General features: G+C 32.8%; 1 protein-coding gene across 1 annotated transcript; it reads left to right on the forward strand.

Moving 5' to 3' along the window:
- The first annotated feature begins 10,382 nt into the window (after nt 1-10,382).
- On the forward strand, nt 10,383-55,910 carry LOC129219737 (uncharacterized). Its single transcript, XM_054854027.1, has 8 exons — nt 10,383-10,718; nt 15,167-15,466; nt 19,906-22,343; nt 34,462-34,662; nt 36,651-36,706; nt 38,269-38,332; nt 49,878-50,014; nt 55,745-55,910. The coding sequence occupies exons 1-8, from the start codon at nt 10,475-10,477 to the stop codon at nt 55,800-55,802; spliced, it is 3,498 nt and encodes a 1,165-aa protein (XP_054710002.1). The 5' UTR covers nt 10,383-10,474; the 3' UTR covers nt 55,803-55,910.
- Nucleotides 55,911-58,209: the final 2,299 nt, after the last annotated feature.

Raw genomic sequence — 58,209 nt, forward strand, 5'->3', positions numbered from 1 at the left:
CCCCGAGTATACTCGTGTACAGAGGGAAATTTGCTTTTAATTGTGTATATACATATTTATGCGTACACACAAGCTAAGATACGTGTATATACGTGTACACATGAGAAAATGCGTATAGATACGTGTTACTCCGAGTATACTCGTGTAAAGAGGTACATTTGTATTTCTACGTTTATATACATATTTAAGCGTGCATATACGAGACGGTACGTGTATATACAAGTATGTTCATGTACACACGAGAATATACTTATACATACGTGTTACCCCGAGTATACTCGTGTACAGAGGTAAATTTCTATTTAAACGTGTATTTACATATCGATGCATGCATATACGAGAAAACACGTGTATATACGAGTAAGTACGTGCACACATGATAATAGTCTTATAGATACTTCTTTAACCCGAGTATACTCGTGTAACATGGCACATTTGTATTTCTACGTGTATGTGCATATTTATGCGTTTATAAACGAGTAAATACGTGTATATACGAGTATGTACGTGTACACACGATTATGCGTATAGATACGTGTTACCCCGAGTATACTCGTGTACAGAGGTAAATTTGCTTTTAATTGTGTATATACATATTTATGCGTGCACACAAGCGAAGATACGTGTATATACGTGTACACACGAGAATATGCATATAGATACGTGTTAAGCCGAGTATACTCGTGCACAGAGGTGAATTCGTATTTAATCTAGTACATGCACTTTTATGCGTGCATATACGAGAAAAGACAAGTATATACGAGTATGTTCATGTACGCACGAGAATATGCGTATAGATACGTGTTTAACCCGAGTATACTCGTGTACAGAGGTACATTTGTACTTGTATGTTAAAATGCATATTTATGCGTGCATACACGAGTTATACGTGTGTATACGAGTAAGTACGTGTACATACGAGTATTTTTGTACATATTCGTGTATATACGTGTTGACTCGACGATATTCGTGTATACAGGAATTCTGTATTTCTACGTGTATATACCTACAAGTACGTGTGAACACAAGTAAATATGTGTATATACGATACATATTTGTAAACACGAGTTTATACGTAAAAATACGTGTTATCCCGAGTATATTCGCTCACGGAGATATGTTTAATTTCTAAGTGTATGTACAAATTTATTTGTGCATACACGAGTAAATACATGTATACACGAGTATATACGTATACATAAAGAAATATACGTATGGATACGTGTTAATCCCTCGTGTTATACGTATCGAGTATATACGTCCCTCGAGTATATACGTATACATAAAGAAATATACGTATGGATACGTGTTAATGAGTATACTCGTGAACAGAGGTAAATTTGTATTTAAACGTATATATACATATTTATGCATGCATATACGAGAAAATACGCGTATATTCGAGTAAGTTCGTGTACAAGCGAGAATAGATGTCTAGGTTCCTTTTTTAGCCCGAGTATACTTGTGTACAATGGTACATTTGTATTTCTATGTGTATATGCATATTTGTGCGTTTATACATAAATAAATGCGTGTATAAACGAGTATGTACGTGAACACACGAGAGAATATGTGTATAGATACTTGTTAACCCGAATATACTCGTGTACAGAGAAATTTGCTTTGTATATACATATTTATGCGTGCATATAAGAGAATACGAGTATGCACGTATTCACACGAGTATATGCGTATAGATAAATGTTACACCGAGTATACTCGTGTGTAGAGGTCGTTGTATTTACACGAGAATATGCATATAGATAAATGTTACACCGAGTATACTCGTGTGTAGAGGTACATTTGTATTTTTGGTTAAAATACATATTTATGCGTGTATATACGAGTAAGTACGTGTATATACGAGTAAGTACGTGTATATACGAGTAAGTACGTGTATATACGAGTGTGTACGTGTATATACGGAGCTGTACGTGTTAACCTGAGTATATTCGTGTCTACAGGAATTTTGTATCTCTACGTGCAAACAGAAGTAAATACGTGTATATACGAGTTCGTAAGTGTAAACACGAAATTTTACGTATAAATACGTATTTCCCGAGTCTATTAGTGCACGGATTTATATTCAAACTTCTAAGTGTACACAATGTTGATCAGTACAGCGTTTACAGACTTTCAGGGCAGATAGAGTACACCTAGACGGGGGGAAACACATAGCAATGCATGGTCGGAAACACTTTCCTGGCGCGGTAGTGACAACACCAATCACCAAAAAGACAAAACACGAATAAGAGAAGAGAACGTGTTCAGAATCTTTAGTACAGCAAAAAACTAAGGAAAAATAAAATTAAGGGGCCAACGATCATCATCAAAGAAGGTGTTCGAAATTACGACCCCGCCCGTAATATCGAAATTTAGCAAAAATACCGGGCGGGTCCCGGACTTCCTGGTGGAACAAAAACCACGTGTGCGCTTGCACCGTCATCTGATGCTTCGGTTTACGTAGCAACATCTGTTGTATGCAACAGACAAATCTTAGCAGTATTTTTGCTGCATTAAAAATAATAAACATGTTTTCTCCTCTTAATCGTGCCCTGTCTCGCGCTTTGTGTCGTCACTATCGCGTCTAGGTGCACTGTATCTGCCCTGAAAGTAAACGCTGTACTGATACATCCTGTATACTTATTTATGTGTGCAAACACGAGTAAATACTTGTATATACGAGTATGTTCGTGTACATACTAGAATTTGTGTACGGATACTTGTTAACCCGACTAAATTCGCGTACAAAGGTAAATTTGTATTTAAACGTTTATATACATATTTATGCATGCATATATGAGAAAATACGTGTACAAACGAGTAAGGGCGATTCCACACGAAAAAAGACATAGATACGTGTTTAATCTGAGTATACTCGTGTACAATGGTACATTTGTATTTCTACGCGTATATGCATATTTATGCATTTTTGCACGAGTAAATACGTGTATATACGAGTGTGTACTTGTACACACGAGAATATGCGTATAGATACGTGTTACCCCAAGTGTACTCGTGTACAGAGGTAAATTAGCTTTTAAACGTGTATATATATATTCATGTGTGCATATAAGAAAAAATACTTGTATTTTCGAGTATGTACGTGTACAGACGAGAATATGCGTATAGATACTTGTTTAACCCGAGTATACTCGTGTACAGACGTACATTTGTATTTGTAAGTTAAAATACATATTTATGATGCATACACGAGTTAATGCGTGTATATACGAGTAAGTACGTGTATATACGAGTATGTGCGTGTATACACGTATGTAAACGTGTTAATCCGAGTATATACGTTTACACACTAATTTTGTATTTGCCACGTGTATGTACATCAAAGTACGTGCAAACACAAGTAAATACGTGTATATACGAGTATATAAGTGTAACTTGTTATCCCGAGTATATTGGTGTACAGATCAGGCTTGGAGTAATCGCCGATTACGTAATCGTAATCTGCGTAATCGATTACATTTTTGTGTAATTGTAATCATAATCATAATCTGTCAATGGGACACTCGTAATCTTGTAATCGTAATTTTAATCAAGTGTTTCTTGCATAATCGTAATTGTAATCTAAGTTTAGATAATCGTAATTTTGTTTCGTAATCGTGTAATCCCGACTTGCTGAAAGTGAAAACTTTCTAGTTGCGTTTCTACAATGCTATGCAGACGATGGGATCTGAACTGAGGAAAAGATAAGACTTCAATAGAAACGTACAAAGGACTAGACAGCAGAGCCTTTAGGCCCTGCTGTTAAAAGGGCTCGTTGGCGAAGGGTCATAAACATGCCGCATCTTAGTGGGTTTTGTACCCTGTAGGTGTCATTGACAGGAACGCGTCCCCAAGTTGGATTGATCATCAATTTTCCTTTTCATCTGTGAATGATAGACAAACAAGCGGAGCTACCGCCTCTGAAAGAGAACAATATCAACCGTGCTGTACGAACACATGTTTTCGTTTCGACAAAGTTCTAAAAAAACAGTTTTATGCCTTTGGTGTTTTTTTTTTCTTTTTTTACTTTCATTGGCGGAAGAGGAGTAATTTTGTCAAAAGAAGAGCGAATTTGGATTTGCACTTCAGTGCTCATTCACACGCACTATCTTAGCGGTTCTTTGATTTTTGTGATGACATCACTCTGGTAAGTGATTTTTCAAAATATTTTCACATCTAATTTAATCTTAAATTTATGCTTTATATTTCAATGCTGATACTTTTTAATAGGTATATAAGAGAAAAAAGTTTGCATTTAAAGATTTTAAAAACATTAGTTTTAACCTTTGTAAAAACACTTGTTTTTGAAACGGAGATATAAAAATATCATTATAAAATGCTTATGCATGTGGGGGAAAAAATAATGCCTGGAAATCATAGCAAAACTTATTATACTCATTTTTACTTTTTAAAGTGCTTTCCAATTATATTGCTTTAAGAGTGTTCAAGCACCATCTTGAGGACCTCCTGACCAAAAATTTGCAATACTTTAATACGACAGTAAAAAGCTGTTGTCAGCACTAACTTCTAGAATGAGTCACTATGAAGAAACGGAAGCATTTCAAGTGGCTTCATTTTTAGACCCAAGGCTCAAATGCAACTGGTACGATTCAAGCACAAAAAAATAAAATAAAAGAAATTATCAAGGAAGAAATAATGTCAACAAAGACTGTCATAACATTTGCACTGAATTAGAAGATAAGGACACAAGAGATGTGTCACCAAAACAGCCTGCAAAAAAAGGGAAATTGTTCGCATTTTTAGAAAAACCAGCCAGCACTTACAAAAATAATAATTCCTTAATACAGGAGAAAATCGAAAGCGAAATAAATGCGTATGAAACTAGCGCACCAAATGAGCATAATATTGATCCCCTAGAATACTGGGGATCCAATATTCATGTATACCCATTACTGAGCAAAATTGCTTCCAAGTACTTTTCAATTTGTGCATCATCTGCACCTGTTGAGCGGTTATTCAGTATTGCCTGAAAGTTTTATACCTCACAGAGAATGAGGATGAAACATGATACATTTAAAGCATTGGTATTATTAAAATGCAATAAAAAATTGTCTTGATTGCAGTATTTATTTTTAACATTTATTTTCCTATCATTTATTTATACTATTTGAATATATTTTAATACTATGCATGTTTTGCAAAATTAAATACAAAGGGTTTTTTTTTTTTTCAAAAAATAGGTTGAATAAATAATATTATAGCAAATTGTAGAGAATAGAATGTAGAAATATAGTACATAAATTTTAGAAACTGTATTGGTTGCATGAAAAATAATAATGAAAATTTAAATCATGTACAAAATGCATTATAATGTGGCAAGTCATTTGGATATAGGACACCTAATTACCTGTGCAGGATATATGGTCAAAATAGTTATGTAGCATTTAAAAGCACAATCAAAAATCATAATTTTTTAACTATGACATTGTTGCCGCAAAATAATAATGAGAATAATATAGTATATGAGTGCATGTCATTTCCTCTCACGAGTCTGTAATCGTAATCAAAATCGTAATCGGCACATCGTAATTGTAATCGATTACATTTTTGACATAATCTAATCGTTGCTGTAATCGTAATTACGTTTTGACAGAGTATTATAATCGTAATCATAATTGTAATCTCCTATTTTTCAAGCTGGTAATCATAATCGTAATCGATTACATTTTCTCGTAATCAACTCCAAGCCTGGTACAGATGTATATTTTTATGTCCAAGTGTATGTCAATTGCAGATACAAAGAGGGGTCATGAAGGTCATGACCCGCTCCCCCCCCCCCCGCGGGGAAAATTTTGAACGTTTGCTTGAAAAATACAAAAAAATATCGAAACCATGAGAAAATGTAATAATCTTTTTGATTTTTTTTTGGTGGTGGGGGGGGGGGGGGGGGCATTACAGTAGAACCTCGATAATTTGAATTAATTGGAATCCGACCCAATCCGGACTATCGAAAATCCGGAGAATGAAAAAAACAAAACAAAATAAAACATACTCACTGAAAATCACCTTAAAAGGAAACACATAGAATTACAAATAAACAGTAAACATGTCTACTTTGTTATTACAAAGTCTGTAATCTTCTCCTGTGACAGTTCAATTTTTTCCCTATCGAGTAAAACAAATTGATTCAAAAGTTGCATTGCGAAGAAAATGGAACTCAATCAACGACATAACACGGTCTTGCCCGTGAGAGGGTTAAATAAATAATTATTATGGAATTTTGACGATCGCTCTTTAAATGTAAAGGGAAAAAAAATCGGTCAAATCGATCGAGCCGGATTATCCGGTGATCCAGACTAACGGGGTCCGTGGCGCCAACTTCAAATTTGTAAGGTTTGTTTTTGAAAAATTTTCGTGTTTTAATAGGTTTTTTGAAGGTGGGGGAGCCCCCCAGAATATGAGGGACTTTCTTATTTAAGGAGGGGTATCCCCTTACGTAAGTTACTCAGAAACAGACCATGCATCAGCCATCTGGATTTAAAAAATTCAAGCATTTTATTCCAATAAAACCAGAAGCAGGTGGTCTGGGGGGGGGGGGGGGCGTGGTCAGTGGAGAGGTTGGTTCAAACTTAAAATTTTAAGCGCTTGTTTTTGAAAAAAATTTGTACTTATGTTTTTTTGGGGGGAGCCCCTTCCCCCGTAATTTGAGTGGGGTTCAATCTAAGGGGGGTATCCCCTTAAGTAAGTTACTTTGAAACAGAACAAGCATCGGCCATCTGGATAAAAAAATTCAAGCATTTTATTCGAATAAGATCAGAAGTGGTGTGGCCTACAGGTGGAGGGGGGAATTAGTGGGGCGGGTGGCGCAGACTTCAAAATTTTAAGGTTTGTTTTTGGAAAATTTTCGCGTTTTTAACCACCCCCCATAATTTGAGTGGAGTGAATTTCTTTTTGAGAGGGGGGCATCACTTCATATAAGTAACTGCAATAGGGAATAGGCATCGGCTATCTGGATATGAAAAAAATCAAGCCTTTATTCCAGTACTAGTGGTACCCGCACGGCTTTGCTCGTAATAGAAAATTAAAAGGTCTTTTGGTCCGCCTGTATATTTACAAATAATGTATGGTGAATTTTATCGCCAATTGGCTTATGCCCATGTTATGGTTCCACGTTATGGTAATCTCGTCCATCTTATGATAATTTTGTTCCTAAAATCGGAATAGAAAAAGAACTACATCGAATTTTCGAAAAATCGCTTCGAGGTGCACACCCCATGATACAAACTAACTTTGCCAAATTTCATGAAAATCGGCCGAACAGTCTAAGCGCTATGCGCGTCACAGAGATTCAGACATCCAGACATCCTCCAGACAGAGAGACTTTCAGCTTTGTTATTAGTAAAGATTCTGTGAAAAAGGGCTTAAAATTTTAATAGAAAATTAATAAAATCGAATTTTTGAAAAATCGCTTCGAGGTGCACACCCCCATGTTTCAAACTAATTGTGTGTCAAATTTCATGAAAATCGGCTGAACGGTCTAGGCGCTATGCGCGTCACAGAGATCCAAACATCCATACAGAGATACTTTCAGGTTTGTTATTTAAAAAGAAAAGAAAAGGAGAAAGATAAAGAAAGATAATTTTCAGAACAAATTCTTTCCCATTTTATAAAATTTCTGTGAAAAATGGGCTTAAAATTGGAATAGAAAAAGAACAAAATCGAATTTTCGAAAAATCGCTTCGAGGTGCACACCACTATGCAACAAACTAACTTTGTGCCAAATTTCATGAAAATCGGCCGAACGGTCTAGGCGCTATGCGCGTCACAGAGATCCAGACATCCTACGGACATCCTCCGAACAGAGAGAATTTCAGCTTTATTATTATTAAATCTTATGTGAAAAGGGCTTAAAATTTTAATAGAAAATTCATAAAATCGAATTTTCGAAAAATCGCTTCGAGGTGCACACCACTATGCAACAAACTAACTTTGTGCCAAATTTCATGAAAATCGGCCGAACGGTCTAGGCGCTATGCGCGTCACAGAGATCCAGACATCCTACAGACATCCTCCCGACAGAGAGACTTTCAGCTTTATTATTAGTAAAGATAAAGAAGATAAAAGATAAAGAAGACCAAAAGCAGTATTGTATACCAAATGGGGGCGGGGGGGGGGGGGGGTAGTGTGGGTCATGTTGCAAACTGCGTCACTCCAAAGGGGATGTTATTAAAAATTATTGATTTTTTAAGGTCTTAAATCGGTAAGGGGGGCAGCCCCCCAACCCCCAATGTCCCCCCCGTAACACATTAGGAGCTACTTAATATTCATTGGGGGGGGGGAGGAGAGAAAGGAACCCCTTAAAGAATCCAAACGCAATCTGTAGTTTTAACAGTGCAGATTTATTTCAATTTGATTAGATTTAGTTTAAATTTTAATCTGACGAAATTTAATCTGATTACTTTAGTTGACTAAATCAATCTGATTAAATTAGTTTGATTAAATTCAATCTGATTAATTTAATCTGAACTAAATCAATCTGAACTAAATTAGTTTTTTTAGTCAACTAACGAGTTAGTTTAAACTAACGTTAATCTTCGTCTGCAATTGAATTAAATTTTTAAAATATTAGTCTGAACTAAATGGGAGTCAGATTACTTTAGTCGATAGAGGATTTAGTTGATTAATGCCCAACACTGCTACAAGGCAATATACATTGAGGTTTGTAAAATGGTGCAATTTTGCATTATTGGGCGATTTACATCAACTGGACGCACACAGGTCATTGCAGTTGAACAAGAGTGCTTGCTTTTATTAAACAGAGGTGAAACATTTTGAAAAATCAACTGAGTTTTTCAAAAATGACCTAGACATTGAGAGACTGCGTTTACACTTGAATATGTTAGCCGATATCACTAATGAAAAAACAACTGGTCTTAAAAAGCATGCGTAAATTAAATTACCTTTTTACAAAAATACTGTGTGTGTTCGTATTTATTTTTTCCTTTTTTCAAAGCCAAAAAATATGTGTCGAGCTTGTTGACTTTTCGGGGTTTTAATGGCGATTATATGACTTTAAAATGCTTTTAAAAAAAACTTTAAAACTCTGTAAATTGGCATTTTCAAGGCACAAAAAACGATCTTTATTTGGGGGGGGGGGGGGGTAACCTCCGTGGGATTACATAACCCCATAAACCCCACGTGATGACTGGCCCAGCCCCCTCAATAATTTTTCCAAGTCGGCGCCCCTGATGCAATGTTGTTATTGTAAGGTAATATCAATATTTTAAGATGAATGCATTGTTGCATACGTGTTGTTATTGTAATAGTGCTTTTTAATCTTTATGCAAGCTTTATGCAGTATGAAACACGTCAATATTGACGCCGTCAGTATAATATCAAGATCTCTCAAGGTTGATGCAAGAAATTTTGCTAGTAGGGGAGTGCAAGTCTACCAAACTGAAAAGGGGCCTACTTGGCCTTATTAAGGGTCTGAACTTCAAGTATGATTTGCAGCTAATGAGAACTAGAATATTGCTTTTTCTGTATTTCTTCTAATTTTCGAGTCCAGTCTTAAGAGTTTAGGACCCAATGAACACTTCGAGATAATAGCTTCGAGTTATCGCGATCCGCATGAAAATTCTGAGGGAACTTGTAAATTTCTCTGTTTCAGTTAAGATTCTGATGGGGGAAAAAAAAAAAAAAACCTGGAAAATTTCAGAGCTTTGTATTGTTGTGAGGTGATGAAGGCTCCTTTACCACGGGATAACAAACACAGTTGCAGAATACTTATGAAAACAATTAATACGCATGCTTTTTTTCAACTTGAAAATTCATTGAACTTTCAATATTGTAATTGAAAACGTCATGGATCTAGTAAACTTGCATAAAAATAGGTTCTAATTGGTTTTCTGTGAATCTTCTCAAGTCTTTGCCAACCAGCTGAACAGCGCCTCTTTGAGCAACATCACTCGCTCGATCTGTGTTCAAGTGTATAACCGTACGTAAACGCCACGCCTTCAAGGAAGTGAACTGTCTCAGCAGTCGTAGATGTGATTATCTTAAAATTATAATAAAAAGTTATTAGGACTGAATTACTTAACAGTTTTCCACAAAAAAGGTTTATCTCAAAATTTTGCTATGTTTTCAAATGTTGGTTTAGGATTGAACAAGTTTTTTAAGATGTCACTTTCATTTCAAAAGAGCTAATCTCTCTTTTAGCTCGGGGCTTAAGCAGCATTGAACATCTAAATAGTCTTGTGGACCCGTACATTGTTGCTGCGCAGTACAGTAACGCGCAGCCGTAATGGGCGATCAATGTTAACGTTTCTGCTGGTCAGCTTCGAAGAAGCGTTTATATCCTGTTCTTAAACTTCGATGTTATTGGTTTGGTAGCCAGAGAAACTGTGCATTGGTAAAAACGCATGTATTTTGAATCCTGTTTTTGTAAACACATGAACGAAAGAAATATTTCATGATTCAGTTTTAAGATATTCGTACCGTTTCACTGGAAATGGAATTCAAAAATATACTCAGTAAGATTATGTGTCGAATATGTAAAGAGCAATTTAAAGAGCCTAAAGCGTTGTTTAAACATTTACAACAAAAACATGACACTGGACCTGCTGTTAAAAATCAGCGTACTTGTTCGATTTGTGGAGTTCAATGTGCGAAAAATGAAGCCTATAGAGAGCACATGCTTCATATACACGGATTAAGAACTGAACCTCAAAAATTGACTTTTAAGAACCTAAATGGTAAGCTCTTTAAATCAGAAATAATGTCATTGTATTTTTTTTAAAATGTTCTATCTTCTTCTTTTTTAAAAATTATTATTGTTATAAAAATGTCAATCGATTGCTCTCTACGATTCACTGATCGTGTGACATGTCTTGTTGAAAAGACGATCTCTGTTATTCTACTGATTTTTACTAATACAACAAATGAATTACTTCAAAACCTCATTGGAAAATTTCATGAAAAGTGGAACCAGTAGTCAAAAGTTCATAAACATGTTGCTTTATTATTGTTGTAAAGCTTTAGACGTTTATTTTCAATGTATTGTTTAGGTTGTAGGTTAGCGCCAAGTTGGCGATAAAACTCTCAATCTGGAAATATTCGCCAACCAGTTTCAAAATAATAGATGATTGACAGTCTTGTAAAGACTTATAAAAATAAACGAAAAAGCTAGGTTGCCTTCGAATGGCGGGGTGGGGGGTCGTTTCTAAGGTTTTTATTCCGTCTTTGGGAAGGCGCGTTCTTTCTGGGGGAGGGGCAGGGGTTGCTCCGTAGTATTTGAGGGGGTTGGTCGTTTTGGAAAAACAAACGAATTAAATTATTTAAAAAATTTTATTGTTAAACAGTTTCGTACCTTAGAGCAATGGCGGCGATTCGGGAGGGGTTGGGGGATTTTGTTTTATTTTCTAATTTATGAACAAAATTAGAAATTACTTATATTTAAAAAAAAAAGCAGAAATGTCAAAGTTTTCAGAACATAATAATTTGTTTTTCTGTTTATGGAACATTTTTTAGTACGAACAATAACTTTTAATTGATGTATTCATTATTTAGACATAAGGTAATCAATTGTTTTACTTTTATAAGCTATACTTTTTTTTAACAAATCAAGTGTTTCTGACACCTGAAAATACTTCGGGGTAAATAATGTAAGTCTAATTCATGTCTAAGTGTTTCTTCAAGGAAAGTTATTACATACAAAATTCATCAAAATCTTAATAAAAATGCAAGTTAAATTATTAGATTTAGTTCATTAGTTACCACTCATCTGCTCTCAAAACCAGCCCTAGCGAAATTGTGTACTTTTCTCTCTCTCTTTTTTTTTCATTTTTTTGCTGCTGCTAAAAGTCCTATGGGTTTTAGTTTTCTTTTTGCCCCCCCCCCCCCCCCACTTTTCAGTCCCAATCGCTGCCTCTGATTCAGTATTTTTCAAGTGAGCAAAATATTGTTTGTAGAAAAAAGAAGGGTGGCATTGAAAGCTAAATTCAACATGTTCCAGTTATTTTCAAGCAGCCAATTAAAATAGTCAGCTGCATAAGTGGATTTAGGCTGTGAATTCTGGGGGTTTGAAAAATGCCGGGGATTTGCAAGGGGGGGGGGGGAGGGGTCCCTAAAACAAATCAGCGATGTAACTGAAAAATAATTTTAGAGGGGAAGCACTTGAAAATTTTTTTCCTCATCTAATGTGGGGGGAGATCAAGGGTTCAAACCCAGTAAAATTTATAGCTAGTTTTAAAAACGCATTGTTAGTCTTTGGTGATGGGGAGGGGGGAGAAAGGTGCAAGGGACTCAGCAGAAATTTTTATAAATTTCAAGTATAAAAAGCAGGGTTGTATGGGTCATGGAAATCCTGGAAAGTCATGGGAAAAATATTAACAAATTTCAGACTTGGAAAAGTCATGGAAAATTAATATTTTTATTAAAATTCTTGGAAATTTAATTTAAAGTCATGGAAAAATGTCTTGGATAGTAAGAAAGTAACAATAGCCAAAAAAGCGCTAGAAATATTGAGTGATTTAGTAATATTGCATATAAATTGAACGATTTCAAAAAAAAATCCGAGTTTTGGAATCCAATTTCATCCGCTTCTGTAGCAGCTGCTCGCCTTTTTTTGTAATGTGATTGTATTACTTGGGCGTCACTAATTTTGAATTAACCATTATTTTCAGCACTTATATTTTGTATTCTGTATAGTAGTGAACTTGCATATTCTTGTTTTTGTCACTCCCCTTCAAAAAGTGTAATTCAATTGCATCCAAGTTTGTTTCAACTACTTGGTAAAAAATTCAATTTATTAAATTTACCAGAGTTTATCTTAATATGTTGAAGGCTTTAGAAAATGAAGACTTTAGTCAGGCAATAGGACATAGAAATAGGGGAATTCTAATACTCTAGTACAGTGGTGCCCAACATACAGCTCGCAAAACTGATCCTTGTGGCCAGCTGAAATATCTGGTTTAGAAAAATGAATTTGCTGAAAAACGTGGCTTTACTTTAATGAACGCATATACTGTCAAGTTACATGGGTGATTAGATGTACTAATGACACCAAAGGATAATGTTTTCATGAAGTAAATTATTAGAAACTTAGTTATGATTCATTTAATTTTGCCCTATTTATTACTATTCGGCCCTATTTATTGAATATTTATTAGATATTTAAACATCAGTTGTATTGCATTCACTATATTTTTTATTTTGCTTGAATTTATATGATAAAGGCAAATACGAATAATTTATTAGTATCTGCAGTCTGCACTGATATTTTTTCAGTCACTAGTAAGTGCTTCTATGAGGCAGTGGCACTCACGTAACAGTTTTTCTACTGCCCATTTCCAGAAAAGTCAAGTTTTACTTTAAATAATACTATTCTCTTTGTGTAACAAGGTCATGAAAAATTTGATGCAGTCCTGAAAAAGTCTTTGGAAAAGAAATGGAATTATTTTATCTAAATTGAGTACGAACCCTAAAAAAGATATTGTTGGGTATAGGCCATATCTTTTGGTATTAGAGTGACGGATAGAGCTCAGGGAGTGTCCCACATCAATATTTTGAAAAATAGAACAAAATGGATTCTTGTTTCCTCTTTAATTTTCCGGAATTGAAATTCCAAAAGGGCACTTGTAGACAAGTTTTTTGGATGTGAAGGAAAGGAGGGTTCTGGAGCTTTCCCCTAGAAACGTTTTTGAAATTAACATCCAGAAATGCTTTCTATGATGCTAGGGGGAGAGGTTCATAGGTTATCCCACTTAAAGTTTTCGTAAGTGTAGTTTTTAAAATCCAATTTTTGACAATATTAGAGGATGGCATTTCAGGAGCAATTCTCCAAATATGTTTTGAAATTGAAATCTTAAAATCATGACTGTTAGACCATATTTAGTAAAGTTAAGGGCTCAGCATTTTTTCAAAGTTGAAGCTTCAAGAAAAAAACCCGCAATTTTAATTAGATTTTCTATGTTAAGTATTTGGAGCTCTCTCTCCTGGAAATTCTGCGAAGTTGAAGCCCTGGAAACGAATTTTGAGATGCTCTGTAATGATTTGGCAGAGGGAAGTGTTTTTGGTGGCATAACATTTTGAAGACTTTATTACTTTTAGATGAACTAGAAAAACAAAAAAATAAAGAAAATGGATAAGTGAATGAACAATTAGCTGATCAATAGGCGGGTAATTTTGAAATAACTTAATTTAAAAGATTTTTATGAAAGAAATTAAGGTTTTCCAGCAACATTATTCTTTTTCTTGGGGGGTGGGGCACTGGCCCTGTACCCCTCCCCCCCTCTGGTTGCGCCACTTGATCAAACAGGGACTGAGAGCCCTATTATGGAAAATTTTGAAAATGTACCTTATGAATGCTGGTTTTGAGTTTATTTCAAGAAGATTTTTTAGTACTGTTTACTGAAATGATCTGGAAGCATTGAAACAGTTCAATTGTTTTTGATGAAGTACATTAAAAAGGTTGTATTTTTTAAAAAACATTTCATTAACCACAAATGTTTCAAAGTAGTAAAAGAAATCGTAATAATATACCAATAAATATCAGATTACAGAGTACAATTATTCTACCATACAGCACTAAACAATAAATAATTTAAGAAATGTGTTTTTTTTTTTATGTGTGTTAATGTTATCTTTTTTTTTTTTTCAAATAGATAAAAATACTCTTACGCAGCAAAAGTCAACTTCTCTCGCACTAGTGACCTGTGGTGACACCAAACTTCATACTTTTGTTTTATTTTTTTTTAGGGTGGGGGGGTTAGGGGAATATGCTTTCAAGCACATTAAGTTGCGTTGTAGCTGTAAAAAAAATGTTATTTTCCAAACAATGTATCCTCAGAAATTTTTTTTGTTTTTTAATTTTTTTTCTTCAAAACCCATTGAAAATGTTAGGGGTGTGTCGCATCCGCTGGCGCCCCCGTAAATCCGCCATGGTCATCTACGAAATACAAAAATACTTGGAAATCTTTCAGGTGGAGTACAATATACTGATAGTGTTGTGTTAGTTCACAAAACCATGCAATTTCAGTATTTTTCATCCTGTTTGGGTAACGTTTCTCAGTACCATCAGTAAATAAAGGGTTAAAAAGATTTCAACATAGTTACCCTTAACTTTTAGTGTTTTGTTTGTTGTATAATTTTCATTGTTTTATTTATATTTCTCGTTATTTTTTACTTTCATGTATCTTTCTAGATTTTCTTCTTTGGAAAGTTGAGTTGGAAAAGAAATTCAATTGTCAGTATGTTTTGCAGAGTGCTCCTAAACTTCTTCCCACAAATGAGCGTAAATATTTTTATCAATGTGATCGTGCTGGACAAGATCGCCCTAAGTCGAGAGAAAAGAGAATAACTACAATTACCAAAAAATCATGTCCGTCAGTTATTTTAGTTCTTGAAGGAACTGGTATTCTCAAAGTAGAGTACTGGGATAATCATGTTGGTCACTCCAGGAACTTAGACTCAGGTCATGGAGATGAACTCACCTCTGCTATCAGTAAGTATTGTTTTCTTGTTTGTTCAAAAGTAAAAGTTTTTTTTTTTTTTTGCAATTTATTTTTAACTTTTCAATCTTGTTTTCAAATTTAAAACATTTCAAGGTGTTAAAAAAATTCTGAAGTTGAAATTTAAAGCAACAGAAAGATTCTTGCTAGGTACATTCATGTGTTACAGAAAAAAAAAAACGTACTTCCTTTGTCCGAAAATTAAAATCATTACAACTATGTTAAAGTTGCAGAAACAGCAGCAAGTTTTGTAGATAAGAGCAGTAAGGGCTTGTTGAAACATGAGGCATGTTGGAATGCTATTAATATATATTTATTTTACTTTATGACTACAAATAACACATATAATATAGTCCTACAAATCCTATAGGTACAGTTACATTGAAAAAATTCTATTTTAGAAACAACTTTTATTGTTTTGGCAGTGCTGCGTAATTTTCATAGATCTGCAACTTTATATATTTTTAATGGTTTTCATGAGGCATGGGACAGTAAATTGAATTCCTCTCCTTAAGTAAGATTTTTTACTTCATAATTATTCGTTGTTTCTAATCTGTTCTTGAAAAAGTCATGAAATTGGTTAATAATGTTGCACTAGAAATCCTGTAATAAGTATAATTGCATAATATAATAAAGTGACCCCCCCCCCCCACTTTTGTCTGTATCTTTATTTGTACCAATCAGTTTCCCTCTAAGTTGTTTGAATGAAATTGAACTTATCATTTGTAAGCTTCTTTGCTGTTCATACAGTGTCACTGGAAAGAGTTGGTCGAAAAGCACACAAATGAGAGAGCTGACAATATTGAAAAACTCTGAAGAACTGCACAGAAGTGGTTGAAGAACTTGGTTTGGGGAAGGAGGAAAGTTAGGCCAGTGCCGATAATGTTTGAGACCAAAAAAATTTAGAACAGGGTGAAACCCATTGGAAAAGTAAGAAAATATAATAAAATTAATAGGAAAAATGATTTAAGGGCGATTTGAGTTCAGGAAAGGGGGAGGAGGAAAGGTTAAGGGGGGAAAACGGTTTATCATGATTTTGGGCAAAACTACGAGTCTTATCGAGAAAAGTAAATGACAAAGTTGTTGGTAATAAAAAGAACTACAATTTTTGTATTTGCACTTTTTTTACATAACCTCAAAAGTTATGCAAAAAATTCAAAAACCAACTTTTTGGTTTATGTCTCAAATACTCTGCAATTTTTTTGATTTAAAATATTTATTTTTTCTTCTATTTTTGACTTAATATTAAAAAAGCATTATAATTTTCAATCAAAAAATCTCATGTCAAAATATTAAAAAAAAAAAAAATCATTGCATGTTTTTTCTTTTGGAATCTCTACTTTCTGATGGTATAAAAAAATATATAGAATGATATGGGAAATTTTCGCAGAAAGTGAAAGAAAAAAGAACAAAAAAAAAAAAAAAGCTCAAATTAAAAAATCATCAATACCTGAAATTTTAACCTATTTATTAAAATTTACGCTTTAATTACTCAAAAAATATAAGTTTTCTTGTTAAATTGCTAAATTAAAAAATTGAAAATCTGTGGAACATAGAGATTGCAAAAAACATGCGAAAATAGTTGAAAAAGTCAATATACAAGCGGTATGATAATACGTTTTTACTGCAACTGAAACAAGCATATTTCTCAAACGAGCTATAATGTTTTTATCGAAATCATTCCGTGTGTTTTGTTTTTGAATAGGCTGTAATTTAATATATTATCTCTTATATTGTTATTTTGAACAGCTTTACATATTCAATGTTGTGTCATTTTATAAAGAAAAGTATGAAAGAAATTTTTGATTAAAAAATGACCATTTTTCTGTATCATTAATTTTTTTAAAAGTTACGTTAAGTTTAGCATAAAATAAAATTCCAGGGGAGAACCCCCAACCCCCCTCCCAAAAAACCCCCTCCCCCCAAAAAAAACTTATTTCTGGTTGCACCACTGTACTAAGTATATCTCAAAGACATTCTGCTGCTACAACGATTTCAAAAAATTATCTTTTTTTTTTTTAAATAAAATGCTATTTGTTGATTTTAATAAATATTAATTGCATATTTCAGGGGTGATTGTGAGTTCATCAAAAAATACCTGAAAGTTTCAAAGCTAGAACGGGGGGGGGGGGGGGGTGATCTTTGGCTCCTATTACTTAAGTGCACCTTTGCCATAGTTTTAAATAGTTCTGAGTCAAAATATTGCGTGCACATTTAATTAAATTTTTAATGGATTACAAAGTTACTTTTGAGCTGGTGTTAATACAAATTATCTTGACATTTGTCCATCTTAAGGCTCTTGCAGGTATATTTGATGAGTATTATATAATTTAAAATAAATTGCGGAGGTAAGGAGATAAAAGCATAACGAAAAAAGGACATAATTCCGGTATTTTCAGACATGAAAATACCGGAAATTCGGTAAAATACCGACCACAATCACCCCTGATATTTAAATCAATATTTGGTTATTTATTTTTAATAACTAACTGATTAGTTATTCAATTTAAAATAAATTATGAAACATTTTTATAATTTATGTTTCTGAATATTAATTAAATATTTAATTAATTAAATATTTGATTAATAATGATATGTGAGGTTTTTTTTTTGAATTGTAGAGGCGCTGGTCTTCTCTGAATGCCTGAACTGAATTTTATTCCCAGTCTGACCCTGGCCCAAGTAAAAAAATTATCCTCACATTTAGAACAGCGAATATCACTGATCAACTAATGCTCTGACATCACCATGACGAGAAGTGTAGACAATAAACACAAAATTTTTAGAATTGAACATCAGCTTTAATTCATCGAACTTGTCAAAGTCATTATAATGATGAGATTGCAATAGCTACGTTTCGTACTTCAAGACAGAGAAAATCAAGGGAAGGAAAATAAATAAAGACGTTCTCACATTTAATTTCCAATCTCATGTTTTTTTTTTTGCAATGACTTTTTTAAAAAATATTTCAAAAGAAAAAATACAATTGGTTCAAAATAACAATACAAGAGATAACACAAAACAAATTACAGCATATTCAAAAACAAAACACACAAAATGATTTTGATAAAAAAATTATAGTTCGTTTGAGAAAAGTGCCTGATTTAGTTGCAGTAAAAGTGCATTATCATACTGCTTGTATGTTGACTTTTGTTAACTATTTTCACGTATATTTTGCAATCTTTATGTTCCATGGATTTTCGATTTTTTAATTTAGCAATTTAACATGGAAACACATTTTTGAGCAATTAAAGCGTAAATTTTAATAGATAGTTTAAAATTTTACGTAATGATAAATTTTTTTTCAAATTCAAACTAATTTGTATTGCTTAAAATACACCACCAGCTCAGTTATTCCATCCGAGGACTGCAGTTTCATGCTTTTTAGCACTCATCAGCCCGGAATAGGAATCACATGAGCTGGAGGCGAAAAATCTCTTAAGGGAGCCAAGAGAGCCAAACAAACTGGTAGCTAATGCAGAATTAGCAAACCAGATGAGCGAGCGCAGCAATGGTGAGGTTCAACTCAAAGATTGATGGCAAAGCAAGGTATTTTGTACTAAGTTGCCGTCCTAAAGCCAGGGCTAAGGCAGAAGTACTTAAAATATATGATGGGGTTCTAGAGCTGTTCCCTGGATTCTTTTTTTCAAAATTGAAGTCCTAAAACCGGCCTGAAGAAAATAAGATGTTCGTATAATCTGCGGATAATGTGATGCAAAAAAGTGAAGTTTTGATTTAACATACAATTTTAGCAACTAAATTAAAACGTGAAGAAGTAATAACTTTTAAGGTATATTCAAAACTAGTATAGAAAAACACAAAAAAATAGTGGTTTCTTCTCTAAATTGTCATTATAGTCCAGTCAAATCTTGTGCAAATGAATGCTTTTTTACTGTATATTGTTTATTTTACGTAGCCTGAATAGCGTAAGAACATTCAAGTATCTAAAATAAACAACATACAGGTATGTTAACGATCTCTGTAAATATTGAGGTTCAATGCATTGGTGTTGAGGAGAAAAAAAACAGGTAATTTGCGGCAGCATATAATATGCACCTCATTAATTTTACTTTTTTAACAGATAATCCGTGGATTATACACAGGAAAATACGGTAGAATCCCTTTTTTTTATAATTTTAAGCCCGTACGCACAAAAAAAAAAAAAAAAACGAAAATAAATAAAAAAAATGTTAAATTATTGTCTAGAAAAGTGAGGGGGCCCGGCCCCCCTCTGGCCCCTCCTGCGAGCCGCCACTGAAGCTTCATGTTGTCTTATATTGTTAGTTAGGATTTTATATGCAGTTATACTTCATTAAAATGAGCTCTTAGACATCAATAAAAGAGTTCACAATAGCTGTGTGTGTTCAGTACCAATGTATTCAATAATTGTAAGTTAAAAAAAATAATTGTCCATCTGAATTTTTTATTTTAGGTACACTTGAAATGATGCAAAACATGGATTCCCAAGATTTTGACGACAGTTTAGTTGAAAATTTTGAATATAATACAGATTTTGATTCTAGTTCATCATTGTCAAAATCTCTAAAGCGATCACCCAGGAAGAAAGGTAAAACTACAACTTCTAATTTGACTTCATCACAAAATGTTATCAGAACTTTTTATTCTCCAAGTAACTCTGGTGTTGCACAGAAAAAGCCAGCCAGTTCTGTTCTTTTTAGCTTAGCCTCAGTTGCTTGTGGAAAAATAAATAAAAATATTATTTCTGAAAAAAAAATTATTAGTCCTCCAAATATGGAAACTGTTTCCTCTAAAAAGATTAGCTCTATATCAGGAAATAATAAGCCTTCGACAATGAACTCATCAAAAAATGATACTAGCATTGCATCTACTTCAAAAGTTAGTGCTCCATCAGCATCTTCATCAACAACTTGTGTGACAACTTCAGAATCTTCTGTCTCAGCAGTACCTTCTTCAGCAGTTTCTACCACATCAAGGGAGAAAACTGCTACATCCTCATCAGTTAATGAAGTTATACCAATTAATGAAGCTACTGTATTGTCCTCCCCAGTCAACAATGATTCATCTTCTGCCGTAAGTGATATTCGGGCATCTTCACCAATTGATGATATTGACACATCTTCACTAGTTGATGAAATTGATAAACCTTTACCAGATATTACAACTACATCAGATCAAGAATCAGCATCATCTAATAAAATGGCAACATCTTCATCTAAAACTGTCAGCTTAGCACAATTATCAGCCACTGTCTCTGTTTCCTCTTCTACAACCAGTTCAACCAAACAAGTATCTTCATCACAAAATTCTACTAATGCAACTTTGTCAAATAATTTTACTAAAGCAATGTCATCAAATGAGGTTACTAAAACAACTTCTTCAGTTACAAATGTTACAAAAGCAAGTGCACCATCTCACACAGCAGGAACAACTTCTTCATCCAGTATCACTACAAAATCCTCTGCACCTTTTAATGTGAAAACATCAAGTCCATCGATCACCAGTGTCGCCCCTTCACCTATTTCAAATTTAGTGCTGGGAACTAATATTAAAAATCCAACCACACCTTTAATACTCTCGAATCCTGCTTCTAACCAGTTTTATGTTTTAGGGCCTGCACTTGGAGCTCAAAGTAATTTTGGTACAAATTTATCAAATGTCATACTTTGCCCAGCTGGACAAAATATTATAGCTCCAAATACAATAGTTAATCCTACTGTACCAACAACATTAAAAAATAATATTGAAAATCGAAAACGAAAAGCTGAAACTGAAAGTCCTAGTCATAATAGCCCCAACGTGAAAAAGAAGCCTTCAACTCAAGAGGTAGTAAGAAGTCCTGCTTCTGGTTCCGTTAGCACTGCTGCAAGGATTCTTAATTCAATAGGTGGTAACCAATTGTTAACAAACTACATAGGGCCTCCCCAATCGTCAGTTGCATGTATGAGCAATAATGCCAACAACAAAATAGTTTTAAGTAATCTTCCTCCTATGTCATTTGTAAATATTAATAATCAGTTAATTCCTATTAGCACAGCTGGAACACCTCTATCCGTCGGTTCAGCTTCAGTCCCAATAGGTCAACCTGCAGTTGCATTTAACTTGCCTACTACAAAGAACACATCTGCTGTAAATGCAGTTAAGAATTCAGATTTGAATTCTATAGAATCTGAAAATGATGCTTCATTTAGTTTAGCGCCTAAGCCTCTTAATCCAATTTCAGTTGTAGCTAGCTCTCCAATCTCTAAACCAACAGTACAGGTATATGGTAGAACTGTGGTAAGAGAAGGTGAGTCAAATCCATCGAGACCTATATCGACCTCAAGTTCTATTTTAAAATCATCACCAGTTGTTGATCATGGTTATTCTAATACAAAGAAAAAGCTTGTAAGAACTAAATTAGAATCAATCTCCAATGCTTCTACCCCCCAAAAAGGAAAGGTAGGCAAACCTACCACAAGCTTAACTGTATCCCCTATTAAAACAAGTGACCAGTCTGTCATAGCACGAACAATTTCAAGTATTGTTCAAGAAAATGTCTCAACAACTTCGATTGCAGGCTTTAATAGTATTAACAGCACTTTGTCTAAAGTTATCTCTGTAGCTTCACAAATTGCAAAAACAGTTGCATCAAGTAAAAACTTGCCTCCATCTACTTCTAATGTCCCTAAAACTTCCGCCAAAGCTAAAAGCAAAACTTCAACAAGCAAGACTTTTCAGAAAAAGGGAACTGATGTTCCTTCTATAGTGATTCCATCCATACCAAGTGATTCTGAACATTCCAGGTCTTTTGTGTTCGAATCTGCTGGAGATGTGTATATGCTACAGCCAGTTGAAAATGATGAATCTAAAACTGGGGATCAGAAGCTGACTGAGATAGTTAAAGTGAAGGTGAGTTTATTATTTTCCTTACAATCTTTACTAATATTATAAAGAGAGAGGGTGGAGTTTTGTGTGTTTATATGTTCAAGGTAATCTCCGGAACCACTGCACCTATTTGAAAAATTCTTTCACTATACGAAAGGTGCTTTCTTACTGAGTAACATAGGCTATAATTCGAAAAAATTCGATAAATGGTTCTTTTTTTATTCAAATTTAGGTCCAAATTTCACGTAAATTGCCTATTATTGGCTATTAAAGAGGTGAAAAATTACTTGCACATATTAATATTATAGTAGGGGAGATAGCGACAGTTTTTAATACATTATTTATATAAAGCCAGATTTTTTAAAAATCTTAGATTAGTTTACTTAAAAGAAGAAAACGCGAGTCTACCAAAAAGATATCGTTGCAATAATTAATAAAAAATTTTGCAATATGTTGCAAAAACTTGTGAAATTGTCTTATATATATAAGGTTGAAACTCGGTAATATTATTGATTACGTATAAACATAACAAAAAATATATGTCTACCGCGTCCGAAGCGTTGCCGTGCCGTGTCTACCACCCACGCAAGGTGCGAAAAATTCAGTCAATTTTGACTTAAATATATAAGCCTTAATTCTTTTTTAAATAATTGTTTATAATGTATAAAATATAAAAACAAAAGTCTACCAGTTGTGTTATGTTGCAAAGGCATGATAGACGCCACGGAATGTCGACCGCGTACCTCTATGTACCGTTAATCGGGCTGCTAGCACTCGCTCAAAAAAGTTTGCTTATCGTCTCGAAATTTAAATAAATAAAGCTGATTTATTTTTTAATAAGTATTTTAAATCCTATTTTCGCTAAAATTTTTAGTCCACCGTGACTAAGAGGTTGCATAGTCTTTGGTAGACGTTGCTTAAAATGTAAGGTAGTTGGAAAAGTATGATTATTTTATCTTTTCATTCTTTATAAATGGAAATTTTTCAATTATTATTATTTTTTTATGATTACAATTTTCTATCATATTTAAATTGATATTCATACTTTTGTTATATTATTCATATATATATATATATATATATATATATATATATATATATATATATATATATATATATATATATATATATATATATATATTTTTTAAAATTCTTCAAAAATATTTTGAATCACCACCTTTTCAAATATATTTCGTAAATGGGGAAGTAAAGCTGTTTATTCATCTACTGCGAAGAAAGAAGAGTGGAAAGGGGGCGGACACGCCTATAATAACCTTGGGTCTGGGGCCTGGGCCTGAGTAAGACCCCTATAGTGGAGGAGCCAACGCATCCGCCATTTTGGAGCATACTTGATCCAGTGCTTCGCGGCAATAGCATTGCTGCTGATGTTTATATTTCTTTAGCATATGTTAAATTGGGTCAACAGATAATAGCCATCTGCAGAACTGAAAAATCTGCCTTACTGCATTTACTGGAAACTAACAGATTTTTTTAAAAATAATAAGCACTTTTCATAATGCACTCAAAAGGACAAAATAACTTTTCTGGGTCAGAAAGGACAATTTAAGAATTCCTGTAGTTTTCAAAAATTTCCAAGAAAATGACACCACAAACGAAGAAAAGGGCGGTTCTAGTCATGTAGAGAATGTTTTATCATTATCTAGCTTTTAATCATAAATTTGAGTGTTGAAACACGCATTTTTTTTTTCTTAATGGGAATTTTTGGTTTAAAATGACTTGAGCGCACTTTTCTTCGTTTGTGAAATATTTTTCTTCAAAGAATTAAAAACTACAGGAATACTTAAATTGTCCTTTCTGACCCAGAAAAATTATTTTGTCCTTTTGAGTGCATTATGAAAAGTGCTTAGTATTTTTTTAAAAAAATCTGTTATTTGAAAGTTTTTCATTTTCAAACAAAGTTTTACTTTAGAATTTGATTTTTTAGCGTTAAGTTGTACCTTAAGGTTAAACAAATCATTTAATGAAAGTCTGTAAGTGGTCTAGTTGCTGAGTATACGCAAAAGAATGGTTCACAACATATAAGTAACTTGGGATAAAGATCGTAATACGTCTTTTTACTTAGCCCCGTTATCGATTATTGGCATAGATGCATAGATGAGGATAAAAACCCTAAGAAAGCAACGACTGTGAATAAATTTCATTCTTGCTCCAGAGAGGACTTGATTCAAAATTTTCATTATGATTACTATTAACATTACATTTGCAAGGCAAAAAAATTTGTAACAATGGATTTTATATTTAAACATTTAATGGGGAAATTACATGAAATTTGCTATTTTCCATCCTAACCGAAATAATGATGTTATTTCAGAATTTTAAATTTTCAGCCTTAAGTTGTACCTTAAGATTAAGCAAATCATTTAGTAAAATCCAGAAGTCTCTTAGTGATCTATTTGCTGAAATATATAAGCAAAAGCACGCCTCAGATTACTCCATGACAATCAGACCAAGTGTAATAAAAGTGCTTAAAAAAACATCAATTCTGAATCACCAAAATTTCTCATCTATGATGGATTCTTTTTATTACATCTAATGAAAGAAATTCCATCATCTTATGCTATGATAATGAGAAAATTATTAAGTATGTTCAGCAGTATTCGTAGTAATTGTTTTCGACACGTACCCCGTCTCCTTCCATAAAAGATAAGGAACATATCGTCACCTCAGAGCAACAGTAACATATCTAATCCCAGAAATAACACTAAGATATCTTACTGTTGTTCTGAGGTGACGATATATTAAGCGGAACACACAGAGGTCAAAAAATTCAAATAGGAGACTCTGCAACATGTCCCTCTGACTTTTTGAATCAATTAAAAAATATTACTTTTAAAGAAGATTTGCTAGAATATTTACTAAAAAACTGGGAACAAGATATATAAAAAAGCGATTTATTTTGATGATAAATTTGTGTATATTTACTACAAACAGTGTTATAGATTTGAAACCATCAACAGAAAAGTTGTAAAAATAGTAGATCATATTCAATCGTGCCCCAGACCGCGAAGAATCCGACACAAAAATGATTTACCATCTTTATAAGTTTTGAAGAGCTGCAGCCTCCATATGACGTCCACCTACGATGTTCAGATACTGATGTATTAGTTATAATATTGGCTAACATGAAGTTTTTGAATTCTTAAATAAAGGTCTGGATGGAAGTTGGCGTTAGAAAATCATTAAGATGTATCAATGTCTCTGAACTTTACAAGAATTTAGGAGAAACCGTTTGTTCCGCCTTGGTTGCTTTACACGCAATGACTGGTTGCGATCAAAATCCGGCTTTTTTCCGAAAATTAAAAGTCTGACCATCCCTCTATTTACAAAATCGGAAGAATACACAGGAGTGTTAACAAATTTGAGTAAGCCATCGCACAATGTAAAATGCATGTCGCAAATTCGAATACAACTCGAAATTTCGGAAGAGTTGTGCGTCGAATGTACAGACAAAATAAAATGGAAAAAATTAATGATGCAAGAACCATTACGTTTTTAAAAGTTTATAAAAATTTTGAAAAAAGATAAAGTAATTCTCGAAAACGTGAAGAGTTTTGATCCGTCATCCTTAACTTTATGTTAGTCTAAACTTCATGAACATTTCCTCAGAACAGCTCGCATTTCGCAAATTCGGACAAATTCTCATTTAAAAAATCTGACAAGCTTATCACCTCTTGATTGTGGGTGGAAAATTGAGGACAACTGAAAAGTTTTTAAATGGGTTACTGAAAACAATTACCGTAAGCAATAAAAGATGTTACATTCGAAGCACAGCCTTCTGCCTCAGGTAATCATTTTTTTTTTCAACTAGACTTGGCTTTTAAAAAAATTTTTTCCTTTTTTTATCAGTTGTTTTCTATTACAAATATTGATGATTTTACTGAGACAGTTAATTAATAGTACTGACATTCACAGTGATGATGATTATTGAACTGACAATGATGCTAAGTTGAGCGTAAGACATTTTGAATATGAATTCAGCAACGAAAGCGAAAACGAAAATTATTTGGGCGAGTCAGACGTGAGTGGCGATGCACCTGATGAATAGTTCGCTTAAAAAAATTATGTTCCTTGCTACAGTTTTATAGGTTACTAGTGGTAACCGCACAGCTTTGCCCGTAATAGAAAAATTAAAAGGTCTTTTGGTTCTCCTGTATATTTACAAAGAATGTATGGTGAATTTTCTCGCCAATTGGCTTGTGCCCATGTTACGGTTCCACGTTATGATAATTTCGTAATTTACACGTTCATCTTATGATAATTTTGTTCTTAAAATTGGAATAGAAAAAGAATCACTTCGAATTTTTGAAAAATCGTTTCGAGGTGCACACCCCATGCTACAAACTAACTTTTTGCCAAATTTCATGAAAATCGGCCGAACGGTCTAGGCACTGTGCGCGCCACAGAGATCCAGACATCCTACAGACATCCTCCGGACATCCAGACAGAGAGACTTTCAGCTTTATTATTAGTAAAGATTAATTAATATGTAAAGTAATGTTCATTTGATCATTTTTAATTATTTATTATGTAAGATCGATCCAAAAAATTTTATTTCATGAGTACTTGACCATAAAAAATAAATAAATAAAAGAGGCATAATTTAAAAGGTCAAGACATTATTAATGAAAAATAAATTTCACTATAATTTTGTACATAATTTTAATTTTAATAAAATATTTTTTAATTTTGTTTAAATGTTAAAATTATTTTTTTAATATGTTTAAATCATTCATACTTTTCCAATTACTTTATAATTTAAGCAACGTCTACCAAAGACTAAGCAACCTCTTAGTCACGGTAGACTAAAAATCTTAATAAAAACAGGATTTAAACTATTTATTAAAAAATAAATCAGCTTTATTCATTGAAATTTCGCGACGACAAGCAAACTTTTTTGAGCGAGTGCTAGCGGCTCGATAAACGGTACATAGAGGTACGAGGTCGCCATTCCGTGGCGTCTATCATGCCTTTGCAACACAACACAACTGGTAGACTTGTTTTTATATTTTATACATTATAAACAATTATTTAAAAAAAATTTAGGCTTATATATTTAAGTCAAAATTGACTGATTTTTTTTGCACCTTGCATGGGTGGTAGACACGGCATGGCAACGCTTCGGACGCGGTAGACATATACAGTGGCGTAGCTAGACCCGACTTTCGGGGGGGGGTTACTTCTTTTATATATATATATATATATATTATATATATATATATATATATATATATATATATATATATATATATATATATATATATATATATATATATATATATATATAATCGCTTGGAATTTTTTCCTTTTCTTCTTTTTTTTCTTTTTCTTCTCTCTTCTTTTTCTCTTTTTTTTTTGAGACTAACTTTTCGGGGGGGGGGGGGGGTTTTGTCCCCAAAACCCCCCCCTTAGCTACGCCCCTGGACATATATTTTTCGTTATGTTTATACGTAATCAATAATATTACCGAGTTTCAGCCTTATATATATGTATAAGACAATTTCGCAAGTTTTTGCAACATATTGCAAAATTTTTTATTAATTATTGCAACGATAACTTTTTGGTAGACTTGCGTTTTCTTTTTTTAAGTAAACTAATCTAATATTTAAAAAAATTCTGGCCTTATATATATTGTCGTAAAATTTCGGTCGATATCTCCCCTACTATTATATATCTTTAAAAAGGGTAGAATTTTCTGCGTTCCAAACAATTTATTTCAATTCTCTAACTTAATTACGGCGGGAGTAATTTGCGTTTTCAGCTCGAACTTTTTTAGGCTTAGCTGAAATTTAGGCACTACTTTCTTCATTAAATCTATCAATAAAAAGTGAGGGAATTGTCCCACAGTTTTCTTTCTGACAACATTGGAAAAAGCAAGATTTTTTACTCCAGATCTCTCTTGACCTTTGGTCGAAAATATTAGCTTCTATCTTCAAAGGAAAAAAGTTAAAGGCGTTTTTAAATCAATTTCGAAGTATGTCATTTTTATTCAGATTGTCAACAATTTTATTTTTGCGTTTCCATGGTTACGCTTTTTGAATCCGTTGTTTATCTTAATATATAAAAATCAATGTCCTGAGATAACATCAACGCACAGCCAATACCGCTGAAGCCTCAGACTTGAAATTTGGCAGTCATGTCTACATGATTATGAAAGTATCCACTAAGAAGGATTTTTCGAAATATCAATTAGTTCGGGAGAAATTAATTAAAACTCCTTAATTTCTGTGAAATTAAAATCTGTCATTGAAATTTAAATTCCTTATTTTCAGAGGCTTTCCTCCATTCAATTCATTATTCAGTACTTCATCTCAACATTTGGTTGATAGCGAATTTAAAATTTGATATTGTTTTCGTTTCTCACGTGATTCTTCAGGGCTTTTCTCAAGTCAAATAGTAATGTTTGTCTTTTGCTTTCATTTTTTCAAAACTAGAAACGAAGTTTTTAAGAACATCATCACAGGCTGACTATCCTTTTGAATTTAGAAGAGTGCAGTTTCCTGTAAAAGTTTGCTTTGCAACAACCGTTAATAAGTGACAAGGACAGACATTAAAAGTAGCAGAGATCGATTTAAGAGAAGACTTTTTTTCACACTCCCAATATTATGTATGGAACAAGCCAATTTTATACAGCTTGCTCCAAAGTTGGTTCATCAAGAAGGGTTAATAATTTTAGCACCAGAAAAAAAAAAAAAAAAAAACTACAAATGGTTGTACACAAAGAAGTTCTTGCTTCAACATAGGTATAACAATAAAATGTGGATGGCCTGTGTTTGCAAAGATAATCAATGCTTTAAAAGGATCGTTAATAACAGTTAAAGATCGGTTAAGGACAAGGGCATATATATAAGGAGTCCAGGGGCCCCGGGATCCTCCCAAAATTAGAAACAATTTTAGGTAATAAGTAATTATTATAGGGGATTTTCGAAACTAGGTGCACCGAGCACTGTTAACCCCTGCTAATTCCATTACCCGAGCAATGCTGGGTACGGGAATGCTAGTAAAATAATATAATTAGATGCAACTTTGTTTTTTACAAATCAGTATCGATTAATTCTGTAGCGTAAGTTCAAAGGTTGCTTCTACTATTTTTGAACGATTTATTAAACCATCCAATAACAATAAAATAAGGAGTGAACTTTTAATACAATAGAAATCAATATTTAATAAATTAAACATTTGCTTTTCACTGGAAAGTAGCGTATCCTTCGCCAAAAATGGCATACTGTGTTTGATCTTTCAATCCCTTTGCATCCTGCAAATATTTCAATTATTTTGAAGTTTGGGAGTTATTTTAATCTGTACTACATTAAATTAACTCATTTTATTTTTATTTTAGTAATTTATTTTAAACTCATTGTAGCTCTAAGAAATTGTTGCTCAAAAATTTTTATCAAGGTCAGGGACATTTTTGTTTGTGGCCATTTTAAAAAATAGTAATACTAATAACAAATGCATTGAAATTTGAAAAAAAAAAAAGTTTTTTCAAAATTGAACGAGATTGAAAAAGATTAAAGCAGCTAAAGCTCCGGGACCAGACAATATTTGTCCAAAAATTTTAGTTTAATGTGCAGAGGAATTAGTGGATGTTATTTTGAATATTTCAATGCTTCTTATAACTCAGGGACGGTGCCAGAGGACTGGAAGCTGGCTAACATAACGCCACTCTTCAAGAAGGGATCTAAAGGTAATGCTGGGAATTATAGACCTGTAAATCTGACTTCAGTGATTTGTAAGATTTTCGAAACTTTGATCAAAATTAAGATCATGAAGATCTTACAGACTAATAGTCTGTTGACTAGTTTGCAGTTTGGTTTTAGGAAAGGTAAATCCTGTACTACTAATTTATTGCATTTCTACGAGAAGGTTACCTCAGCTTTAGATAACAAAAAATGTGTGAATGTTGTTTATATTGATTTTCAAAAAGCTTTTGACAAGGTACCGCATGTTGCTCTTCTCAGCAAATTAGCTGACATAGGAATAGGAGGAAAAACTTTACTTTGGGTTAGAAATTGGCTCATGGTAGGAAGCAAAGTGTAGTTGTGAGAGGAAATCATTCTAAATGGAGTGATGTTTTACGCAGGGTTCCTCAGGGATCAGTTTTAGGGCCTCTTTTGTTTATTATCTTTATAAATGACATCAATGAAAATATTTCTGGAAACATGATTTGTTTTGCTGATGATGTAAAAGTTACGGGGATGGTTGAAAATGAAGAACAAGTAAAACAGCTTCAAGAGGATTTAGATCATATTACTAAGTGAGCAGATAAATGGGGTATGGCAGTTAATGTAGAGAAATGTCAAGTGCTACACTTAGGTCATGGAAATAAGCGTATGAGATATCGTTTACAGGGTTCAGTCATTAATCAGGCAGATAATGTTATCGATCTGGGTATCTTAATAAATCAGGACTTCAAGTTTAGTCAACAGTGCAGCATTGCTAGTAACAAAGCCAACAAAATGCTTGGGTTTATCAATAGATTTATTTCAAACAAATCTAAGAAGGTTCTTCTGCCTTTATATAGGAGTTTAGTAAGACATCATTTGGAGTGTGCTGTTCAGTTTTGGTCGACTTATCTGAAGAAAGATATTTTTGTATTGAAAAGGGTTTAAAGAAGGGTAATTAGATTAGTAAGGGACTTTCAGACTTAGATTATGATACTAGACTTAATAGGCTTAACATGTATAGCCTGGAGCAAAGGAGAGTCAGAGGGGACATGATTCAGTTATTTAAATTTATCAAAATGAAAGATGTAAATGGATTAAATTTTTGCGGGGAAAGCAGGACTAGGGGTCATTGTTTTAAGCTATTTAAATCTCATGCTAACTTGGAAATTAGGAAAAACTACTACTTTAGTAGGGTCGTGGGCACTTGGAATAGCTTACCAGAAGAGGCGGTAATGAGCAAGGAGTGGATAGCTTTAAGAGGGCCATTGATCTTCATTGAGGACTATTTAATTGACTAGGACCAGCCTAGCTGGGCCCAGAGCCTGTTGCTGGTCGTCGTATTTTTTTCATACCGGAAGTTTTTTTGCCACGAGATTGCTTAGCAAAGCGATGAATTCATTAGGTTATCATTACGCCGCAAACATTCACAGTAAGTTTACATTTAAATGACGTTGAAATTAATTGTTTGTATATTATGAGATACATATAATAAATTACTAATAATATATTTAGGATAAACTTATGTTTATCCTAAATAACTCAACTATAGCTTATTTTGTTTATAGGTAAATCGTTTTTTTTTTAAATCTTTGGTTTAGTTTCCAATTTGTTGAAACAGTTGTTGATTATTTTAACTATAGCGGTTGATTACTCATATTTTCACTCATATACTTGGTTTAATGGTTTTTAATTCAAAGTAGTCGTTTTCAACACATTTCAACAACCCGGTGACAGCTTTACTCTTTGTAATACAGTGTACGGTGCCCCCCCCCCTCCCATCAGAAAAGGACAGTCGCTATTCTCTTCATTTTCACTTTTAAACTTTTCAAAAAAAGAAAAAAAATCATGATTTTTTCTTTTCACATTTTTAAAGGTGTGTTGTTACCATGTATAAAGTCCTTCCAAGACTGGGGAGGCATTGACCCCCCTCGCCCCCCCATAAATCCGCCCATGCTTTTTGCTGTATAAAGGTCAAGATTCACTGTCGCCACTCGCCACGTGGCGACCTAGTTTTAAAAAGCGATGACCTAAAAAAACGTCCTCAGTCGCCCTTTTCCCCCCTGTTGTTCCTAGAAAAAAAAATCTTGGGATGAACTGGAATTATGCACAAACTCAAGAGGGTGGAAGAAAATAAATTGCTTTGGAAGCATACGCCTGAAGATAAAACACATCAAGAAAGATCGTTTTTTGACCAGAATGGCAATACAGTTACGTGTGAAACATGGACGCCCTATTTGGTCACTCACAAAATGGAAGTAGGCAAAAAACTAAAGTGCTTAAGTTTTCAAAAACAAAGCAGAATTTGATGTTCATTCAAATGCAAACTAATAAAAATGACATAAAATGAGCTGTAAGGCATTTTATTTTTTATTATTTAAAAGTTTTCTTAAGAAATAAAAAATTTTTTATTTAAAATTTCATCTTATCCTTATTGCATTGGATGCTATTGTGCTAAAAGCTGTAACAGTTTAATTAAAGTGATGTTTAATGAGGACTTTTCATTTTATTATTATTTTTATGCTACAAATTCAAAATCCTAAATCTTAGTTTAAAATTAATGCGCTAAAAATTATTTTTAGCGCAGTCACCATATTTGGTCACTTACAAGATGGAAGTAAGATTCTTTTAAGCCTAAGTTTCCAAAAATAGAATTGGATGTCTATTACAATACAATGCAAACTATTGAACATTCCACAAAATTTACCTTTTTTTCCTCTCCTGGATAACTAATTTTCTTGAAAAATGCAAAATGATTTTCTTCAAATTTTATCTTCAGAATATTATTTTATCCATATTGCTTCAACGCTAATGTGCTAAAACCTGACTCTTTCATCTAAATTATTGTTTTTTGAGGGTTTTTAAATATTAAAATTATTTTCATATCTTAAAATTTTTTTGCATAGTCACCATGTTTTGGTCATTTGCAAGATGTGGAAGCAGATAAGACTATTTAATTGCCTAAGTTTCCAAAAACAGAATTGGATGCCTATCTCAGTGCAAACTACTGTAAATAACATAAAAAGGGACAGATTTTTTTTTTAATGAGTTATTTTCTGGAAAATTGAAATTTTATCAGCAAAATTGTGTTTTTTGTAAATTTTATCTGAAACGCAGTTTTCTGCCAACTTTTGATTGATTTATTCAGGCACGGATCTATAAACTTTGGGCCCCCTTGCAACAAAATCTGTAAGGCCCCTCCCCAGAGGCCAGCAGTGTATATTTGTAACGTTAATAAGTCTTAGTGCTAGTTTGCTTCCATTTTTCTTCAATTTCTTGAGCCTTTGGGTCCCTTAAGGACGTGGGCCCTCTAGCATTGTGTGATCCGCGGGTATGCAGATCCAGGCCTGGATTTATTTTGGAAAAAAAAAACCTTAAAATGCATGTTTATAGCTTTTAAAATGTAATTCTGTAAAGTTATATTTATTTGTTTTTTTGTGAAAGTAGTAAAAACTTCTCTCTCATTTTGTACTTCAAAACTCGGCAACAGTGGTGGCCACGAAGTTTTTTGGATCTAGTGGCCACTGGCCACTTAGAAATTTTCCGAATCTTGACTTTTATTGCTGTAGCCCTGTCAAAGAACACGAAAACATTTTCGAAAAGCAATTTTTTAACTTAGGATCTTCCTCCTCCCCCTGATGGTTCTGCAGGTTGTATTTTAGTATACATCGTCAGGGGCCACTAGAGATCGAGTATACCAAAAAACAACTACAGGGGTCCTCATGGGGCTGAGATACAGAGGGGTGAAAACCCCAACTTGTTCTGTCGTGTAAACTGTCCTTAGTCGCACGTTTAATTTCTTTCATCTTTTTTGACGGTAGATATTTGGCTTTGTTGGTGACTGACATTTGTTTTTTTTTGGCGGCCAGGACGCTCCTGTATCCCGTGGTTTTCAAATTACAGTGAACTCTCGCTACAACGCAATTCGACTTATGTGAAAGGGCTATAACCAGAGATTTTCACGAGCAACTTTTTTAGAGCTAATGCAAATTCCTTTACGGCAAAACAAAAATTTTAGAAGGGAATCCAGGGATTTAAGTATTGCCTTCATTATTAGCTATTAAATATTGGTTTTATGGCTAGACTTCATTACTTTAGCATTGATGAAGTGCGGAAGTTCCTGCACTAGTCTGAACATTGCTTTAATAATGTAAGCAAATAACCACTCCGCATCTTTTATTTATTTTTTTTTTTTGTGCTCAATATGAAGTTGATGAAATATAATTTCACCTAAGCACAGACTGTTTATTTGATCTGTAAATGTCTGAAATAGTCTGAAAATGGAACAAAAAAGAGAAAGTTTATGACAATTAATGAAAAAATAAAGATTTCTGATATGCTTGAACAACTAAAAAGTGCATCAATTGTAATTACTGTATCTGCAGTTCTGTTCTATATACTGTGTCTAGTATCTGCAGATAACAACTGTATTTCACTTGGTTTGTATTATTCTTTTACAGAACAGAGCTATTAGTGTTCAGACAGTGCCATCTGCAAAATATTCTTATTCCAACACTTCCCTGAAGTCAAGCATATCTCCAGAAAAGACAAATCTCAAAGACGATTCTGAAATTTTAAAAAAAGTTAAATACTATCAACTGGAAATGAATTATTTGTCTTCTCAGGAAGAATGTAAAAGACTTAAGGTGGAGCTTGCGAAAGTAAGTGCCGCTTGCCCAAAAATCATGCTATGACATGTTTATTTTTAAAAGTTTCATATGTCCATAAATATTTCATTTATACATTTTTTAAATTACAATAATTATAAATATGATACTATAATATTGACTCAACCCTATTCTTTTTTAAATCACTATCCTTACAGAGTAAAATACAACCTGGAAAACTGGAAACAATCTGGGATTTTCGTTGCTCTGTAAAAGTTGCGGAAATTTCATATTGGTCTTTTTTTTTCTTTATGGAGAGAAATAAGAAGAAATTGCATCCCAACCTAGAACTATTAATTAAAATGGATCAGAGTTTTTGCAAATACTTACAGATGCACCAATTTGGGAATGCAGCTCCAAATTTTATGCTGTGATAAATAAGTCAAAATCCAGTTTTTAAAAATCAGCGTTTAAAATGTGAGTGGCACTCTTTGTGCATTTTGTTGCAAATTGATGAGATTTTTAGAATTTTACCTATCCGATAAGTGCAGTTTCTTGTGTGGTTGACAGCATGAAATTTTAAACTCACTTAAAAGTATAAAGTGTAATAAAGCTACAAAAAGTTAAACAGAAACAATGATTGTTATTGTCCTGAAATAGAAGCAACAATAAATGAAATCAGAGTAATATGAACTAAAGCCCTGGATGCTTCTCTTAAGTGGCAACACATTTTGAGCCATGGACTGTGTGTCGCTTTTGACTGCGATTGGAGGTGGGCAATCACGTGGGCTCAGGCCGCCATTTTGTGTCGCCACCTGTGTGATTTTACTGGCGGAATACTAGATATTTTCTCTTAGCTTTTCGTATTCTTCATCAAACGCTATCTAACATGTGAAGATGCTTTGGTGTAGTGTATTCGGATGTTGTTCAAAGTCGGGCCACAAGTTGTATTGTTTACCTATCCGGAAAATTTTTATTTGGAGGGGAAGCGAGCATTATATTAACTACAGTAGAACCTCTGCTAAGGGACACCTGTATTTAAGGGACATTTTTTCTGCTCCCAGTCCCTTTGAATAGGGATTTCCATGTATTTACCTCTAATTAAGGGACACTGTTAAAGGGACAGTCACAAAGCAAAAAATGGAAAAAATTATGTATAAACCATAAGAAAAAGTGAATTTACTAGAATTCAAGTTTAACTTTTTCTCAAAAAATTAATTGAGGTAAGTTTGACATAAACATAGGTGAAGGACACAAGTAATGTGTTGTAAAAAAACTTCCTGAAATTAACATGCATGATTTCCCCTCTCAACAATTTATTCAAGTAGGTTCAGTGTTGACGGAGAGTGCTCAACAACTAATAAGCTTTGTATATAAAACTAAAATCTTGAACATTAATTGTAATTCACATAGTATTACATTGTAAATTACATAACATAAAGCATGTAATGAATTACTCCAAAATTATTTCTGTATGCTACAAATCTTTGCCATTAAAAAATTTTTAATTAAATTTCTATTAATAAAATAATATAAACTTAGAAATTTGAATAATTAGGAATTTTATATGACATAATGAGACATTTTCAGTATTTAATCTTAAGTGTTAATAGTTAATGCTTATTGTGATATTATACTATCTAGTACACAGCATGCACCAATTCATCCACCTCCGAATAAGGGACAAAATGTCTGATCCCCCTAGTGTCTCTTATTGAGAGGTTCTACTGTATTATTCTTCTGAAGGGCGAGAACAGTGCAAAGTTCTAAAGTAAAAAACCTTCAGGGGGGCAAGTCAGGGGGGGGTGTATTTCCCCCCAAAATATTTTTCTGATTTTGAACATTTTTGCAATTGAAAGTATGCATCTAGGACTCACGGTTGTGAAAATAGAGGTTTTTGCAGCTTAAAACGGAACACCCTTTATATATATATATATATATATATATATATATATATATATATATATATATATATATATTGAGAAAGATTATTTTTAAATTAGTTTTATTAAGATCTTTTAACTATTCATTTTCTTTAACAGACAAAATTGAAGAATAAAGAATATGCTGAAAAATTGGGAATTGAAATGCAACCTAGGTATTGAATTTCAACTTATTTTTTAATTTTATAAAATTTGATTTATATTAGTTTATAAAGACTGTCTAAAAATCACAGTAAGCCTTAATCAAAATCAAATATAATCATCAAATTCTTGAAATTTAAATTCACACCAAACATGCCGACCTAGGGATAGAGAGAACCTATGGATTATCAGCAATGTGACTCATCAGTTGTCATCCCTTCCTTACACCTGCTGCTCATCAGTAAACAATGTGTCAATGTTTTAACAATGAGTGAATAATGAAACTAATGGTTGCTTTGGAAAATTGGTCGTTAATTGAGGTAGTCAATGTATAGAGGTCATTGTTGTATAGAGGTGGTTGCTTGTAGAAGTTTCACTGTACTATTACATAGCTTTCAACCAAGTATTCATGTTGTGTTTAATCGTATGTTCTTATTTTCAAGCTAGCTTCCTGGAGTACAAATTTCAGTCAAATAAGTTGCAATTTTAAACTGTTTAACAGTTTACCCCTATGTTTTCTTCACCCCTTCCAAAGAAAATTTTATAAAAAATGCTTTTTTGAAACCAACCTGAACTAACTATCTGGAGTGAAAAAATTAAAATTCACTTGTTAAAAATCTAACTGAATTTAAAATTCCAACTAATTGGAGTGTAAAGCCTTCAAATAATCAGATGTATTCTGAAGTTTTCACGTTCTTAGATCAAAAAAAAAAAAAAAAAAAAAGAAGAAGAAGAAAAGTTGGATTATTAATACTTGGATTATTGCAAGTTTCCTGTGAGAAATAAAACATGTTTCAGAGGGGTGGGTAGTTTTAATGTTTCTTAATTGGAGCCGGCATTCAATTCAAAAACGCACATGACAGAACTTTGTTACCATAAGTATTATACATTTCTGTCTGTTGCTACATCAGCATCAATTGGCAATTAATATTAATGAAGAAGTTACTTCATTGCAGACTTATTTCATTGAATTGAATAAATGCCTAAGTGCTTGAAAGTAAGAGTTTTAAAATGACGTTTTAACGCACAAATTAGCTCGAAAGCTGCATGCATGTGTTTAGGGGTTACAAAGAACCCCTTTTTTCAATGCATAAGAAGAACTAACAGATATAAAAACATGTGGTTCATCTTGATAACAAAATAAAAACACCCTGTTCTTCTGCCAAATTACAACAAAAATGATGCTTTCAACAGTAGAGTTCTCCCCTGGCTCTTTCCCCAGAAGAATCTTCATACCTATTTAATCTATTATTAATAATTTGTTGTTCTAAATTAGGTTTCGTTAAGATAATTTTAAACTATTGATCAAAACAAAGCAAAAGAGAGTGAATTCATAGTTTACTCTGGTCTATTTGATGTTCAAATGCAAACATATCCATTAGAGTTTTTTTACAAATGGGAAGATAACATAAAACCTATGATTGCAAAAATACTGGACGATAGAAAAATTCTGGTTGGAATCAGCATCAAGAGTTTTAGTAGCATTATAAATGTTTCATGTGCCAAGATCTTTGTTTTTACCATTATAATTAATAAGTTGAACTTTTATTTGCCTATTGCTTTTATTTCATTACAGTGCTTCTACAAACCATATGGACAATCAGAAAGAATCTTGTGTACAAGCCGAAGAACTTGTTAAAGTAAAATGTTTTTTTCTATTCTCAAATTATTTTTATTTTACAATCACGTACACTATGTTGTGTTGAGAATAGAGATGTAAAATTTCCAGAAATTTGAGACGGTGGGGGAAAAAAAAAAGAAAAAAAAATCCTGTTTTTTTCTGGAACAATTGAAAAAAATGTAAACATTGATTTTTTTTATAAAATAAAATGTAGTTTATTAGTTACAGTAGGCACTACTTAATGTGATCACTTTGGGACAAATATAATTTGATAACAATAACCGACTGATAACAATAGCCGAAAAGAATCCAGGAGACACAAAATAATTTTGTTATTTTCCAATAAGAAGTATTTATTTTTGCAACTGCAAATTAAAATTACACTGACTCAACTAAACCCAGTTTTAAATTTTTTATAATTGCTGAATTAGCAGAATGGAAATATATTAATCATAAAAGGCAAAACCAAAATATGCAATTTTGGTACACATATTAAGAGGTGAAATAAAATATCATTGTTTACTTGCGCATCCTTTTCCCTGATATTTGTAAACCAGTTTCAAAGCAGATTCAATTACCAGCATGGTTTTGCTTGATATACAGGGCTCCCAAATGGTCCGCTTTTCCCGCTAAAGTCCGTTTTTTATGGTAAAGTTCGCTTTAGACCGCTTTTTATCATTTTGGTCCGATTGGTCCGCTTTTATATTGTTTTTATTTAAATATCAGATTTTACAAGTTTTTCATTTCGTTAAAAGTACTGTAAACTTAAACATGCCGCTGCAGCGCGTGTTAAACAAGGTTCGTACGCCCATAAAAAAAACCTTGAAAAGTTCTTGGGGGAAAAAACAAGAAGTCATTTTCAAAGTGCTTGAAAACCTTAAAAAAGTATGAAACATTTCTTTATTGCTTGAATTCTTTCAAAATCATTGGATTGTGCTTATAATTCTTTTAAAAATATTTCGTTAGTGCAATTTTCTGAACATATATATTCGATATGATTTATCGCGAAAAATTGCTTTCGTGTTTGAGGTTTCAATCCTTTCGCATCTTGTTAATATTTTGATGCTTTTTTTCACAATCCAAAGTGATTTTGACATGTGCTTACCTTAGCTTAGCTTATTTTTCGTTAAATTTCAATAATTAACGAAGGGATTATTTTGGAAACCATGGCAACATCGAACTTACTCGGACTTGGCGGAAAAATGCTTCTCGCGTTTGAAAATTTTAATCCTTTTGCATCTTGTAAATATGTTGATGTTTTCCACAATGGGAAGTTATTTTAACATATGCTACCTTAGTTTAGCTTATTTTTCGTTTATCTTCAATAATTAACAAAGGAAATATTTTGGAAACCATAACAACATTGAGCTTATTCGGACTTCGCAGAAAATTGCAACTCGCGTTTGAAATTTCAATCCTTTTGCATCTTGTGAACATCTTGATGATTTTGACAATTGGAAGTTATTTTGACATATGCTACTATAGATTAGCTTATTTTTCATTTAATTTCAATAATTAACGAAGGAATTATTTTCTAAGCCATGGCAACATTGAACTTACTCGGACTTCGCGGAAAAATGCTTCTCGCGTTTGAAATTTCAATCCTTTTGCATCTTGTTAACATTTTGATGCTTTTTACATCCAAAGTGGTTTTGACACGTGCTTACCTTAGCTTATGTTATTTTTCGTTTAGTTTCAATAATTAACGAAGGAATTATTTAGGAAACCATGGCAACATTGAACTTACTCGGACTTCGCGGAAAAATGCTTCTCGCGTTTGAAATTTCAATCCTTTTGCATCTTGTTAACATTTTGATGCTTTTTACATCCAAAGTGGTTTTGACACGTGCTTACCTTAGCTTATGTTATTTTTCGTTTAGTTTCAATAATTAACGAAGGAATTATTTAGGAAACCATGGCAACATTGAACTTACTCGGACTTCGCGGAAAAATGCTTCTCGCGTTTGAAATTTCAATCCTTTTGCATCTTGTAAATATTTTGATCTTTTCCACAATTGGAAGTTATTTTGACATATGCTACCGTAGTTTAGATTATTTTCCTTTTAATTTCAATAATTAACGAAGGAAATATTTTGAAAACCATAACAACATTGAGCTTATTCGGACTTTGCGTAAAATTGCTTCTCGCGTTTGAAATTTCAATCCTTTTACATCTTGTAAACATTTTGATGTTTTTGACAATTGGAGGTTATTTTGACATATGCTACTTTTGATTAGCTTATTTTTCATTTAATTTCAATAATTAACAAAGGAATCATTTTGGAAACCATGGTAACATTGAACTTACTCGGACTTGGCGGAAAATTGCTTTTAGTGTTTGAAATTTCAATCTTTTTGAATCATGTAAATATTAAAATATTTTGCCCAATCGAATGTTATTTTCCCATATGCCACCTTAAATTGGCTTGTTTTATGTTTAATTTAGTAGAAAATAAATAAATTTGTTTTACGGGAAACATGCCAACATTCAACTTAGTTCGTTAAAATTTGCTTCTCTGAGCTTTTAATCTTTTTGCATCTTATAAATATTTTTATATTTATGGCAATTAGAAGTTATTTTGACATGCTAGGTCAGATTAACTCAATTTAATTTTTAAGTAACTAAAAAATTAATGATTTTTGTGTTTAATTCAAGTTTATTTAGTTTTCCAAAATTAATTTTGATTATTATTAGCTTATTTTCGGTTATTACTGTTTGTTTTGTGTGTGTGGGGGGGGGAGGATATTAAATTTAAACAATTGAGCACATAAAATTTTAAAGTAGCGTTTGTTATGAAACAAAGTTTAATTATGTAATTTTATGAAGTGGAATTTGTGTACATCTTTTCATTGTCATGATGCCTGCTAAATGAGGGAATTTATTTTTTCCCCCCATAAAAGTTCAAAGCACTCATGGCCCTGCAATCATGGAGTATTTTTTTTTTTTTTTTTTTTTAATGTAAGCTTTATGATTCTTGAAAATATGCTTTGAATATGAAAATTGCAAAAACTAAGCCTCATGTGATCTGCTTCTCTTTGTAATTGAGCATTTCAGACATTTTTAGGAAAATTTTCAATACAGTAGATCTGTTTGGTGTGTGATAGATTCATATGGGCTGAGAAGGGATATAATGCTATTAAGAAGCATTATAAGACAGAAAACCACAAAAATAATTTTAAACTAAAGAAAGATCAAGCAGAGCTTCATCTATCCTTCAGTGAGACTACCAGCATCCCTGGTTCAATTCAAAGTGTATCATTACGCCTATTTAGTTTCAAGGAGGCTGCCTTAAGTGCTAAGCTAAGTGCCTCCCCCCTCCATCCAAATGTTTGTGTAAATAATATTATTATTCAATTGATAAAAAAATCAGTTGTGCAGAAGGTGATAAAGTAATTGTATCATTAAAAATCAGTATTATGGTTAATTAACAAATTATCTTCACGGATTTAGCGCAGCAGGCAGCTAATTTACCTTTTGGTGCTTCCTTGGGTTTAAATGAATGGTCCTCCCAAGGTCCTCTTTTTAATCCTAACTGGTCCTCTTTAGTCCTCTTTTTGATCGAAAATGGTCCTCTTTTACCCTTTTCTAAAGCTAAAATGTGTTGGGAGCCCTGGATATATAAAACTTCATTTTCAATCTCATCTCTATTCTTTTGGAACTTACAAATCAATGCCTGAGAAATTTTTAGCTGAAGCTTTAGCTTAACTCTGCATGGGTAAACTGTCAAAGCATTTTAAAATGTTAATTTTCTCCCCGACAGTTAAGTCAAGGTTGCTCTTCTTCCATGGATGAAATGCTTGACCATTTAGAGTAAAGTTTTTAAGGTAACTGGGCAGGGAGAAAATGTCTTCTGCTTTACTAAAAGAAGGGAATTTATTTTTTCTGGAAGCTACATTAATTCTCTCAAAGTGGGAGGAGTTCACCACCTGCAACCATGGAGGTCCTACATCTATGCCTAGAACATGACCAGCGACTGAATTTTTTCATTTGGAAACGAAAGGCATCTTAAAGGGAGTTTGGTCACTGAGAATGAACTTCCTGTTTTTTTTCTAGAAATTGCATTGCTATTGAAAACCACAAAATGCCACTCAGAAAGTTAGTCTTGTCAGGGCTTGTCATTGTATTTCTGTTAATTGAGGAACAAAAGCAGGGAAAATGTGAAAGTTTATGAAAAAGTGATTACAACAAATGAAGACACTGATTACAATATCCGACTTTTTTGACACGTGTTAAGTATACAAGTGTTCCTGGACTTTGATTCTGATATACATTAAGCAAATGATAACATTGACCCTGATCACATTAAGCAGTGCTTTTTTGCATTTTGAAACTCTTAAATATTAATTATTAATTTTTTAAAAAAATATCTATGGAATTTACATATTTTTACTTTCTTCTATATCTAATATATAGAAAAAAGTATTGGATTCGTGCAAATTTTCGAATTTCGAATTTTGACGGATTCGAACGTTTTGAGGTGTGCTGAGTTCATTTCGACTATTTTTGGAAAATGTCTGTCTGTCTGTGTGTGTGTATGTATGTATGTGTGTGTGTATGTATGTGTGTCACGTCTGTGTGTGACCAGTTTTTTGTGGCCGCTCTACAGCAAAAACTACCGCATGAAATCAAACGAAATTTGGTACACATATGTGCCCGTATGTGAACTTGTGCCCATTGGTTTTTGGCACGAATTCCTCCAAGGGGGGTGGAGCAATGGGACGTTTTTTGAGTTATGCGTGCTTGCTATTCCTCAGGAAGTAACTGGCGGAATCAAACAAAATTTGGTCCATATGTTGCCATTAACAGGAGCAGGTGCTGATTCAATTTTGGTGTCAATAACTCAAAGGGGGGGTTGAGCTATAGAACGTTTTTTGTCGTCAATTGTGACTGCTGTATCTCAAGAAATAACGAACGGAATCAAACAAAATTTTTTTGACAAGTAGCCCTTAGTGGGTATAAGAGCTGATTTTATTTTGGTGTCAACAGCTAAAAAGGGGGTAGCGCAATCGCCCGTTCTTTTTTTCCATTGTGAGTGCCCTATCTCAAGAAGTAATGCTACGTTCTGGTTGAAATTTGGAATATATGTGAATCCATACGTAAACAGGCTTTGGTTCAATTTTGACTCCAATCGCTCCAAGAGGTGTTGATTTTTTTTTTTTTTTGCGAATAAAAATAGTTTTATTAATGCAACAATAAGAAAGATAAATCGTAATAGATTGTCGTCTGCGTATTTCTCGTGATTTTGATTGTATGGAAATGATCGGAAATATTATCTCAATGATTTAAAATTTTTAACTGTTGCCATCTTATGTTTGTTAATAAATAAAATATTTGTAATTAATTCAAGTAAGGCTTTTAAAGTAACTTTCAATTTTCGCTCTTTGTTTTGTTTTTACAATAATTCAGACATTGGGATGGTCGTCAAGTTTTTGCATGTGTAATTTTGTTTCTGTTAGGAATATTGCTTCCTCGTCAAGCATGGGGAGGGATCAGAAAAAGGAAAAATATAGAAGAAAGTTTCGTGATGGCCACAACATACTAGTTTTTTTCTTGTGAACAGAAACATACACCAACCTTTTTAAACCTTTAAAAAAATAGTGGTAGCTTTAATATTTTAAAGCACCAAAAATGATGCAAATTATTCTAATCATACATCATTCAACTTATTAATTTTGTATAAGATGTGATTTTTGTAAATAATTCAATGATTTTTTTTTTTGAAATGACAGAAACTGTTTTTTTTTTTTTAAATATTTTTTAATTGCAAGCCTTTGAATAGAAAGTCTTTGTTTCTTTTTGATATTAGAGTTATATGCATTCATAGGGTGTGCATGATGGGGAGGGGGAGAGGGGACACCTGAAAGGGGCCCAATATTTTTAAAACTAGTGGTGAAATATAGGGGTAAACATTGTGAAGGGGGGGGGGGCTCAATAATTTCTGTGAACGCCCCTGTGTACACACCCATTAAATGAAATTCTGTAAAACATTTCACTTAATATTTTCCACTGATCCTCATATAAATATTAACCAATGATCGAGTAACCCGCAAGTTTCAACAGTGAAACTCACGCCATGGCATGATAATTTGATAATATGTTTTGGTAATGTTTAACATGCAGTTGAAGACTTTATTGTGACAAGGCTGAACTCGATCCAGTAACTTAACTGTTTTACTGGTAAGACAGTCATTTTGCGGGAATGAAGAATCAAAAAAGTGGTTGAAAATTAATGCTATCCACTGTAGTTTAGTGTTAATCCACTGGAGTTAGGGTTAAAATTTAGAATATCAAAATATAACCAAAAAGGCAGTTGCTTTGTTCAAATATAAAACAGCAGGAGCAATTTTCACCCGTCATACCTTGACGGGAGACTTTCTTGTTAATAATAAAGATTTACTAGTTCTACACTGTGTGAATACATAAGTTTTAGTGAGAAAAGCAGCAAATAATACTTTAGTGTGCAGGGACATAAAATTATCTTACATCTTTCATTAACTATGAAAACTAAGTTAGTTTTTTCAAGTGAGGGGGTACTGAACATGAAAATAAATTAAAAAAAAAACAACTAAAAGGAATTGAAATGTAAATATTTGCTAATTTTTAAATCGTTATTTTAAGCCTGACACATTGAAATTTTCAAATTTTCCGTAGTAGAAACAAAGTCTCTTGAAAAAAAGAAGGCCTCCCCCCCCTCCCTCCAATTTTTTTTTTTCAACTGTTCCCATCTCCAGTTGATAACATTATGCTTGCATTTATTGTTGATGCAGACACCTAAATTTATTATATATATATATATATATATATATATATATATATATATATATATATATATATATATATATATATATATCTTGATAACATTACTTAATAGGGTTCTCTTTGGTAATAAAAGTATTGAGTGCATTCGCCGACCTCGACTGGTCGACAGGTGACTAACCACAGTGTGCATTCTATGACCTACTGGGCAACTGCAATTTAAGTTGGTTGATTGAAGCCCGTGATATTTTTGACCAATAATAAGTACTTTTTCACCTGTGTGTTATTCGTCTTAGGTCATTATAGTCCTGGATCTGATAGCACTTCTGTAGGAAAGTTTGAGTAGGGAGAATTTTTTTTCAAAAATGTTTAGTAGGTGTCCTAGAAAGTATTTTGGATTTGGGTGGACATCAGCCACCTGGTCCATTCTCCTGCTATGACATTATCAAAGATGAAGGCCGCTCGCTTTCATAAATATTCAGTACTTCTGTAAAAAGTTCATGTAGGCAGAATTTTTTGTCAAAAATTAGAAAGTATTTTGACCTTGAGCGGACATCCGCCACCTGGTGCCTTTTTCTGTTATGACATCATCAAAGATGGCGGCTGCGCACTCTCATAAATGCTCAGATCTATGTTGATACTTGACTGATTTGCATGAAACTTGCACATTTTCGTACTATTCTGTCTGGTGCTAGTTTTGTTTTAAGTAAAGCGGTTAGAAATATTCCCTAAAAATAATTGAGATCATTTTTTAATTTTTTTTTTCATGTTCAAGCATCAACAGCTGATTAGTACAGCTCAAAAATAGTATTCAAGCAGTTGTTTGTGTGAAAAATATTTATTTACCGCTTTCACTTAGTGGACTAACTAGTTAACCAGAACATTTGTTATTTGACCCCTTTTCCGCGATGCCCACAATAGCAATAGAGTGTAGTTGTTCCTCCAAGTATACAGTTGTATGATGTGTAGTGAATGCAACAGAGGGTAAATTTAGAGAAAGATAAAAATGTAAGCATGTGAGGGCATACTAAGCAAAAAGAGTTGTAGCAGAATGAGAGAACACACTATATATCGTCTGATAAAATGCATTTCGAGAGATAACAGATTCTGTTACTTATGTCGAAGGCTTAAACATCTGCCACGCTTTTTCTAAGAAGTAAACTCACATATTAGATGCAGAGGTTTCATCAGGGTTTTGATTTATACTATAAAGGGGGTATAGCATCATTACACAATCTACTAACAAAGTATCAAACTTGTTTAAGACAGGTGAAGATATGTATCTATCATACACTGCTCAAAACACAAACCAGTAAAAATCTCAAGTACCATTCATATCCATCTTTTCATCGCAACAAAGCAAAAAACTTTGATAATACTGGGAAAACTACTAAAAGGAAGTCAAACAGTAAATCTCACTGCATCATATAAGTAGCTCAATCTAGTTCATATGGTATGCAAGAATTCTTTCAGTATGAACTATATCTGAAAACTGTTCATCGTTTTTGATAAAACCACAAATAAAATGCATTGTGAAAAGGGTTAGAAGCATCTTATGTTAGCACCAGAGATGACAACCTTGTTCATGTCTGACGAAAAATCTGTTATATAGCAGACGTCCTGAATTTTTTTTTGAAAGGTTATGAAAAATGAGGAGAAAATCTTTGACTAAGCAGTTTCTGCTTTTTTGTTAGGTATTTGGAGCATCACAGAAAAAATGTTATCGCACTTTCCTTCTTAAAATATCTGAGACCGTGTAGAGACAGAGATGTCATTAAGATCTCTTAAGATGTTCCAATACATGTCCAACTCGGCAGTTTTTTGGGGATCATCAAGAAACAAACTTATTTTACTGGTGTTCATCGCCAATACAGGCACTTGTAATACCAACCACATCACAGATACAAGCACTCACTGTAAAAAAAAATTGTGTAACATTACTCTAAATACGGTGGCAGCAGTCTGCATTTTGTGTAACCTTATCCCGGCGGCTAGCTTCCTCCATAGCAATGAAGTAACTTAACTGATAAAACTGGTGTAACGGTGAGAGCGACGTGTAACGTTACACCAGTTTCAGGTGTTAAGTTCCTCCATTACTATGAAGGCAGAAAAATGCCACTGCTTTTACGGAGTAAGGTTACACAAATTTTGTACAATGCTACGTAATACCAACCACATCTTTAAGGCCTTTTATGGTGATGAAGAAGTGAGGTATTATACATCTGTGCATCAGTGCTTAAACCACCCGAAATAAAAGTGTTTGACAGTTAAGGAAGCAATTTAAAAAGATGATACATTCAAAACATTCATTCTGAAATCGTTCTTGTTAGTTCTGATATTGACAGAATGATATTATTTTATTTTTACTGGTCTTCTCTTCAATGATTTGATATTGCTGTGCATTTGAATTGGTGATTCCATGTGACTTTTGGCTGATCATTATATTAACAGAAAAAAGTAGTAAAAAGCTATGTTCAATGATTCTAGCCATTCATGCACTATCTTGATCAGATAACATGAGTTATTTTGGCACACACACACACACACAAAAAAATTCTCTTCATTATGCATCTATAAAATATTTGGAGAATTATGGTTATAACATCAGACTGGAATTACATAGGACAAATATTATGTCGGCAGAAAAATAATTAGCACAAGTATACGAAAAAAGTTTTCTGTAGATCTTTAGTTTATCTTAGATTATGCCTGTATCATCATGCAAAGAACATCAAGATTGAGAGTTTGCCTCTTACTGGCAGAAATGCTAAGGGTTATTTCTTCAGATCTTATTTAAATACATACCTTTATTGACATGTTACCGGCATATGATCTATTGGATTGAACTCGTATAAATTTCGTTTTTCAGTAGTAAAAAATGATTTGGTGCCAGAAGAGACTTTACAGACATTTTCAACTGATTCAATTGGGACTTGCAATTGCTTAAAATGTGCTAACTCTCCTGAACTTGTACAGAAAACTGAGTAACTTGTTGCTCTTTCTACAAGCGTAGTAATAAAGGGTTACAATCAAACTGTAACAATATTTAAAAAAAAATACCTTTTAGATTTTATTAGATATTATAAATCTCTACTTACCATACTTTTTATTTTAAATTTGAACGTATTTAGTACAGATTTTTAGTCTTCCTTGCTATTTGTGAAAAAAATAAATCTTATATAAAAATATATATTAATTTATTAATTTTTAGCAATAGTTAAACACATTGCTATTCACTTTAAAAACCCTAATGTCAATATACTGACCAAATTTTAGTCAAATCGGGCAAATATTAACATAGATATGAGCATTTATGAGGGCCCGCGGCTGCCATCTTTGATGACGTCATAGCAGGGAAATGCACCATGACATCATAGCAGGAGAATGGACCGGTGGCTGATGTCCACCCAAGTCCAAAATACTTTCTAGGACTCCTACTAAATATTTTTGAAAAAAAATTCTCCCTACTTAAACTTTCTTACAGAAATGCTGTCAGATCCTGGACTATTAGCTGTCATGTGATCAACTGACCGGTACCTACCTGTCGAGGTCGCTGATCATAGCCATTGTTGAACTATGGCACATCCATTTAGTACTGAACATTTTGATACTTATAGCACTGCCTGGTATTACTTCCTCAAAAAGGTGTTGCAAGTAAAAACTGTTAGAGAACAAGATATTGAAAGGACTGCAAAAGAAAAGGAAGTGGTTGGCATTTCAACTAACGTACAGTATTGGAGATTACCTCTGATTTTTTCATTGTATACCGCTGGAGGAACTAAGGAATCTTTTTACCAGATAGTACCATTTTTGAGGCATAGCTGCTCCATGCTTTTGAATTTTTTGGCAAAATTTTTGGTTTCCATTAGAGGGTTTAAAAATGAATTATTATTAAAACATATTTGTTCTGTTTTATATGCTTCCCTTTTTTCCTTCTTAGTCATTTTAGGTATTTGTAATACTAAAATAATGTCAAAAAAAAAAAAAAAAACTAAAAAAAGAAGTTCAGTTAATTTTACTTATTTACTATTATTGTTAAAGTTTTTGTTACTTCTTGTTGCATTGTAGTAAAAATAATACAGTGAATATTTGGATGACTAAGAATTTTTTAACATGGGTGGGTATTATCCGAACGATAGGGAGTTTTAGAGTAAAAAAATAGCATAAAAAGAGTTAAATTTCCACTAGTTGAAATGATTTTAAAGATCAAGTTTGCATTGAAGGAATGTACAGGTGTCCCTTGTATAACACAGTTAATTCTTTGCGTATAGCATCGAAACCATGTTATATGAGACTTTTTTAAAAGTAACATTTTTATTTATTTTTAATACTAATCATGCACATGCATGAGAAAAATCAGGTTAAGATGTATCGTGTTATATCGAAATCGTGTTCCGTGTTATTTCGAAACTGTGTTATACGAGGCTTAGAAATAATGTAAATCAAGGGATGTGTACCGTGTTATATCGAAACCAAGTTTCATAAAAACAAAGTAAAAACTTACTAGAGTTATCAACCATTAACAGAATGTAATAAACAAAATGGAAATTCCATCTTTATAAATATAACATTCGAGTTACGTCAAAACCATGAAGTATTAAATTCAAGTTTCATACTATGTAATATCGAAACCTTATTGTAGAAGTACCGTGTTATAAGGAGGGACGCCTGCATATGGAATTATTTCTGATTAAAGTGAGTAATTAAAAGTCTATTTCTGAGAAAGATATGGGCATGTGAATTACATTTCTGACACAAAAACATTTTTTCCTTTATTTGTGATAACTAAAAACTTTCTAATTTATAGGCTTTTGAGAAGAGATGTGATCAAGACAGCAATGTTTATACTCTTGTGCGAACATCAGTTCTACATAGTTTGTATGAAGATATACAAGAAATGAGTGCTTCAAACAAGCAACAACATGATGAACTAAAAAGCTATAGGTATTATCTTTTTTATTTGTTTTTCCATGTCAAAAATAGTACTGAGCATTAGCTTTTTAATATAATTTGAGATTAACTTTTACTTTTAGATTTAAACTGTTGCCAAATTGATTTTAAAAAAATGATAAAAATCATGTTAATTGCTCCAAAGCATGCAAAAGGATTGATGCCGGGGTGTCCACTAGATTCTAAAAAAAGAAAATATCATGAACTCAAAATTAATTTTCATAAATTTCTATAAGGCAGTTTTATTGAAAATTTTTTCTTGATGATTTATTTATTTATTTTTTATTTTATTTTTCAAATGCCACACACTAAAAACAGCATTTATGCCATTAGTATATGTGCTTTTCAATACTTTTCAGCAATAGAACTAAAACCACCAAGTGTAGCGCACTAATCTAAATGTTCCGCGGTCATGCTTCTTGACAATTTATATTTTACTTTGTATCCCTTATGTACTTAATACTTATCATATACTTTATGAGAAATTAACTCATATATACAGCTAATTAGCTGCTAAAGATGAGAAGTGATGTCATCGTAATGAATACAACATTTGAGGTAGTGAGAAGCAAAAGGATGCAAGTGGCAAAATCAAAAATTTGTAGATATCCAGTACAGTGGTAGGTGAACCCCTCCTCTGTCTTGGGGCAAGAGATAATACTAGTAGTCCTGGTAGGTGCTGCTGTATAACATGATGTAGAAAAAAAATTCAATAAAACCAAAAAAATTCAATATGCCTAAGACATAATCTTTAAACGTGTTTTACTCAAAACTGGAAAATGTCCACTTACATCCGTTTGCTTCTCACCGCCTCATTTGAAGAATGAAATAAGCTTTAATAATTTATTTCAATTTTTTTTTTTTTTGGAAAATATTATTGAGAAAGATAATGGAAGAAAAAAGGATCACAGAAGTAATGTTACAAATTATGTTACAGACACGTAGATTGCAAGTTCTATTAATAGACAGCAAAAGAGACGATGAACATAATTGACACAATGGATTTTTTTCTTCTTAGACCCTGACACTGAGCAATAGATTTATCTTAGTTCAAAGAAAAGATTTTGTCTCAGGTGTGTGACCTGAGAGAGAAAAATATTTCCATTACAGAGCTAAGAAACAGTAAAGAGTGTTCAATCTGTTGAAACATTGTCAATTTCCTTCGTAAAATTTGATCATTTAAATATAATCAATCATTTTACTGTTACACTTATTAAATTTAATTTGAGCAAGAATGAGTCGTTTTTTGAGAACAACATTAAATGATCATTTATCAATTTTTGAAACGATAATTCTCAACCTGATCAAGCTTTAAAAAGCACAAATAAATAAATATCTCCATTATTATAACTGATAAATTCCTGTTAAACTGACCTTTTAAGTACATCAAGAACATATGATTAGTTAAAAATTGCTACAGTTAAAATTTAACTAATAATCAACTTTTAGTTTCTAGCATGCAAGTCTTTTGATCCCTCTCCTTTAGAGATTAAGAAACATCATTTTTTAAAATAAAGCAAAAACATGAAAATTAATTTAAATTGACATAGGAGAATGAGCTGCTTTAAACTGTTTCATTAATTAAAATTAGTCAATGCTTTATAGAATGACCTCATATTACTGCGATCCTTCCGTTATAGCAAATGATGCATGAAATCCCATTGCTTATTCCATTGATGCAATGTATTTTACCATCCATTAGAGCATCCAAACTGAACCTTTCATTCCAATATAACATCCGTAACTAAGTTTCAATTTTTGTGTTATCCTCAGGACTAACTATTCGAAAACTAATATTTAAACATTTTATACTTCTAAAGGTAAAATATTTCCATTGAAAAGATTTATTTGAGGATCAAAGAAGTGATGACATTATGAATTATATTTCATTGAAAACGTCAAAAAAGGTGGAAAGCTTCTACAATTGCAACATAAAATTTTTTAAAGAGAAAGAAATTAACAACGTAAAAAAAAAATTATTGTTACTTAGTTAGTTTCTGGATTCTCTTCTAAAACGGGGCATAAGTGTGAGAAATCGTACATGTATTTTTAAAAAAATGACTAAATAAAATGCAATATGTTATACCAACCTCTCTTTATAGCTACTGATTTTGTTTGGATGACGGGTCATTATAACGAGCGTCGACTGTATTTCTGAAGTAATAAAGTAAACACACCCATTTTGGCCAGTGCTTCAGTAATGGCCACTTCAAGGTCTTATATTTGAAAAAATAGGACTCCAGGTCTCCCGATGGATTCAAACGTGCAGGAGGTAATTCCTCCAGCACGTTTAAATCCATCGGGAAACCTGGAATCCTATTTTTTCAATTATAAACCTTGAAGTGGCTATTACTGGTGTGTTTACCTCACTCTTTGCTTGAATATGATGAATCTAGGTTTAACCATTGTTGTGACATGGTAATAATATGATTTCATTTGAATTGAATTTAGTTTTGGCATTTCACCAAAAAGATGTAGACTGAAATTATAATGTTAATGCATAACTTTCAACAGATATCCTATTTGTGATTGATAGTACCATTATTATTCTCAATGAAAGATACTCTTCTAAACTCCAACCCTAAATACAATCTTGGATTCTTTTGTAATTATGTGACAGAAGTGCAGTAAAATTAAAGTGTCAAATCGTAATTTTAGCTTTATATAAATACAAAAGTTATTTCTTGTTATACAATAAGAATGTGTTACTAATGTAACACCTTAATTGGCATGATTTTTTATAACAGTTAATAGTTACACATACAACAGTGACAACTGACTTTTAACTTCTAAAACTGATTATCACTACCTTGCTATAATCCTATTTAATTTTTGAAGAATTAAGATGAGATGGGTGCCTGCTGAAAGATTGCCATGCCACAGGAAAAATGCAGGGAATTCAAAAATCAACTAAAAAAAAAAGGACAGTACAGGGATTTTATTTATTTTTAAATTGAAGTTGCAAAAATCAGTGTCCATGCATATAAATTACCAAAAAATATTATAATAAAATTCATAAATAAAATATAATAAACTAATTTTAAAGGTTTTTTTGTTTAGTTAAATACAGTAAAACCCCTCTAATGCAGACCCAAACAGGAGAAAAAAATTTGTCCGCAATAGAGGAGTGTCCACAGACAGGGGTGCAATAATTTTATTTGCCTTAGAATCGGGGAATTAAATACTGTCTGTATAGGAGGGGTGTCCATTAGGAAGGGTTTTACTGTATTAAAATGTCTTAACATAAAAGCAAACAATTTTTATTTTTCATTTTACATGCATCTTTCTCAAATATCAGTGTTTGCTCGTTTGTATGATTGCATACCAATACAGGGAAAACACAGGGAATTTTTTTTCCCAGAATTGAGTGACAACCCTGTCTGAAGAAAAAATTGAAAAACTTGTTTTTTTTTTCTTTTTCTCAAGCAATGGTAGAAATTTTCCTTTGACTTTTTCAAAATCAAACTTGATTTTTACTAGTTTTATCCTCTATTTTTATGTTTTTTTTCCTATTTTGACAATTATGTTCCGGATAATAAAAATTTAATAGTTTTAAACCGACGAACTCCAATTCGATGTTTAATATGGAAGCATTTGAAACACTATCCGTAAAATAATTTCAAAATTACCTTTCTGAACCAAATCAAACGAAGTGGTGCAACAACCCATGAGGGCCAAGGCCTACTGTGCCCATACCGGGTTTTTGACAAGGGTTCTGGGGAAGGCCGGGGCCGCCACGAAACTTAGAGATAGGGAAAAAATCTTGTGATCCTGGGCCAAACAGGTTAAACAATATCTTAACTAGCGCTAAGCTATGGGAAATTTCTTTCGACCAGTATAGCACCATGTGGATTTCTTGTGTTCTTTTATTTGCATATCAGCCAAATTTTGCAAAAATTGTCACATTCCATTTGATTTTTTTAATGCTGTAAGAGTTCATTATGCTTCTTTTTTTTTCAATACTTCAATATGGATTTAGTTTTTTATTTTTTTTTTCTTTGCTTTTGTTAAAAAAATTATTATTACTTTAAGACAAAATTAGAGCATGATAAATTGATTTAAATTCCAGGTAAATAGATTACTATGTTCTTACACCCTTTTTTATTTTCAACAAATGAGAACACGCTAGTTCACTAATTTAATGCTTTATTGAAATCATAAATGATGTATTCGTATTTTAGAACTGACTTGGTTAACCTTGCAGCGTTTATATTAGAATGCCTCTTCATATGAAGTAAATGACAATCTTTTAAAATGTGTGAATGAAATATAATTTTGCAAAATTGCTATTTTCAAAATTGCGAGCAACTTACTTACGTTCAAAGCATTTGTCAGTATATTACAATTGATCATATCAACCTGAATATAGATTAATTTATTAAAAAGCGATGTTGATTTTTGTAAGTACACCAATGAGAAGGAAAAAAATGTACCCTTTTATATTTATATTCCTGGATATGCTGTATATAAAATTAAATAAAAATCACTTGCAGTGTCACCCTTTCGTTAAAATTTTAGCCTCAAACAAATCAGTTTTGTTTGACGTGGCAGAAGAAACGACAAAATATCTGTTTGACATTAACGGAGCAATTAACCTATCCCAATCCAGAAACTGAGGAAGCGCAATTTTTCATAAAATGTTTCAGTTCATTTTGAGAGTCCAAGAAGAATAATTGTTTTTTGCCAAATGGGAAAGGTATTTTAATAAGTGCAGTTAAAAGAAAGTTTCCACAATTTGACAAAATGAATGAAGAATGTGAAAGCTGCAATCATCCTATGTTGGAGCTTGTTTTAAAAGGCATTTCCGCCTTTATAAATATACTTTTGAATTACACAAAGTTGAACAATTATCCAAATGTAAGCGGAGGAACGAAACGTAAGTGCACAATTGTAAAGTCGAGTGCTGCTAAATAATAGTTTTTGATATTAACTTATGAAGTAAGAAAAAAAAATCTAGTTACATTTATGAGGAATGAAATATCATTTTTTACGCCTAATAAAGTCCTCAGCGAATTTATTGGGGGGGTGAGGGGGGGGGGGGGGAGAAAAGACCAAGCATGTCTTTTGATGGAGCCCTCTCAGGAATGCTATATTTTTCAGAAGACAAACATGACTCTGGCAGAAAAAAAAAACATAAATAAAATACATTTATAAATGTTAAAGTGGACTATAAAAAAGCAGATTTTTCTACTCAAAATAACACGTTAAAGTTTTTTATTTAATTATAGGAACATAAAGCTTACAAGAACAACAATTGCTAGTTATTTAACTGAAAAAAATTATTCATAGAACAACGAAACTTGTTTAAAAACGCCTCTAAACAAAATGTACAGTTCCATCTCTTAACGAATCGCCCGTTTTGCGAGGACCAGTTCCGCAAGATTTTTCCCCCTTTTCTCTAAGATTCGCGTCGGGTCCCCGGCAAGGCTCATGTTCTGATTAGGTTGGTCAGCTAAATGCAAAACCTTCAGGGTTTAGTCCCCATGCACACTTGATACTCATTTTATTGGCTCACTGAAGGGGATGAACAATCGAGTCAACCATGCCCAACCCGGGATTTCAATCTGAAGTTTTAATAAAAATTTACTTTTGGAAACATATTTGTTTACAAGTTAAGATATCTTTATTTCATTAAAAAAATATTTTCATTTGTATGTATTAAGAGAAATTTCTATGTTGAATTATTTTGAATCTAAGTATCTAATTGTTTCTTTATAATTTCAGAGACCATGATACATTTTATAAATTTTTGAAGCAAAAACTGGAAGATAGAGAGCAGTAGTGCATCAGAAAAATATTTTTGTAATAATGAATGACTTGTAATCGTTGCTATTTATTGTACATACAGACGTTTTTTAATTGTATAGTTTTAAATCTTTAAAAATAAATCATTGATCTAATGTTGAAGATAATGGAAAAAAATATTTAATATGGTTAATAATTCTTTTGTGCAGAATACATTTAAAGCAAACACACATCAAAGTGTAAAAAAGCAGTTAGAAACCGAGTACAATGAAATGAGTAAAATTACGACTGTGTATACAGGTACAAATAAAAGTAATTAAAAGCAGTTAAAAACTCTGCTGTTTCGAAGTTATAAAAGAAAACCCCTTCATAAGTGCAAAAATGAAAGATGGTACACAAAGCCCAAAGACAGACAAATGAGCAAGAAATACAGGAAACGTTATACCATCAGCCAAGGACATCTGCAAAAAGGAAAAACCTCAGATAACAAAACTTTTAAAGGAAAGATTTCCAAACAGTACGGAAAGGGGGGCGTGCTCGACAAATCATTAACTACTAAAGTAGAGCTTTTTCAGATTTAGTAAGATTTCCAGTAATCTAAATTGTACATAGAAGATCAACCATGAATAATTTTGGCAGAAGAAAAATCTTTTTTCGTGGGGGGGGGGGGGGGGCTTGATATGATATCATAGATTTCTCATCGTGAGCCTAGACGTTAGAGTTTTGCAATGATGCAGAATTCTGAATGGCGAGCACCCCTTGTTTTTAATACATTCAAGTTAATTGCTTGATTAGTTATTTCATTTCTATTATTTTAAACTATTAAAACAATAAGTTAGCTGTAGGATATCCTTTTGCTACTGAACATACTTTACATTCAAAGATTATTTTTACTTTTTAATTCATTTGGCTACAAGAGCGTGTTAATTTAGTTTTTTAAACTATTATATTATTTGCAGACAATTCTAAATATTTTTCTTGAAAAATTTTATCTTCAGAACATTATACTATCCTCATTGCTTTAAAAACTAATGTGCTAAAAACTGACTATTTCATCTAAATTGTAGTCTTTTAAGAATTTTTAATTATTTATAATTTTTTTTGTGCAAATTATTCAAAAATTTTATCTATCATCTTAAAAAAACTTTCGCCTTGTTGCTATGTTTGCTCAGTCAATTCCAGCCGAGGGCAGCAATTTCGTGCTTATTAACACTCAACCCTGAGTGCTAATAAGCACGAAATTGCAGTCCTCGGCTGGAATTGACTGAGCTGGCGGTGTATTTCATGTATTTCTGCCTTAGCCCTGGCTATAGGGGCGGTAACTTACTGAACAGAATTATGGTGTTTTTTTGAATGCTAACTTTGAAAATAGCAAAATGTGCAATAAATGCTTTTTTTTAATTTAAATTCTTGAAAAATGGGAAATTTTTTCTGTACAACAGATGTGTTTGATCCTCATTGCTTTGGATGCTTTATTTAATCTAAAATGCAGTTTCCTGTCCACTTCTCATTTATTTTTTCATTCATAAAAAACCTGTTTTAACTTACATTTTTTGTAGGTAAATTAGTAGGTATTGAATAGTTCTCTTTTAGAATGTGAAAAATCCCATTAATTTAGTTTTTTATGAAAGTAGTAAAAACTACCCCCCCCCCCCTTCTTATTTTGTTCTTCAAAACTTGGCAACAGTTGTAACCACTAAGTTTCTTCTTTTTTCCGCAAAGAAAATTTCCGAGTCTTGACCTTCAATAGCTTGCAGGGCTGCCATCGCTTGTCAGCGGATGTGTTGATTCACGCATGCTACATTTCCTTGCTCAAACCATTTGCCACAGCCGATGCACTGTGGACGCATCCTTGTTGATATCGGCGGCAATTTAATGTAAGGACCAACCTGCCCTTCTCAACTGAATCACCATACCCTCGTAAAATAGTCTTTCTGCTGGAAGTGCCTCCGTCGACAGTGGCCTGGCACTCTATCCTGTTACACATGTCCTACAAGACAAAACAAAATTTCTTCAATGATTTGTCAGGCAGTAATAACCGCACGAATATTGCCCATTCTACAAGTTCCTTTTATATCTTGCTTCACGTGCGTTGGAGAGTAGTACATTTTACATCATTTGCATAACTCAGTGATGTAGGTCTACCCTGAAATTTGCATAAATTCTGACCATACCTTTTGATGTTGCATCTTTTTCTCCAACAGTGTATGTTCAGGTGTCTTGCTGTGTTCAAACATGGTTACATCAGCTTCACAATGAAATGGAACACCTAACTTGGTCTCCTCGGTCACCTGATATGAACATCATTGAGCCTTTGGTGAGGGGTTTCTTCCTTCACTTAATATATTTCTTTTTTTAGCTTATATTTTTAAAAATTGATTTTGTTTGCGCACTTACCCGTAGCCTTCGAGATAGGAAGGCCTTCCAACTAGCAAATGCTGTCA

The sequence above is a fragment of the Uloborus diversus genome, chromosome 4, assembly GCF_026930045.1.
Source record: "Uloborus diversus isolate 005 chromosome 4, Udiv.v.3.1, whole genome shotgun sequence".
Lineage (NCBI taxonomy): Eukaryota > Metazoa > Arthropoda > Arachnida > Araneae > Uloboridae > Uloborus > Uloborus diversus.

Bases quoted from the DNA above. Each gene is read 5' to 3' on its own strand.
- LOC129219737 (XM_054854027.1), top strand. From the start codon at position 10,475: ATGGAATTCAAAAATATACTCAGTAAGATTATGTGTCGAATATGTAAA. The intron at 36,707-38,268 runs GTATTGAATTTC...ATTTCATTACAG, and splicing joins GGAATTGAAATGCAACCTAG to TGCTTCTACAAACCATATGG. The intron at 38,333-49,877 runs GTAAAATGTTTT...TCTAATTTATAG, and splicing joins AAGCCGAAGAACTTGTTAAA to GCTTTTGAGAAGAGATGTGA.